This window comes from Camellia sinensis, unplaced genomic scaffold (genome assembly GCF_055761805.1).
Source record: "Camellia sinensis isolate YWXY unplaced genomic scaffold, ASM5576180v1 Unanchor3, whole genome shotgun sequence".
Lineage (NCBI taxonomy): Eukaryota > Viridiplantae > Streptophyta > Magnoliopsida > Ericales > Theaceae > Camellia > Camellia sinensis.
The window spans coordinates 20,067,611-20,139,699 of NW_028129178.1; the positions used below are offsets into that span (position 1 = coordinate 20,067,611).

The window sequence follows — 72,089 nt, forward strand, 5'->3', positions numbered from 1 at the left end:
ATGCTTATCTTGGGATTTCCTTGCTTCTGTATTTTCATTGCATGTCCATATTGTGCATGTTTGGTATGGCTATAGGCCATTTCGGGTGCCAAAATTCATATTTCGGGACTATTCCATGCATCGGGTGTACTTTCACCTTGTTTCGGGGCTGTTTTCCCCCACATTTCAGTGCCTAAATTCCATTAGCATGTTTGCATATCATTTTCCATGTCAATTGCATTGCGTATGCCGTCGCCTCGGTTTGCGTGCCCGTGTGCACGCATTTCGAGGCACTTCATTTTCATCTATCGGCCTCTTATGTGAGTGTGGCTGAGGCTCTCTCAGGTTAGTATAAGTCCATGTTGCATTCTATATGCCATTTCCATGCCATTGCATTGCATATACCATTGCCTCGGTTTGCGTGCCCGTGTGCACGCATTTCGAGGCACTTCATTTTCATCAATCGGCCTCTTATGTGAGTGTGGCTGAGGCTCTCTCATGTTAGTGTAAGCCCATATCATATTTCCATGTCATTTACATTGCGTCTGTCATTTTTCTCGATTTGCGTGCCCGTGTGCGCGCATTTCGAGGCATCTCATTTTTACAGCATAGTGCATACTAGGTTGTATCTTAGATCGCATTCTGTCATTTTCTCGGTTTGCGTGCCCGTGTGCACGCATTTCGAGGTATGTCATTCCATAGCATTGTGTATGTTAGGATTGTATCTTAGTTGCATTTCATGCATGTCATGCATATTGCATCGTGTTCGGAATAGGAGTTAGCCCGGGCACGGGAAACGAGGTGCATTTCGTAATCCGAGTGACGGAATGTGTCTCAATTCCCCAGTCACCGACACTCCGGATCATCCATGATGGAGTTAGGTCTTGTTGTGTTTTCATGTGCATTCATTCTATATTGAGTTGTGCAATTCGACTCCTCGGCCATCATGCCTCGGTATGCGTAATTGGTGGCACGAGGATCGAGGCATGCATATATTTGTGAAAATACATTGCTATGCCCCTTTCCTGCTCTCTGTTGCAGCAAAATGAAGAATCAACAACTTTTCGGGACTTGGCACGCGTTTCAAGAATAACTGCTAAACAGAGGCTAATTGGGGCATCCCAGTGGATTTCCGCACAAGACAACCCGGACATGCATTATCCATCAGAAGCAAGGCAGTCCCTGGCTTGCATGCCAGTTTTATCTATTTTCTTAGTTAATTCGTTAATTAATTAGGAATTTGTACATTATTCGGACTGCAATATTTGGACTGTAATATTCTTTTATTCGGGACTGTATATTTATTCGGACCCTCTGCGCGAGGGCATAATTGTAATAAGTGTGCGTGAGTGTGTTGTATGTCTTCCAACCCCACGTCTTTCTCCCATTTATTTATCCGCTTATGATGGTTAGATTAGGGCATATTTCAATTAGCATACAGTATGACAGCATGTTTGCATCATTCATCTGTTTTGCATGCACCGGGCCCGGCGCACCATACTAACTGCATTGTATTTTCAATTCCAAATTGAATACATGTTAGCTGTAGCATTCCATACGCCACGTTTAGAATAGCCGAGTCTGCTATAGTTGCATCTTTGCATGTGTTGCATTAGGCATTTCTGTATACCTAGGATCATGCATGATTTCTAATACAGTTTTTGTTTTGGCTTGGAGTACTCGGTAAGCTTTATGCTTTAGCATCCTTGCATGCGTGTGAGTGTTGCCATGAATAGCATGCTTACCATGAGGCTATATGCTTATGTGATATAACTGCCTAAATGCCTGTGGGTGAAGGTTGGGTTACTTAAAATGGAATAAATCATCAAATGCTTCAAGCCTACCTGCGGGTAGCAAACCATTTTCAAAAAGCGAGCATGAAATGTTTTGTTCCAATTCAGGCGATCCAGTCTATATTTGTATGCTGTGCGCATCACATAGTAACCTAGGCTAATAACCAGAATAAGAACTCACAATGTTTTCAAAAATAGATATCATGGTTAGTAGAGGCCGATCTTTGATCGGGCGAGCGGGGGTGCTCACGAAGTGACCTTCCCTAATCGTACCCAAGTTCCCGAGCCGAGGCAACTTTGGTGATGACGGACACGTGGCCTTTTGGCACCGAGTCAGGGTTTCCTAAATTTTCCAAAATAAAATATTTAGGTGGCGACTCTGTATCTGGAAAAGCAGTCCATGTTTGGCACTTCTTTCAAAAAATCTGTTTTTCTCAAAACGATTTGCCGGATTTGGACTCTTTGGTTCAGACTTAGAACCGTGACTACGAAATCGAGTCCGAGCTGTAGCGAGGTCCCCCGCGGGCTGGTTACAGTTTCTGGCGACTCTGCTGGGGAGTTAAAGAACTTGACTCGAACTCATGATATCTGTTTTTGACTACACTTGTGTGTTTCTTTGCATTGCATTTGTATTGGTGCGACTAGGACACCGTGTTTGCCATCTGCTATTCCTGAACGGTTTGCCGGAGGCTTGTCTTGTCAAGGCATGACCATAAGGCTGACCGGTTGTGGGCTCTGCCAGTATGGGAACACAAACCCCGGTTTTACCGGGGCACCCTCTTTGACCATTCGACCTAGTGCATATTCGGATCCATAGTGACCATTCCAAACTAGGACAGGTTGCTTACCCGTTTATAGGTTGTTTGAAACCGCTGTGTACGTAGTGAAACCCTAGCTCCTGACAAAATAGGACAGGGAAACCCTACCCCAACATAGGGGTGTTTTGGCTCTCACTTATCTGTTATGTGCTTTAGAGTGCGTCTCTACAGGAATGCATGTATCAGTATATGAGTTTGGGCATCAGGCCTGCGGGCATCAGTTCGGTATTGTCAGCATCAGGCCTGCGGGCATCAGTTCAGTATTATGGGTATCAGGCCTGCGGGCATCAGCCAGTATTTGAGAATTAGTTATCTGCGGGTATCAGATTCTGTTTTAGGGGACAGTGATACAGGGATAATAATCAGTGTTTGAGGACAGTGTGTATTCAGCTTATTGACTGTGTGTTGTTATGCCCGGCTGTGTGTCATGCATTTTATTTTAAGCTGTTATGCTGTCTGTTTATCTGTTTATTTATTTCCTTTTCGCTTTATTTATCTTTTGCTAGGTCAGTTCTAGCACAATTGCTTCCAACCCAGCAGGCATTCCCCAAGCACTTTGGATACGAGGTCGTCGACTCAATCGATCTGAGGATCTAATCGACAGACAGCCAGTGTTCCATTCTCTACCCCCCGTTACCAAGAGAAAGCCGAAAAAACGCAGTGTGTCAGAACAGAGGTCGTCAGAGCAGTGGGTTACTTCATTAGAGGATTATAGGACTGAGGTCTTAATTACTGCTGTAGAAACAGACATACCAGTTAGACAGATGGATCAGCAAAATACATCAGGGATGGAGGCTCTAATGCGCCAGATGCAGGAGAGCATGAGACAGATGCATGATGATGCCGCCTGACAAACGGAGTTCTCCAAACAGCAGGCCGCGATCATGGCCCAACAGGCCGAACTAATCACCAGACTGCAACAGCAGAATGCGGCATCTGCTTCACACCAAATTCCTCCTCCGGCAGGGGCTCCATTACCTGAGCAAACACCTACTGTTCAGAACGCTCCGCCAAACACCCAGAACGCCGTGCCAAATCTCCAAAACTTACAAGAGGACACGAATCTTCCAATGGGGCCAGCTCCGCCCCCGCTTCCGCGACAACTGTCCAAGGCCCATACACCCAATTACCCAGACTCTCCCTTCGAGTTCGAGGTTGATCATACAGCTCTGAAATTGAGCAAGCTTGAGAAGCTCTTCAAGAAATCCCAGGGGGTCAAGGCTATCCCGGATATCGAGGATGGATATACCGACATGGCCGTAATATTGCCCGATAGATTCAAAATGCCTCAAATCGACCGCTTTGACGGGTCCGGGGACCCCATGGTCCATCTCCGACTGTTCTCAGACATCTTGCGGCCAATGGGCCTAACGCGACCACAGAAGCTTTCACTATTCGGCTGAACCCTGTCGGGTGTGGCCGCCCACTGGTACGCAAAGTTAGAGGACGAAGTGAAGAAGAATTGGGATGAAATGGCTGAGGCCTTTGTCGTGCAATATTCATACAACACTCAGATCAAGATTACAACTCGTGATCTCGAAACGACAAGGCAAGAGCCCAAGGAAACTTTCTCGGACTTTGTAATCCGATGGAGGGCAAAGGCATCAATGATGACTCTAAGGCCCACGGATAAGGACCAAATCTGGATGATTGTGCGCAATCTCCACCCAAAGTTGATGCAGAGAATGATTGTAATCCCCTTTCCTACTTTCTCAGATTTACACGAGATGGGGGTGCAAATCGAAGATGCAATGAAACAAGGTCTGTTTGACCACGACAGGGACCAACCGAGGAGGACTTTCAACCGTAACAACAATGCGGGCCCGAGTGGCGCTACAAATACAAGAGCCTCGGAAGTCAGTATGGTCACCACCACTCCCCCTCCCCCTCCAAGGCCCATGGCTGCCACACCCTTCTCCGGTGCGTCCGGAAGCAACACACAAACCAACAGATTCCAACCGCGAGGCCAAAGAACCTTTACACCCTTATACATGCCCCTGACCAAATTTCTGGGAATATTGATTAGGAAAAAGCATTTGAAACCCCTGGAGCCCAAGCCACTACCGAGTCCACTCCCCCCCTCTTATGACCCAGCAAAATACTGTGCGTATCACCAACAACACGGTCACGACACCGACCGTTGTTACAGATTGCGTCATGAGATCCAAGATCTTATTGACAAGCAGGTGATCGCGCCTCCCGACAGACCCAATGTCACGACCAATCCTCTTCCAACACATAACCAAGCTCCTCCTCCCAATAGAATCAACTTTATCCAAACTGGGGTCGCATCTTACGATCCTAGTATCTATATCACCCCATCCCACCTACCCAAGCCGGAGGTGTTCCTCCCCGATTGCACTGACTTCTTGTGCTATCTCCATAACCCAACCAGAGCCAACGGTGGTGACCACCGAAGATGGGACAAGACAGAATTCAGGAGAGAATCAGATTGTTGCATTTGGGGATGAACAGAGTTTTGCTGGGGCAGCCTACAATCCGAGCGAGTACATCTCATCAACAAGCCAGAATGGGCTGGGTATAGAACTGCCAGAGACAAGAGAACTGTGTGTAATCCAGGGACATGGATTCAGGCAAGGGGCAGATGATTTGACGGCTATAGAGGAGGACTTTGCTGACTTGCAATTTTTCGATGACCAAGAACCGGGGGATTCGGCAATCAACTGGTTCGACTATGAGGAATCGGCAGAGGCCACTGGATGGCTCGAGGATCAACCAGATGAAGTGGGGGAAGCCCAACCAGAACAGAGCCCGGCAGGGGCAGAGGTATCAGCTGTGGCCGGAATGGCCGAAAGTCAAGTTGTATCGCCGGAGAGTGCCGGTGTTAAGAATTCCGCTTGAGACTTGGGCATTATGGATACAGGAATTGTTGAACAACCAGCTGTACTGATGCAGCTGGAACGAGAAAAGTTTGAGGATGCCGAGAGAATTAGGAAAGCTAAGGGCCCTGAGGGGACTGAAAGTGCCGTGTGCACGAAGATAGAGAATGCTGCGAGCATGTGGACAGGGAGTACTGCGAGTGCAACTAAACCGGAGCTAGACAGGTGTCTGTTGGCTGCCGACGGAATGTGGTGGGAAGACGATGACTTATATCTTGCCCACACGGATGAAGACTGGGGAAATAATCAACCGGATGACACTTGGTACCTCGATGAGGTTGACCATATGACGAGAAGTGGGCGGTACTTCAAACCCCCACACCTGGACCAACCCGAGGCATCCGGGAAGGATAGAGAAGCGGAGAAACAGAAGGAGAAGCAGATTGAAGAGGAAGCTGTGCTGAAACAGTTAAAAAAGATACAAGCAGACATCTCCATCTGGGGACTGCTAATGGCATCACGAGTACATAGGGAAGCTGTCCTGTCTGCTATGGACAAGTCCAAACTCTCCATAGACACCACGCTTGAACAGCTGGTTGGGCTGGTTTTTCCGGGAGGAGGTTCCCCGACATTAACCTTTTCGGACAAGGAACTACCGCCTGAGGGCACAAATCATAACAAACCTCTCTATATTTCTGTGGAATGTAGAGATAAGTGGATACCGGTGGTACTTGTTGATATCGGGTCTGCGATTAATGTCTGCCCGACCAGAACGGCATATGCAATCAGGTTGAAGCCCGTGGACTTCGTCCCAACTACTCAAGTGATCAGAGCATACGACAATACCAGCAGAGAAGTGATGGGGACTGTTAAAATTCAAACCAAGGTTGGTCCAGGACAACACAGCATTGAATTTCATATCTTGGACGTTCCCGCAACCTTTAACCTACTTTTGGGACGACTGTGGTTGCACCAGGTCAAGGCAGTCTCTTCCACTCTACATCAGATGCTAAAGTACCCTCACGGGAAAGGGGTAGCGATCGTTTTTGGGAATTCATCAATCCATCCGCCGCCGGAAGTGTCCACACCTGTCTTGGAGATCGAACACGGCACGGAGGATGTGTTTTTATCGGGGTTCACTTTGGCCGAGGCTCAAGTGGTGCAGAATGTCATGGCTGTGAATGAGGGTATGTACGTCAGTGCTCAATCTGTCCACCTCATGAACAAGCTACAACATATCCCCGGAATGGGATTAGGAAGAAGCGGCCGGAAGGGCGTCGCGATATCGGCCGAAGTGCCACACAACCCTCACACCTTTGGATTGGGTTATCTGCCCACCAAAGAGGACTAGGTGAGGAAAGGGAAAGAAATGGCCGGAAGGGCCAGAGCAAAGAAGGCTGGGAAGCCATTTGAGTTAATGCATAGGCCCATCTGGGGCACCCTAAACGGACGCTTCGTCCGGGAGGGGGAAGACTTTCCATTCTGCGGCTTCCCAGAACCATGGCTGAACGCGGAGAGGAAGCGCGTGCCTGGTTTCGAAATCTTCTTCGACTTACAATTATCTGGGGATGACGTTGCCGAAGCGCAGACAGACCCACCAACTGAGGTTGAGCAGTGTGAGGCAGTAGATTCTGGGAGCACCGAGCTTGAAATGGGGGTAGCACTGGCGAGTCTACTTTTAGATCCTCCGATCGACCAAGAGTGCTTGGGGGATAACTCTTCGGTTTCTATGATTGGGGATGAAATAGCTGCGGGCTTCCCAGCGCCGATCTTGGATGCATCTATCGCACCTTCTCTCATCTGGCAATATGAAGAAGGCTTTTTATCTAGCAGCACCGGGTCAGGTAGTGAGCCGGAATCTGATTCTACCGAATCTTGTGCGTCGGAGTCAGGTTCCAGCTCGACTGAGTCTGAGTATGGTATTCCTGGAGGTGATAACCCGGATGCCACAGTCCTGTCTAGGTCGTCATTTTCATTTTCTTTTGAGTCTGTTGTAATAGAGGAATCTGACGGCTTGGAAATATTTAATGAGAATGATGTGGATGTGGTTTCTGAGTATTTTTCTGTGCCTTTGATTTATTGCTTAAATCAGGATTTTCAAAATTTTGATGAAAACAACGAGGAAGAAATTCCTCCGGTTTTGCAACAATTAATTGATCAAGAGCAGGAAAGATTTGTTAAACCTTTAATGGATGAAATCACTACTGTGAATGTTGGTACTGAGAAGGACCCGCGGCTGGTCCAGATCGGGTCCACGTTGTCTTCGGAGGAACGCGAGCGCTTAGTCGCTTTACTAAAAGATTTCAAAGATGTTTTCGCGTGGTCCTACGAAGACATGCCTGGAATCGATCCTGAGATTGTACAGCACCGGATCCCTCTTGATCCCGAGGCTCGCCCTGTCAAACAGAAACTCAGAAGGATCCGCCCGGACTGGGCTCTCAAAATTAAGGAAGAGGTCACCAAGCAAATTGACGCAGGGTTCCTGCTGGTGTCCGAATACCCAACTTGGTTGGCCAACATTGTTCCAGTGCCAAAGAAGGATGGCAGAATTCGGGTCTGTGTAGACTTCAGAGATTTGAACAGGGCCAGTCCGAAGGACGACTTTCCCTTGCCACACATTGATGAATTGGTGGATTTCACGGCAGGACACGCCTTGCTTTCATTTATGGATGGTTTCTCAGGCTATAATCAGACAGTAATGGCACCCGAAGACCGGGAGAAGACTGCATTCACTACCCCGTGGGGTACATATTGTTATAGAGTGATGCCATTCGGGTTGAAAAACGCTGGAGCTACTTATCAATGGGCAGCAACTACAATATTGCATGATATGATCCATAAAGAGGTCGAGGTGTATGTGGACGACATGATTGTCAAGTCCAAAGAAAGGGAAGGCCACTACACCGCCTTACAAAAATTCTTTCAAAGGATCAGAGAGTTTCGGCTGCGATTGAATCCCCAGAAGTGCACGTTTGGTGTTACAGCAGGGAAGATGCTAGGGTTTCTGATTACACAAAGGGGCATCGAGGTCGACCCTTCCAAAATCAAGGCCATCCTAGAAATGCCACCACCAAGGACTGAAAAGGAGGTGCGAGGCTTTCTAGGTAAAGTGCAATTCATGAGACGGTTTATCTCTAAATTAACCTTGACTTGTGAACCACTTTTTGGTCTCCTGAAGAAAGGAAAGAAATTCCAATGGGACGGCCGATGTCAAGCAGCTTTTGAGCAGATCAAAGAATATCTACAGAACCCGCCCGTGTTGTCACCACCAGAGCCAGGGAGACCGTTGATATTGTACCTTTCGGTAACTGAGACTACCATGGGCTGCATGCTCGCGTAGGAATCAGAAGACAAAGTGGAAAGGGCCATCTACTATCTGAGCAAAAAGATGCTGGATTACGAGACCCGCTATACACCGCTGGAGAAGGCTTGTTTGGCCTTGGTATGGGCTACCAGGAAGTTGCGGCACTACCTGTTAGCCCACTCTGTAATGTTGGTTTCATGATTGGATCCCATCAAATATGTTTTCGAGAAACCAGCACTTACGGGTAGGCTAGCTCGTTGGCTGCTGTTGCTCTCCGAATTTGATTTGAAGTATGTAACGCGCAAGTCAGTAAAAGGAAGAGCGGTAGCAGAGTTCCTTCCCGACCACCCGGTTGAGGGGGATGAAGCGGTTGAGTACCTATTCCCAGATGAAGCCATTCTGCACGTCGAAGATGAAACTTGGACGATGTACTTTGACGGAGCGTCAAACCAGTATGGATATGGGATAGGGGTGTTGCTGATAGCGCCTGACGATTCTCGTATCCCTTTAGCATTCAAACTCCAGTTCAAAGTCTCGAACAATGAAGCAGAGTATGAGGCATGTATTGCTGGCCTAGAAGCAGCCCTAGAACTAGGGGCAAGACGGTTGGACGTCATTGGGGACTCAAACCTTGTTGTGTCTCAAGCAAAAGGAGATTGGAAAGTCAAGGAGGAAAGGATGATAATTTACCACCAAACCTTGGATTTGTTAATTCCTCGGTTTGAGAAGCTAAATTTCACCCACCTCGTAAGAGAGAACAACAGGTTTGCAGATTCACTAGCAACTCTATCTTCCATGATAGACATCCCGTCCGGAGTCCGGATGCATCCAGTCATTATTGATCAAAAGTTTGCGCCAGCATACGAGTCGATTTCCGCCATAGATGAGGCTCCAGACGGCAACCCCTGGTACAACGACATCTGGAACTTCTTGGAAAATGAGACGTATCCACTAGGGGCAAATGCCAAGGATAAGAGGGCCATCAGAAGAATGGTTGCTCAGTTTATCATCTGCGGGGGTAAGCTGTACAAAAGGGGTCATCTGGGAATGCATAAGCTCTGTGTAGAAGCTGAAGAGTCGAAGCGCCTGATGGAGGCCATCCATGGAGGGGAGTGCGGTGCACACATGAATGGAGTAATACTGGCCAGAAAGATCCTCAGGCAGGGCTACTACTGGTCAACCATGGAGGAGGATTGTATTAGTTTTGTTCGGCGATGCCACAAGTGTCAAATTCATGCAAACCGCATGAACATCCCGCCGTCAAAGCTGTACAACATGACTTCGCCATGGCCTTTTTCAGTTTGGGGAATTGATGTGATCGGAGTTGTTACCCCGAAGGGGTCAAACGGGCATGAGTTTATCCTGGTAGCGATAGATTATTTCACAAAGTGGGTCGAGGCCCAATCATACGCGGTGTTGAAGGCGTCGCACGTCGCAAAGTTCATCAGAAACAACATCATCTGTCGCTACGGGGTGCCAACCGAGATAATTTCAGATAATGGTTCCCACTTCAAGAAGGAAGTGATAGACTTGTTGGAAAAATACAACGTGGCTTTCCATAAGTCATCTACATACCGGCCGCAGACCAACGGAGCGGTCGAGGCCGCCAACAAGAATATCAAGCATATACTACAGAAGATGGTGGGAACCTACCGGGATTGGCCAGACAAGCTGCCATTTGCTCTGTGGGGCTACAGGACTTCAATCAGAACTTCTACTGGAGCGACTCCGTATTGATTGGTCTATGGAATGGAGGCTGTTCTACCCATCGAGATTGAGGTTCCGTCATTACGAGTATTGGCTGAGTGCCAAATAGCCGAAGCAGATTGGCAGCAGAGCAGATTTGAAGAACTCATGCTCTTTGATGAAAGAAGACTGAAAGCACTGTACCACATCTAAGGCTATCAACGCAGAATTGCCCGGGCTTTCAACAAGAAGGTTAAGTCCAGGAATCTGAAAGAAGGAGATTTGGTGCTCAAAGACAACCGAGCTCCCATCCACGACCCAAGGGGCAAGTTCAAACCCAATTGGACTGGTCCTTATATCATCAAAGCTATCTGGTCAGGTGGAGCTGTGGTTCTGATGGATCTAGATGGCTTGGAGTTCTCACAACCGATCAATATGGACAAGTTGAAGAAATATTACCCTTGAGAGGCTCGCTAGGCCGAAAACCCGAAAGGGCGACCTAGGCAAAAGTCAGAGCGCAAAAAAATAGAAAATATAAAAACTGAGCTCGCAAGGTTGAAAACCCGCAAAGGGCGGCCTTGGCAAAAGTTAGAGCGCAAAAGGAGAGTGAAAATACTCGAGTGAACCTTGACCTGAACTACGTAAGGCTTGATTCCCATCTTTGGGATATGTAGGCAACTTCACCTTGAAGTTCAGCCATAAACTTTTCCCCGATCAACTCTGTCCATTTTGATCATCTCAGTCATCTTTATCCATCAGCATTTATCGCGATCTCCGGTACAGTGCTGTTCAGACTAGGGGCAACTTTCCGCTGCCGCGATGGTGCAAAGTTACTCAGACTAGGGGCAACTTTTCGTTGCCATGAAGTGCCGCATTGTTCTTCAGACTAGGGGTAACTTTCCAGTTGCAGGGATCTGGGGTTGTGCATCTCAGTGACAGATCTTCGGCGTGTCCAGTTCTGATCCACATCGAAAATAGTTTTGAAAAGTTTTAATAAAAGCCGACTTTGTTCAAATTAATCTTTTTACGACTAAGACCATTTTTGGACCAAAGCGGAAAATTTTCAGTACCACAACCTTCAATTTCATTGATTTCAAAACAGAGTTCTCCTGCTCTTGCATACAATCAAGGTTGCTTTTTTATTACATTCATAAAGAAAACTTGAAAATACTAATAAAGCAATAAATTTGGGGCATAATTGAGTCAAGTATCTCTGCGTCCCCTCCCAGAGTTGGACGAAGCATCTGATGCCAAGCTAGGCCCAACCTGTGCCTCCTCGTTGAGCCAATCCAAGCACTCATCGGACAAAGTGCAATTGAAAGTGAAAGCAGGGGCCAGGAGCTCTCTAGTCCTCCATGTTGTGGCATATCGGGCAAGCTGTGCACCCCGGACCGGGAAAGCGGCTGGGTACTCAATCCCCTCCGGTGGGTAGGTCTGATCATGACCGAACTGACGCAGGAACCGGAACGGAAAATAGAATACGCAGTGGGTTAGACCAATCAATTGGATCCCAATCAGCCGGGACATACTATAGCTCATTGCCGGGAGGTTGAGCCAAGGACAACGCCAAGCAATGTGGTCTGCGGACAAATTGCACATCCAATCAAACCACCACCTTTCGTCAAGAGCATTGACTAGGCGCTGCCGAAAGAAGTAGCCTCGAGCTGAATAGGCCGGGCAAGAGTCCACAACCTGCAACTTGTTCATTAACCATACCTGGGGGAGGGATGGAAAATGAGAGAATAAAGAATAGAGAGATGTACGATGAGAGAAAAGTAAGACAAGGGTTTTGTGAGAAAAACTGAGCCTGAGGGTCGAGTGATGTGAGCAAATATATATGTAAGGTTGGGTGGGAAACATTACCTGCAGCAGCAGTGGACTCCCAACAAACCTAGTCGCCTCCCGGCGATAGACAGAATCTAAACCCATCAGCGTCTCAGCCAAGGTCATAGCGATGCAGCTCTTTCCCTCTCTCAAGCCTTGGGCGACTTCAATCAGGCGAATGCTAGCTCCGCCGAAGACCGAGGAAAGCAGAAAGGAAGACAACAAACACAAGCAGAGGGCGTGTTGCCGGAAACCCTGCCAATAATGGTTGCTGCGGTCACCGGCGTCGGAAAAACGACGGATCAAGCCGAGGATGTCCAGTTCCCCACTGCAGATCAGAGATCGAGCATCATGCACCGTGAGCCCACACATCCGCCCTAAAGCCTGGGCATGGCCAAAACGGAGCTGGGGCAAGATCACTTCAGAGCATTCAGACTCCATCAAAATCTGAAAATCTTCAAAAGTGGGACATATCTCTTGGCCGCCGAAGTTAAAAACGTGCGTCACTGGGTTCCAGAACTTTGCCGCGGCATGGAGAAAAGGGAGCTGTAGCGGAGTACGGCTCAGTGTGAATAGTGCATTCAAACCGAAACCTCGGAAGTTCAGCTTTTCCGAGCCATCTAGAGAAGAGATCCAAGATGTGAGATTTTCCGCGAGAAACGCCTCCATCTTTGTGCAAAACTAAGATGAAATGAATGTTCCTGAAGTTGAGGATTTTATAGAGGGAAAAAACACTATTCACGGGGACACATGTCAAAAACTAGGTGGCTGCAGGAATAAATGGCCGGCCGGCCACCTTTTTTGGCTGGCCGGCCATTTGCTTTTTACAAAACTGGCCGGCCGGCTCCCCCTCCCCATAAAATTGGCCGGCCAGCTCCCAAAGGTGGCCGGCAATGCTCCAGTGTATCTCCTTGGCCCTGTTTTACCCTTCGAGGGAAAGTTTCAAGCATTTCCATGCAACGGGAGAGTCAAAGGCCTTCATTTCCCTCTGTTTCGGATGCGTTCTGGTGCCCAGATCATCCGAAGTACACTCTGTTGTTGTTGTTTTGATTATCGAGTTGTGGTTTTGCTTATCGAGTTGTTTGTCGAGCGGACGTGTTTTGTGTCTTCGAGTCTTTGCTCTCTGATTAAACAATCTTTGTTTAAGTCTTGTTTATTTACGTTGTCAACACTGTTGTATTTTGCTTATTGAGTTGTAAACTTCCTAAGGTTTTGTTATATCTTAGTAAGTTGAGTTGCTTAGTTTTTTGCGTCGGTTCACTACCTGACTTGGTGATTACACAATGCACATTCCCATTCAATTTCATTTTTATGCGAAATAAAATGATGCGATACGATGCTAAAAGTTTAAAATACAAACACCTTTTCAAAAGCTGTTTCATTCCATCATGTTTTACAACGAACAAAGGTACAAGTTTTACAAAAAATAAAACTACCTAACAATGTGCAAAGTGCTACAAACTACTAGCAAAAAGAAAAATAAAGCAGGAAACAGGCTACATCTATGCTCTCAAGAGCAGTAATAAGAGGCCCTCTTCGTCCTCTTCTGCGGAACGGACTCTCTGCCACCATCACCATCGCCATCGTCATCCGAGTCGGAGCTGTCATCCTTTGGATCCCCTTCAGCCTCGTCTCCACTCCCGGAACCAAGGCCGGAGCCTCCCTCCTCAGCAGATGTCTCTGGCTGACGGTCGGTAGCCTCCTCCTCCTCCTCATCAGGCTCCGCCTCTATAACGTGAGCCCTGCGTCTGCGGACAGGCCCTCCTCGAGCTCCTCGAAAAGGCCTAGATGGCCCAGCTCCTCGGAAAGGTCGGGATGGCCCAGCCCCCTGAAAAGGCCCGGATGACCCAACTCCATGAAATGGCCCAGATGGCCCAGCTCCCCAAGGAGGCCCAGGTGGCCTGGCCTGCGGCTGACCGGACCATGAAGGCATCTGAAAACAAAGAGTTCAATTCAAATACATCAGTCCAAATATATACATCAGATACAGATACAAGCAAAGACTACGTGAAGTGGGTGCATGTAAATACAGTGTACAAGTGGGGTGTGTGTCAGATGTGCCCTACACAAGTAGTCTATCGATGCAGTAGAAATCAGCATGTCATCAGAAGTATGATAAATGCCAGAAAACTGAAGGGTACCTGAATGCCCGCGATAGACAACTGTGCCTTCCTCCGCAGGACCATGCCCTCGAGTGTGGCCACCAGTCCAACCACCTCCTCCATGTACCCTCGCGGTGGCTGCAAATATGAGCTCATAATCATCAGTGAATGAAAGAATGTCTAAACGTCTGAATGATGAATGAAAAACAGTGAAGCATACCAGCGGTGAGTCAGGATCAATGGCGTATCGATCACTGGGCATCGAAGGCTCTAGCGGGATCGGAGTCGGAGATATAGCCCCATACTGCCACGCCATCAACTCAGTTGGCATATCTGGCCATCCAGGATGAGGATAAGTCGGCGGAGTCGGAGGAACCGGTCTACCCCCCACCTCTAGATGTACCAGCCCCGCTGGTGGAAGGGGCGTCTGCAGCCCGAGCCCGGGCCTGGCCCTGGCCCGAGGATGACATACCGGCAGACCTCATCATCGGGGTGCGAGCTCCCGTCAATGGAGGCATCAAATATGTGTGACGGTAAGTGGCGTAGTCCCCCTCCTCAAGATATAGTAAAGCGTCACTACCCAGCATGGCGCCGACTACCTTCGAGAAAGAGAGCCTGTCAGCAGTCCGCGTACTGATTGGGGGTACTGCGGGAGGATCCTGGGAAAGATACCCCCATACCTGACGCAGAAAGCGTTCCCCCAGAAACCATGCCCTGCCAACCGGCCCTTTGAGCAGGACCCTATACTGGGAGGTGCCCGATCCTCCGGTATACTGAAATCGGAGACCATCACCCAGGGGCGCCCAGGGCTGCCATGTGATCTGCGGATGATAAATGCATAAACCAATCAGAAATCGGGAATATACAGAGCAAATCAAAGATGAAAATGAAAGGAACTGAAAGTTCTGAAGTACCTCCGACTGTCGCACAGTGTCAAAATACTGTCGCAAGTAAAGGAGAGACTCTCGGCGTCTCGGCCGGTGCGGGCCCTCGAATACCAATGAATATGGGGTCATGGGAGGCCCTGTCACCTCCAACTCTGGGCCTAATGTCGGGAAGTATACGTATACCCATAACTGAGAAAAGCAGTGCAGAATATAAATACAAAATGCTGAGGGCAAAATACAGGCTGCAAAGCGCGCCGTGTGTGCAATGGACAAGTAATGAGGAGCAGAAATGTAAATCAAGGGGACAGAAAATACCTCCCAGGCTCTCCAGTAGCCGCCAAGTAAATCTCCCTGCCCACGGGATGTCGCGCTCATATAGCAATAAAGGGTAGCCAGGCCGGCGCCACCCCAGTCATATCTACTGACCTGTGATAGGTCAACCAGAGCGCTCAGCAGATATAACCCGACTGTGTTCCCTCTATCGGCGAACAGGGTAGTCCCGAAGAGGAACATAAGGAAACCACGGGCATACTACTCCGTCTCCTCAGGAGTCTCGGGCACCATCTCCGCCCGCCGAAAGTGGGAAGAGAACCAAGTGTATCGGACTCTCCCAGAAACCCTGTCAACAGGCGGGTGAGCCCCCAATAGATACATCCAAGCCGCCTCCCACTCGCCCATGTCCTCATCATAAGGGATGGACCAACCTCCTGTGTCCAGGCTGGTCAGCACAGCAAAGTCCAGAGGCGTCATGGTCATGTCTCCAGTGGCAAAGAAATGAAAGGAGTTGGTGGTGTCCCACCATCTCTCTACCAAGGCTGCCATCAGTGCCCTCCTGGCAGGACAACGTGATAATCCAGCGCAGAAGGTCCCGAATCCTGCCAAGTCCACTAAATCCCGGACGGCCTCCGGAAGCTCAACGTACCAGTCCCTCGCGGCGGTGGAGCCATATCCCCGTACACCGCGAGAACCAACCTGCGTTCAGAATGAATACATGTCTCAGTATAAAAATGAATGAGCTGTGTGCCAATAAAATGAATGGGCTGTGTGCCAATGGAATGCGTGAGCTGTGTATTCAAAGTGTGATGTATAAGCTGTCAGAAAATTTGAAGTTTGGGCTGCGGGTTCAACTTTTAATCAGTGTGGGCTGCGTGTTCACTATTCTAATCTGGGCTGCGTGTTCAGAAAATTTGAAGTTTGGGCTGCGTGTTCAACTTTCAATCAGTGTGGGCTGCGTGTTCACTATTCTAATCTGGGCTGCGTGTTCAGAAAATTTGAAGTTTGGGCTGCGTGTTCAACTTTCAATCAGTGTGGGCTGTGTGTTCACTATTCTAATATGGGCTGCGTGTTAAGAAAATTTGAAGTTTGGGCTGCGTGTTCAACTTTCAATCAGTGTGGGCTGCGTGTTCACTATTTTAATCTGGGCTGCGTGTTCAGAAAATTTGAAGTTTGGGCTGCGTGCTCAACTTTTAATCAGTGTGGGTTGCGTGTTCACTATTCTAATCTGGGTTGTGTGTTCAGAAAATTTGAAGTTTGGGCTGCGTGTTCAACTTTCAATCAGTGTGGGCTGCGTGTTCACTATTCTAATCTGGGTTGCGTGTTCAGAAAATTTGAAGTTTGGGTTGCGTGTTCAACTTTCAATCAGTGTGGGCTGCGTGTTCACTATTCTAATCTGGGCTGCGTGTTCAGAAGATTTAAAGTGTGGGCTGTGTGTTCACTTTCGAATTCGGGCTGTGTGTTCGACAAATCAGTGTTTGAGCCGTGTGTTCACCTCTTAACTAATGTGTACTGTGCGTTCGCAATTAATTAATGAGTCGAGTGTTCAGAAATTCGAGTGTTTAAACTACATGTTCAGGATGCAAGCAAAGTACTATGTCATAAGCTAAACTACGTGTTCAAGCATGGCAAAGGTGCGAAATGTACGAAAAATGCAGAAAATGAAGTAAATACCTCTCGGGCCTCATGAGAGAGGTGATGCTCTGGCTCTCGGAGAAGCAGATCCCTAGGTGCTCGCTCGTCAAAGTCAGTGAAATGACGGAAAATGGCACGAGGAAGGACATGTGCCGGCGGAGCGTACCTCCCGGGAATAAAAGGCCGGACCCTCGGGGGTAGAGTCATAGGATCAAAATCCTCTCCGACACCCGGAAAGCGCCCACCATGCGGAGAATTACCCGCCATTTTCAGAAAATCTGCAAAAGGAGCAAAAATGAGCAAAAATGAGCCAAAATTGGAAAAAGTCAACAAAAGTCAACTCTCGGGAAATGAAAAAGTCAACAAAAGTCAACCCCCGAGGAAATCTTCCAAATGTTAAGACAAACTCACCTCAAGTGGCGAAAATGAGAAAAGAAGTTCCGAAACCAAAATTTAATCAGTTCAAAGTGCTTGAAACTGACTATTTTCGCGAAAACAACTTGTGAGGGGCGTTGGAAAACGCGTATGGAACTTAGATCTGAAGAAGAAAATGGTGTAGGAGGCAAGAAGAGAGCACTTCTCGGCTGCATTTATAGGCTCAAAGTCTTGGGATGAAGGAGCATGAAGAAAGGAGGTGAAAAAGACCCAAATGCCCCGGATTTGGGCAAATGGCCGGCCGGCCACCTTTTTTAGCCGGCCAGCCAATTCCTTTTTGCAAAAGTGGCCGGTGGCCTCCCCTTGGGAAGATAAACGGCCGGTGGTGTCCCCCACATGCCCACCTAGCTCTCTGCAAATTTTGAGGAAGATTGGAGTTCCCGGGACCTGAAAAAGTTCAAGAAAAGTGCACTTTCTGTCGCGAAATGATCCGCCGGGACTTCAGCTTCAAGTTCTGACATTTGTCTCATCATTATTCATCGAAATCGAAGTGTATCCTTTTTGAATGTGTTGTAGCCATTCCGGGAAGCGGATCGGAGGCCGTGATCGAGTTACCTTCGCCGAAACACGCGTTTCCATTGCTCGTTGTTTCGTAACAAACGGGCACGTTGACTTATGCTCGCTTTGCACTATCATGCACATAATTCGCATTTTCATGAGCATACTTGCATTGTTATGCACATTTCTTAATATTGCCATACCTCTGTGTTTGAGCATGCGTTGTCACGCATGTTCCACTCTTGCATTGCGATGCATTCACTCACCGGCACTGCGTGTGTCAAACTTTCAGAATCACATTAAATATATGTTGGTAGCATATTGTACTTGTTGAAATTTCTCTCTTTTGCAGGCATGATATTGTATGTACGGTTCATTTGAGGCTGGTGCGACCAGACGAATCGCGCAGGTATCGTATCTTCTCCGTGTGAGACGTGGCGGGGATTGAATAATCCTCCGCATTCTTAACTGCATGAAATGTAGTGGTTGCTTTGCATTCTTGCTTAAAACTGTTGCATCTATTTGCGAATACTTGCTTCATTACAGCTTGCTGCATTCGCATGATCATGAGTAATGTTCAGCTTCGCGTAGCGTATAAGTCCAACTTTCAAAACCGGCTTCGCGTAGCGTATAAGTCCAATCTTCAAAATCTTCTTGCATTGTTTTGCATCTTGCCCCCCTGCCTGCGGGCACGCCTGCGGGCGCATCTCTTTTTATCTCGTATGTTTGTCAAGGTCTTCGGCCTTCTCAAAAATGGGTCGTCTCTGGGCTTTGACATTCACTCCCGTCAGTTGTGACTTCCGAGTTCTGTCAAAGAGGGGCAACTGTAGACACCCCATTTTTGACCGACCTTAAGACTCAGACGTCACCAGTTGAGCACTCGGTGATATTGCATGTTGTGCTTGTTCAGAAGTCTTAGAGTCGCGGCTGCGAGCCCTGCCTCCGGACTTCCGAACTCTCTACTGTGCCTTGCCTCGGTTTACGAACCAGACTCGGTTTTCTCTGTTTCTTTTCCTGAGGGGAGGGAGAGGTCCCGCAGACCATCTCTCAGTGGCCGTGGGCTACATTTTGTGGCTATAGGTCATTTTGCCCATTTCAGGGCCCGGTTCCCGGTTTTCTGAGCCGTCAGGCCGTGTGCCTCGGTTCGGGACCGCTTAACCGTCTCCATTTCCTCTGATTTTTGGCATACATCTTATTTTCTCTCTTTCAAGGGACACTGGGGTCTGAGAAACCCACTTCGTGGCCGAATGCCACTTTCGGTGCTTAACAGCCCATTTTCGGGACCCCGAACTGCGCGTTTTGGCCCCCGAACATTCATTTTGCAATGGTTTTCGTTCATTTTTGGCAGGTACCTCTGTTTTATCACTGGGAAGGCCGTAGAAGGGTGGGAGACCAGTAATTGTTGCAGCAACCAGTTATATATCCTCCGACGCCCGTTTTTCACACTTCCGGGCTAATGTTGAACACCTTGGGGCCACTTTCTTGAACTTTGAACCACATATCTGTGATGTACACACTTGGGAGGATCCTAAAAGTTGGTGGCCGGCCAGTAATGTTGCCTGACCCTTTTGAACCCCTCCTTCCGGGCTAATGTTGAACAACCTGGGCCCTTTTTCTTGAATTTTGAACCATAGGGTTGTGTTGTACACACATGAGAGGACCCTAAAAAGTGGTGGCCGGCCACTATTTCAACTTGACCGTTTTGACCCCTAACCGGCCGGCTAGGTGGGGTGGCCGGCCGGCCACCTGGAGCTCCAAAAAGGGGCCGGCCATGTTCCTTGCAACATCAACTTTACAGTTGTATAGCTGTTTCCCCCAGAAAATATCCCAATCCGGGGGATATTTTGTGGGGGAAAACTTGCCTAATTTTCCCCCACCTTTGCCCCTCCTTTACTCCCCCTTTTTTGTCCATATAATCAGCTGGCAACATTGCATACAAGGGTTAGAAAATTTGCTCCTCAAGCTTGAATAGAAAACTCCCTCTCCATTTCCCTCATTTCCTTGAAAACCTTCAAGTTCTACACTACCATTTCTTCTACACCACCAAGCTCTACCACCACCACTCCAATCCAGCAGCAAGGGGAGGAATTCCAGCAGCTAAGAGGCAACAAATTTGGTCCAAGAAGCAACAAAAGAATTGGTCTTCAAGGGTGAGTTGCAATTTCCCCTTTTTGGCCCATTTCTTGTATCTTTTGCAAGCCATACATGCTTATTGTTTTGAGCTCCGACCAAAACTGAAAAGGTCATTTTTTTGAGCTCATTTTCATGTCTCATTAAGGGCTCAACCCTGTTTGAGCCCTCCATCTTGCACTTGCTTCAATACCCTCTTTGTATGTCAATATTTTGCATGCTTTTTCTAGCCTACGTGTGATCTATTTTGGAGTTTCTCATGAACTGATATTAGGCTTATTTTGAGCCCCTCTTCAACATTTAAGAAGGGCTAATCTTTGTTTGGGACCTCCATGTACCACTTGTCTTTATATCCATCTTTGGTCCCCTATTCTTGTATGATTTGGCAGCCTATCTTGGTTCCATTTTTGGTCATTTTACAGAGCTATAAAAGTCCTTATTTTGGCCCATTCTTCATGTTTCATTAAGGGCCTTTCATGGTTTGAGGCATATTTTATACACTTCATGTTATATCCCTCTTTTAATCCCCATTTTTGCATGATTTGTTAGCCTATCTTGCTTCGGTTTTTGGCCTTTTTACAGTACTAAAAATAGTCTTATTTTGTCCCATTATTCATATTTCATTAAGGGTATTTGGCTGTTTGATGAATATTTTGCATACTTTGTGTTATAGCCACTTTTGAGCCTCATTTTGCATTGCATTTCTAGCATGTTTGTATACTGTTTTGGAGTTTTTACAGTTCTGTAAATAGTCATATTTTTGGTCCCTCTTCAATGTTGTAGAAGGGAATTTTTCATTTTGGGCTTTGCATATACCACTTGCCTCTTTGGCCACCTTTTGACCCTTTTTCTTGCATGGGAGTTCAGCCATACCTGTGTTTGTTTTTGGGGTTTTTACAGTTCTGGAAAACATCATATTTTGGGCCCCTCTTCAACTTTGTTGAAGGACCCTAACCTGTTTGAGGACAGCAGCTGTGAGTTGCTTCTTAATCCCATGTTTAGGGCCATTTCTTGCATGCTAGTTTTGCACTGTTTTTGCTTGCTATTTGGCCATGTTTTGAACTGGAAAAATGCTTATCTTGGGATTGCCTTGCTTTTGTATTTTCATTGCATGTCCATATTGTGCATGTTTGGTATAGCTATAGGCCATTTTGGGTGCCAAAATTCATATTTCGGGACTATTCCATGCATCGGGTGTACTTTCGCCTCGTTTCGGGGCTGTTTTCCCCCACATTTCAGTGCCTAAATTCCATTAGCATGTTTTCATATCATTTTCCATGTCAATTGCATTGCGCATGACGTCGCCTCGGTTTGCGTGCCCGTATGCACGCATTTCGAGGCACTTCATTTTCATCTATCGGCCTCTTATGTGAGTGTGGATGAGGCTCTCTCATGTTAGTATAAGTCCATGTTGCATTCTATATGCCATTTCCATGCCATTGCATTGCATATACCATTGCCTCGGTTTGCGTGCCCGTGTGCACGCATTTCGAGGCACTTCATTTTCATCTATCGGCCTCTTATGTGAGTGTGGCTGAGGCTCTCTCATGTTAGTGTAAGCCCATATCATATTTCCATGTCATTTACATTGCGTCTGTCATTTTTCTTGGTTTGCGTGCCCGTGTGCACGCATTTCGAGGCATCTCATTTTTACAGCATAGTGCATACTAGGTTGTATCTTAGATCGCATTCTGTTATTTTCTCGGTTTGCGTACCCGTGTGCACGCATTTCGAGGTATGTCATTCCATAGCATTGTGTATGTTAGGATTGTATCTTAGTTGCATTTCATGCATGTCATGCATATTGCATCGTGTTCGGAATAGGAGTTAGCCCAGGCATGGGAAACGAGGTGCATTTCGTAATCCGAGTGACGGAATGTGTCTCAATTCCCCAGTCACCGACACTCCGGATCATCCATGATGGAGTTAGGTCTTGTTGTGTTTTCATGTGCATTCATTCTATATTGAGTTGTGCAATTCGACTCCTCGGCCATCATGCCTCGGTATGCGTAATTGGTGGCACGAGGATCGAGGCATGCATATATTTGTGAAAATACATTGTTATGCCCCTTTCCTGCTCTCTGTTGCAGCAAAATGAAGAATCAGCAACTTTTCGGGACTTGGCACGCGTTTCAAGAATAACTGCTAAACAGAGGCTAATTAGGGCATCCCAGTGGATTTCCGCGCAAGACAACCCGGACATGCATCATCCATCACAAGCAAGGCAGTCCCTGGCTTGCATGCCAGTTTTATCTATTTTCTTAGTTAATTCGTTAATTAATTAGGAATTTGTACATTATTCGGACTGCAATATTTGGACTGTAATATTCTTTTATTCGGGACTGTATATTTATTCGGACCCTCTGCGCGAGGGCATATTTGTAATAAGTGTGCGTGAGTGTGTTGTATGTCTTCCAACCCCACGTCTTTCTCCCTTTTATTTATCCGCTTATGATGGTTAGATTAGGGCATATTTCAATTAGCATACAGTATGACAGCATGTTTGCATCATTCATCTGTTTTGCATGCACCGGGCTCGGCGCACCATACTAACTGCATTGTATTTTCAATTCCAAATTGAATACATGTTAGCTGTAGCATTCCATACGCCACGTTTAGAATAGCCGAGCCTGCTATAGTTGCATCTTTGCATGTGTTGCATTAGGCATTTCTGTATACCTAGGATCATGCATGATTTCTAATACAGTTTTTGTTTTGGCTTGGAGTACTCGGTAAGCTTTATGCTTTAGCATCCTTGCATGCGTGTGAGTGTTGCCATGAATAGCATGCTTACCATGAGGCTATATGCTTATGTGATATAACTGCCTAAATGCCTGTGGGTGAAGGTTGGGTTACTTAAAATGGAATAAATCATCAAATGCTTCAAGCCTACCTGCGGGTAGCAAACCATTTTCAAAAAGCGAGCATGAAATGTTTTGTTCCAATTCAGGCGATCCAGTCTATATTTGTATGCTGTGCGCATCACATAGTAACCTAGGCTAATAACCAGAATAAGAACTCACAATGTTTTCAAAAATAGATATCATGGTTAGTAGAGGCCGATCTTTGATCGGGCGAGCGGGGGTGCTCACGAAGTGACCTTCCCTAATCGTACCCAAGTTCCCGAGCCGAGGCAACTTTGGTGATGACGGACACGTGGCCTTTTGGCACCGAGTCAGGGTTTCCTAAATTTCCCAAAATAAAATATTTAGGTGGCGACTCTGTATCTGGCAAAGCAGTCCATGTTTGGCACTTCTTTCAAAAAATCTGTTTTTCTCAAAACGATTTGCCGGATTTGGACTCTTTGGTTCAGACTTAGAACCGTGACTACGAAATCGAGTCCGAGCTGTAGCGAGGTCCCCCGCAGGCTGGTTACACATGTGTATTCAAGCCAAGGGCTTAATGTGTAGATGAGTTTGCACTCTTTTGTTGTAACCAAGTGTTAACTTGGAAAGCTGTAAGCCCGTAGGGCATTTTGCTTTTGTTGTTAACATGTAATACTTTTGTAATGAAACTCTGATGAATAGAAGAATGTGGATATTTCGTATGTCAATGAATGTTTTATTTGTTGGGTTTAATGTTATTATTTTGAGGGCGTTACACCTTTGGCTTGCCTTAAGTCTTGGACCATTGTTGCATGTTTGGCTTGCCTTATTTACTTGGTTTGGCACCTTTATAACATGTTTTTCAGTGTTGGCCCATTAGCATGTGCATGTGTGTGTGTGTGTTGGCCCTCATTTCCATAGCATTGGCTACTGTTGTGGACCTAGTTTAGGGCTGTCCAATTAGTGTAAGTCCCTTCCTTGCATGCCATTCAAATGTCATTACATTATTCCATGGTTGCATGCTTTGGTTGCATGTGTTGCATGCTTAAAAATCACTTGCATTGGGTATGCATCCTCTTGGTCAAGTTGTTAGCATATTTGTATGACTTGCATGTTTGCATGGTTGAGTTGCACATTGCATACTTGATTAGCTTGCATGGATTGCATGCCTAGTGAGCATTGTGCATTGCATCTCCATGTTACACACTTAGGCTCACATGCTTAGGTTGCATTGTACTAGCATGCATGCTTGACCTCTTGAATTGCTTGTGATTGAGGTTGAGTTCAATTTGTTTGTTTATGTGCATTGCATGACATTTGAAATGAAAATGCACAACTTGGCCTCTTGGGCCATCACGCATTAAAATGCGCGATTGGTGGTCCGAGAACCAAGGGCCGTATCCCTTTGAGTCACAAACATAACAAGGGATGTGCCGGTGCACACATTCGCTTGAATTGCATTGCCATGCAAAGCTTTGCCCTCTGCTGCTGTCAAACAGGCCCTGCAGGAATTTTCGGCCGATCGACTACACAGATTGTCGACCGACCATCTATCGGTGGCCGATGGATTCATATTTAGCCAGTGACCACCAAATCACAGCCGGTGATGATTCCAATTGGCCGGTGGCATTCCCCAGCATCTAGTGAGAACATCCTAGGACTTTGGCAGTTTTCAGAGGAGTATAGTAGGGAAAACAGAGGCAGCTTGCGCATGGCAGTGGACTTCTGAGCAAGACCGAGCATGTATTGCATTGGGCTCTTTTCCCGAGGCCGTTTATCACTTTCTTAGATTAGTTGATTTGCTTAACTAATTTAGTTGGTCTGTAATAATTAATTAGCTAGGATAGTTGGTTTGCTATTCGGACTGTATTATTCTTTCGGACCCTCCGAGCGAGGGCAATTGTGTAATAAGTGTGGGTGCGTGTATGCATGTCTTCCAACCCCCGCTTCTTTCTCCCTTTTACTTACCTGCTTTGATGGTTAGTATTAGGACATGTTTACTTTAGCATACCTTATGCTATGCATGCGTGCATCATTCATCACTATTGCATGTACCGGGCTCGGCACATCATGCTAACTGCATCGTATTGCAAATCTAACTTGAATACATGCTACTTGCCGCACTTTACATGCCATTTCAGGATTAGCCGAGCCTGTCCTAATTGCATTCTGTATGCGTTGCATTAGCCACTTTAACATGGATTTGGATCATGCATGTTTGCTAACATGTTCTTGTTTTGGCACGGAGTACTAGGTAAGCTCTTATGCATTAGCATCTTGCATGAGTGTGAGTGTTTGCCATGACAGCATGCTTACCATGTGGCTAGATGCTTATGTTGTAACGCCCTCAAAATAATAACATTAAATCCATCGAATAAACATGCATTGATATATAAAAGTTCCACATTCTTCCATTTATCAGAGTTTCATTACAAAAGTATTACATGTTAACAACAAAAGTAAATGCCCTAAAGGCTTACAGCTTTCCAAGTTAACACTTGGTTACAACAAAAGAGTACTAACTCGTCTACACATTAAGCCCTTGGCTTGAATATACATGTAATACATCAAAATAAAACGACAAAAGTATGTCCGCCTCTAGCCTCCCAAGCAATGTCCTTAGAGGTGGCATGCTACCTGTACCTGAAAATGATATTCCCATATAGGGTGAGCCACAGCCCAGCAGAAACATGCTAAACCAAATATGAACAATGACTAAAAGATTAACAGTTGATAGATGGTCAACACTGATACTTTCCCTTATCACACTTTACATTTTCATGACATACAAGTCCATATTACAACTCATTTTCCAATTCCTTTCAATTCTCAAATTTACAACCATGGCCCAGAACCTGGCTAAACAACTCATATGAGACAATAACTCATATCAAACACTTCCCATTTCATATTAGATAAGCATACTAGCTATATCACACAACAACAGATAAGCATACAAGCTATATCATCACTTCCACAGATATGCATATGAGCACTATCACACTTCCAATGACAAGCATATGAGCTCTGTCAATACATCACTAGATAAGCATATGAGCTCTATCTATGGAGTCCATCCCCTATCTCCTCCCAACACATCCGGTTTAGAGGTCCATCCCCTATCTTCCCCTAAACCGTGGAGTACATCCCCTATCTCCTCCAACACACAACACAATGCATATAAACAACAATTATACACATCATCACACGATACATAAATTTAATGTTTTCTTTCAATCGTCAATCTCAATGACACATTCCAGTGATTAGTTACAGTTTGCCTAATCATCATGCATTGTCTACAACAATCACGACTATCCTCCACCGATAGCCCAAAGCAGTTATTTCTATACAGAAAATAAATGCAACAATGGATATATAATCAACATTTCAATTAGGTGAGCGATAAACAATCCAACTACACCCCTTTAACCCCATACATTCCCGATCTCAACAATTCCACTTCGTTTCCTCATTTCTCACAATTAATTATCCCAATTAATCAAACAATGTAATTAGGTCATTTTCCATAATTAACATTACAACCCTTAAGGTCCCATTTTCATCAATGATTCAACATTTATTCCATTTCTCTATGCCAAACATGCATCTAGGTTTATTATAAATAAAACCCCAACTTTTGTAAAATCACACAAAAGCCCCAAACTTTCACAAAATTACCAAACCAACCCCAACATCTCAAAATACTAAAATTTAAAGACAAAATCCATAGAGAGGAGTAGGATATCCCTACCTCAAATTCGGAGCCCCAAAGGAGAAGATGACAAAACCCAACATGCTCCAAATCCTGAGATTTTCAGATTAAAAAGAAGCCCTCGACGATCAACAACTTTTTTGTAAAGGCCAAAGATGAGCAAATCACTCCTACTAGATCAAAACCTAGAGAGAAGGTAGAGTTCTAGAGTGAGAGGCTCAACAATGGTGTTTTTTGGAAAAGTAGGAGAGAGAAGAGAAAGTGAAAAAGTGATTTGAAAAGTCAAAACTCGGAACTTAAACCCAATCGCCCCGCTCGAGCGTCACTCATAGACTCCCGCTTGAGCGTCAACCATCTCGCTCGAGCGGCGGATGCACACTCCCAGAACTTTTATAGAACCAGGTCTCCGCTCGAGCTTCCAACTCCCCGCTCGAGCGTCACTCACACAATCCCACTCGAGCGGCCAATCCCACGCTCGAGCGTCCAACTCTGCATAGGAAATACTGGATGGGTGCAATTCCCGCTCTAGCGCCAAAACCCCCGCTCGAGCGGACAGGTCAAAATCTGGGCAACTAGTTTTGGTTTCTAAACTCAACCAACCTGTAACAAACTTGCCCAACACATCCCATAACTCAAATACTAAGTAAAAATGATGTAAACAAGATAATAAACAACTACCAACATCCACGGACGCAGTTGTCCGGATCACTGTATATCAAGGGTAAACCCGGGATCGCTATATATGTGTTACAAACTGCCTGAATGCCTGTGGGTAAAGGTTGGATTGTTTGCGTTGGAACAACTCGTCGAAATCCGTATTTTAGCCTACTTACGAGTAGCAAATTTCAAATTGTTTTCCAAACAAACGGATATGCAATGCTTTGTTCCAATCTAGGTGATTTGGCCTATACTTGTTTGCTGTGCACATAACATAGTAATTCTAGGCTAATAACCGGAATAAGAACACATAGCGTTTTCAAAAACGGATATCACGGTTAGTAGAGGCCGATCTTCGGATCGGGCGAGAGGGGGTGCTCATAGCTGACCTTCCCCAATCGTACCCTAGCTCCCGAGCCGAGGCAACTTTGGTGATGACGGATACGTGGCCTTTGGCACCGAGTCAGGGTGTCCTAAATTCCCCCATAAAAAATATTTAGGTGGCGACTCTGTATCTGGCAAAGCAGTCCATGTTTGGCACTTCTTTTCTAAAAATCTGTTTTCCAAAACGATTTGCCGGATTTGGACTCTTTGGTTCAGATTAAGAACCGTGACACAAATTGAGTCCAAACTGTAGCACGAAGGCCTCATGCGGGCGCGTCTACAATATCTCACCATTGTTTTATAATTTAAACAGGTCTGAGCCATCCAAATGTCCTAATAGGACAAAAAAACTGTCCTGTTTTATTATATAGATATTTTTACAGAAATTCGTATTAGTATTTATATGAGACACTAACAAATACAAAAAAAAAAAAAAAAAATACAGTGGTGCTCACTGCACTAATTAATATACCAACATATGTTATGATATTATTACTGATCTCACTCATTATACAAATTATAAATATTCAAAATCTCTAATATTATGCCACATTATCGGTTAATACACTTATTGGTTTACTATTTTGTACATATAGTATCATTTCACATGGATAGAGAAAATTAAACTAATAGCTTTTAATGGGATGCAAGAGCTAATAAATAAATTGAATTTAAAATATTTTAAATCATACAACATCGCTATATTCACATAATTTTTACAACTCAAATGCACACAATTGGAACTCTTACTAGTAAGACTTTTTGAAACAAAAAAACCCTAACCGGTAAGAGTCTCATTTGGGCATATTCAGAAGGAAAAAATTGTGTGAATAAATCATTAATCTAAATCATATTAGTGTTTTTTTACTTACTTCAACTTAGGAGATTAATTTGGTCAGCTATGTTTGACTCAGTTTTCTGAATATGAAAACGAAAATGATGAGTGCCACCAAATTATTTTTTAATTATTTAAAATTTCTTTCAAAAAATAGGTTTTAAAAGCCAAACCAAACTCTAGTAAATGGATTGGACACTCTACTCATCTCATCTCTTGTGGGCTTGTCTTTTTCTTGGGTGAGTTTGGGACTTGTCATATAACTTGCTTTGATTATAAAAAAAATTATTAGCCAAAATAAAAGTTTATTATATATATATATATATTTTTTTTTTTAGAGGAGAAAATTTTATTATCTTTAAATATACAAATACATCGAGGCAATACAACTATGGATAATAACCCTTAACCAAAACAAGAAATAAAATAAAATAAAATTAGTGAGAATCCAACAAAAGCACACAACCACAAGTACAATAGAACTCTCTAATCAGCAAAATAAGAAAATTACTAATAATGAAGTCTAACCACCCAAAAGAATACACAATAAGTGGAAATTGTATTCGCCAATAATTATTGTAACAGCTCAATAAGAGCTGAAATACAAAATCCATTTCCTAACAGACCATAAAACATATTAAACATTTGTTTTTCCAAATGATGGTGATGATTCTAAACCACCATAACATCAAGTGTTGAAATACAATAATATATGCAATTTCAAAATCAATAGTTGCATTTCAGCTGATCATGTTATTCAAATAAGACCTCAACTTTTGTATGTGCCTTATTAAAAATTAATTACTACTAAAATTGGTGTTACTATATAACTAAAACTGGTCAAATACACAATCTTAATGAAGTAACACATTATAATAACAAGATTCTTCCATGTGATGGCTTGGAGTAGACAAAGCAGGAATGAGTTAACATCCATTACTATAGGGGATTCAGTGTTTGAGGATCCTTTTTCTGTAAGGAGGGAAGTTCTGGCTCACTTTAGGAAGCATTATGCAGAGGAGTGGGTGGTTAGACGTAAGTTAGGTGGTTCATTCAAATCTGTTCAAACCAGTCCTCAGTTTGAAATGCTTGAGGTAGAGTTCTCAAAGTCAGAGATTAAGGCAGCTGTGAAGGATTGTGATGGTAATAAGGCTCCTGGGCCTGATGGTTTCAATATTCTTTGTTTTCAAAAATTCTGGAAGGTGATGAAAGGGGATGTGATTAATTTTTTCAAGGATTTCCATAAGAATGGTAGATTGGTGAAGGGTTTGAATAATTCTTTCATCACTCTTGTTCCTAAAAAGGAGAATCCTGTGGGTCTCTCTGATTTTAGGCCTATTAACCTTGTTGGCTCGGTGTATAAAATTCTAACAAAGTTATTGGCAAAAAGGCTAAAAGCTGTGCTCCCTTGTGTTATCAGTGAAGCTCAATCAGCTTTTATTGGGGGGAGAAATATCCTTGATGGTGTTCTTATTGCGAATGAAGTGGTGGATGGGTGGAAGAAGTTTAAAGGGTGTGTTAATTAAACTTGACTTTGAGAAGGCTTTCGATTCGGTAAATTGGGGATTTCTTCACTCAATGCTTCTGAATTTTGGTTTTGGCTTAAGATGGACACAATGGATCATGGAGTGTGTCACTTCAACATGTATTTCAGTCCTTGTTAATGGTTCTTCTACTGATGAGTTTTGTCCACAAAGGGACCTTAGACAAGGAGATCCATTGTCCCCATTTCTTTTTAACTTGGTGGCTGAGGGATTAAATGTGTTATTATCTAGAGCATACCAGTTGGGTATTATTAAAGGGGTGAAAATAGGTGTTGGGGTGTGGTGTTGTCTCATTTGCAATTTGTGGATGATTCCTTACTTTTGTGCGAAGCTGAAAATAAGGAGGTTAGAAACCTTAAGAGGATTTTAAGGTGTTTTGAGATTTTGTCTGGGTTGAAGATTAATTACCATAAAAGTCAGGTTTGTGGGCTAAGTGTTCCCGATGGTTCTTTGGACAGATTTGCTGCCATTCTGAATTGCAAGACCAGTAAGCTGCCTCTGCAATATTTAGGGCTACCATTAGGAGCTAATCCCAGCAGTAAAGCAACCTGGAAATCAGTGGTGGATAAAGTGAGAAGTAGATTAGCTAGCTGGAAGAGGAAACTTTTATCCCATGCTGGTAGGCTTACTCTTATTAAATCTGCGCTTGCATCATTGCCTGTATATTATCTGTCTTTATTCAAAATGCTGGATGGGGTAGCTAGAGTGTTGGAGAGATTGCAGGCTTCATTTCTTTGGGGAGGATCAGAAGTAAAAAGAAAGGTTCATATGGTCAAATGGGAGGAACTGACTAAAAGCTTGGACCAAGGGGGTCTGGGGTTGAGAAGAGTGAAGGTAGTAAATTCTTGTTTACTAATCAAACGGTGGTGGAGGTTTGGGTATGAAAAGGAAGCATTGTGGAGAAGAATTATTTGTAGTAAGTACAAAGTGGACTTCAAGGATTGGGTTCCTTCTTCTTCTACAACTAGTTCCATGTCTAGTATTTGGAAAGGTATAATTACCATCGCAGAGTCAAATAACACCCTGTTGGAGTTTTATATGAACAACTTTCAGTTAAAGATTGGGGATGGGAATAATGTTAGATTCTGGATGGACAAATAGTGTAATAATACTTGTCTTAGAGAGGAGTTTCCTGGTTTGTATGTCTTGGTGGTGGATAAGGGGGAATCATTTAAGTCTATGCATGCTAAAAAGGTTGCTGAAGGAAATTGGGTGTGTCAGTTCCGGAGAAGGTTGTATGATTGGGAGGATAGTGAGATGGTAAGGCTTAGAAATTTTCTTGTTTCAGCTCCTAGTCCTACAGTAGATCAATCAGACTGTCCAGTGTGGGATGTGACATCCTCTGGGGTGTTCTCGGGGTGCTCCGTTTATAAAGGTTTGTTAGTTACAGCAGGCCCTCTGTTAAGATCTTCTAAATTGGTGTGGATTTCATACTTACCTCCAAAAGTCCAATTCTTTACTTGGCTAGCTTGGAGAAATAGAATCAAGACTTCAGTATTCTTGCAACGGATCGGTGTCCTTTCTAGTTCTGCCTCCACAGTGTGTGTTTTCTGTAAAGAGGTATTGGAAACTGTGAATCATGTGGGCTGTTTCAAAAAAAATATCCTCTTTGGGCTGTTTCAAAAAAAATAATAATAATAACAAAACTACAGAAGGTAAATAAAATAAGGACAAATACAATACAGAAAGGTAAAAAAAAGAAAAAGCTTAGGTACAAGCTAGGCTTATGTACAACTAGAGAAATGTTTGTGATAGAATCATCAAAGACAGAGACTTTATTGAGTTGAGTCAAGTTGAGCGGAGCCAATGTATTTAAGTTTTTAATTTAATTAATAGGGAAATAGTTGAATGGGAAGACCCTTCTCCGGGATAGGCATGGGATTAACAACAATCTTCTCATTGGGAATCAATTTCTCCCACTTGAACCTCTTGACAAGGTTGTGCATGAATACCAATATTTCCAAACGAGCATACTCTTTTCCAGGGCACATCCTTGGCCCTCCTCCAAATGGTACAAATGTGTAAGGCGCTGGTCCTCTTCCTTCAAATCTCGATGGATCGAATTTATATGGTTCCGAGAAATATTCTAGATTTTTATGAGTCGAGTGCGTGCTCCAATATATCTACATATATACAAACATTTAAAATTTAACAACAAACAAGAAATGTGAATAATTAACTTAACGATTAAATTTTGTACACAGAATGTGTTTCTTGCATTTATTATAGAAAAAATCTATAAACACATAAACTTATCACATAATTAAATACTACTCTCTCATAATTTCTATGCAAGTAGAAGAAATGATAATTAACTTATGAAGTAGGTAGTATACCTTCCAACCCTTTGGGATATAGAAGCCTTCATACATGAAATCAGTCAAGACATCTCTGAAAGCACCTTGAACAGGTGGTGCAAGTCTCAACACTTCATAAGCTACATTCCATGATAATTTCATCTTTTGAATGTCTTCCCAATTTAATAATTCACCAGGACCTTTCGATTTTGCAATGTCCATTTGCTCTGCATGTTGACGGAGGATCAGAAAAACCAAAAAAAAAAAAAAAAAACTATACTTGCCATCCCAATTCAACATTTCATCTAGAGCTTTTGGGAACTCTTTGCTTTTCTACTCTAGCATTCCTCTTTTAAGCATTATATCTTTACTTGTTAAAATTAAATCTATATCATAATTTTTTTCTAAAGGGTAAATTACAAATACACCCCCTAAAGTTTTTTTAAAATACAAATTGCCCCCTGTGGTTTAAAAATTTTCAAATACCCCCTTATTAAAATTTTTTATTTAACAGAATTAACTAAAAATGAAATTCATAATTGCTCTCGTATACAATAATAAAATTATCTAAATTATTAATTGAAATATATTTCTAATATCATTAAAAACTGTTAATTGACTTGATGATTTATTAATAAAAGAGGCGATTTGTTATAAAATTAGAAACCTCATGGAGTGGAATGTAATTTCTAGAACTACATAGGCAATTCATATTTTAATTAAACCTTAGGGGTGTATTTGTAATTTACCCTTTTCTAAAAGACCAATTAAATGAAATTGTGTAGTTACGATTAGGGTGAAGTACCAATTCATATTTTATAAATTGTTTGGTTTTCCATTTTTTCTTATATACCTAAAAGTCTTATTCTAGTGTGAATTATATAAAGTGCCAAGTGCGCGCGTATATTACGTGTTGAGAGACAAATGTGGGTTTTCTCATAATGTTAAAATTACTAAATGTAACACTTCAAAAAAATTTCCTTAATTTACTTTTCCTAAACGTAACACTTCAATACAACACTAAAAACACATAAAACTCTAATGTAATACACTAAAAAACTCCTTAGTGTATTTTTCTCAAACATAACAATGTAACATTCTAAAAAACTCTTTAATGTACTTTTTCAAAACGTAACAATCCAATTAATGTAACACACAAAAGCTTTTTAGTGTGCTTTTTCCAAACATAACACTCCAATGCTACACATTAAAAACCATCTTAGTGTACTTTTCTCAAATATAATAATGTAACATTTTAGAAAAACTTCTTTGTGTATTTTTTTCAAATGCAATACTCTAATGTAGCACTCCAATGTAGCACTAGAAAATCATTGTAACGCCCTCAAAATAATAACTTTAAACCCATTAAAAGAGACATGCATTGATATCCAAACGTTCCAGATTCTTTCATTTGTCAGAGTTTCATTACAATAAGTATTACATGTTAACAACAAAAGCAAATGCCCTATGGGCTTACAGCTTTCCAAGCTAACACTTGGTTACAACAAAAGAGTACTAACTCATACACATTAAGCCCTTGGCTTGAATTTACATGTAATACATCAAAAAGTAAAACGACAAAAGTATGTCCGCCTCTAGCCTCCCAAGCTATGTCCTTGGAGGTGGCATGCTACCAATACCTGAAAATGATATTCCCATATAGGGTGAGCCACAGCCCAGTAGAAATACACTAAACCAACCATGAACAATGACTAAAAGATTAGCAATTGATAGATGGCCAACACTGATACATTCACATAAATCACAAATTTATGTCATACGACTTATGAGTCCAAGTTACTTTTCATTTTCCCTTTTTAACAGATAGACATATAAACTCTGTCCACATTCTCAACAGATATGTATAACAACAATATCCACATTCACAGATAAGCATATAAGCTATATCCACATTCTACAACAGATACGCATAACCACAATATCCACATTCACAGATAAGCATATAAGCTATATCCATACTTCACAAAGATAAGCATATGAGCTCTATCTTCACTTCTCTAGACAAGCATATGAGCTGTATCTACGGAGTTCATCCCCTATCTTCTCCCAACACTATCCGGTTTAGAGGTACATCCCCCATCTTCCCCTAAACCGCGAAGTACATCCCCTATCTCCTCCTCTACACATAACGTATACAAACACATTGGTTCTATATACAATCACTCAATACATGTAATTAATGTATTCTATCAATCGTCAAATTCCATGACACATTCCATTGATTAGTTTTTGTTTGCCTAATCATCATGCATTGTCTACAACAATCACGACTATCCTCCACAGATAGCCCAAAGCAGTTATTTCTAAAGAGAAGATAAATGCACAATGGATATTCAATCAACATTTCATTCCCTCATTTCTCACAATTAATTATCCCAATTAATCAACAATGTAATTAGGTCGTTATCCGTAATTACCATTTCAACCCTTAGGTCCCATTTTCATCAATGATTCAACATTTATTCCATTTCTCTATTCCAAACATGCATCTAGGTTTATTATGAATAAAACCCCAACTTTTGTAAAATTGCACAAAAGCCCCAAACTTTTACCAAATTACCAAACCAACCCCAACGTCTCAAAATATTAAAATTTAAAGACAAAATCCATAGAGAGGAGTAGGATATCCCTACCTCGAAGTTTGAGCCAAAAAGGAGATGAAGACTCGAAGATCAATGTGTTCCAAATCCCAACTTTTTCAGATTAAAACAAAGCTCTCAACGCCATCTATCTTTTTAACAAAGGCCCTAGGCTAGATTCACACCCTAGGGAGATCAAATCTTAGAGAGAGTGTAAGTTTAGAGAGAGAGAGAGTCTCGGATCTAGGGTTTGAACAAAAAAGAAAGTGAAAAAGTGAAGTTCAAAATCGCTACTGTCCGCTGATATAAAACACGCTCGCTCGAGCGAAGACTTGGTCGCTCGAGCGACCAGACACAGAAAACTCTCGCTCGAGCCAAGAAGCTCTCGCTCGAGCCAAAAACTCAGAAGTGCGCTCGAGCGAAAGAACGCTCGCTCGAGCCAACAACTCAAACCCTCAGGTCTGCAACCAGAAGCACGCTCGAGCGACAAACCTCTCGCTCGAGCGAAGAACAAACCAGACCGCTCGAGCCAAGAAAAGCTCGCTCGAGCCAAGAAATACAACTCTCAGGTCCAGAACCAGACGCCATCGCTCGCTCGAGCGAAGCCACTCTGGCTCGATCCACCAGACACAAACTCAACTCTCGCTCGAGCGACCAACTCCTCGCTCGAGCGAAGGTCCAAAAATCTGGGCAGCAACACTAGGCTCCCAAACACAACCAACCTGTAACAAACCTGCCCAACACATCCTATAATTCAATATACAAAGTAAAGAGGATGCAAACAAGATAATAAACAACTACCAACATCCACGGACACATGTCCGGATCACTGTACAACAAGGGTAAACCCGGGGTCGCTATAACCTCCCCCCCTTAAAGAATTTCGTCCCCGAAATTAAGCACAAGTTTGCAAAAACAAGTTTTTCTCCATTTTAAACAATGTTATACTAACATTCAACAATTCGACCCATTACCGGTCATCCCCTCCTTTAACAAGAGGCATTTCACAATATGTAAACAACATATGTACTTTCAACATGCATCAACATTATGCACTATCTTTTCAATTTCAACAATATATTAAACATATACAATGTTACATTCAACTTCCATATAAGGGAAGTTCCAAAACATACTTCCAATAACCAAAACATTTTCAATGTTTCACAACTTAAGGCATATATAAAAGCTCTTAAGTTCAACAAAATTTAATTACAAGATTACATATCAACAAACAAGTTCGGATATTTCTCTCGGACTTCCAACTCACGGTCCCAAGTGGCTTCCTCCACTCCGTGATGTTTCCACAAGACTTTCACCAAAGGAATGGTCTTGCCACGCAGGACCTGATCCCGCCTATCCAAGACCCGAACCGGTCTCTCCTCATACGAGGCATCCTCATCTACCTCTAAATCGGTCCAATCCAACACATGTGATGGATCTGGCTCATACTTTCGAAGCATACTCACATGAAACACGTCATGCACTCCGGACAACTGCGGCGGTAAGACTAACCGATAAGCAACCTCGCCAATCCTCTCAAGAATCTCAAAAGGACCAATAAACCGAGGGGATAACTTCCCACTCTTCCCAAATCTCAACAAGCCTCGCCTAGGTGATATCTTCAGAAAGACATGATCACCTACCTCAAACGCCAATGGTCTCCTCCTACAGTCGGCATAACTCTTTTGTCGACTCTGGGCTGTAACAAGCCTCCTACAGATAAGCTCAACTTTCTCTGTCGTCTCCCTAACCAACTCCGGACCCAACAAAGGTGCTTCACCCACCTCGGCCCAACAAACTGGAGACCTACACGGTCGGCCGTACAAGGCTTCAAATGGTGTCATACCGATGCTAGACTGAAAACTGTTGTTGTAGGCAAACTCTACCAATGGCAAGTGCCTCTCCCACGTCCCACTGAAGTCCAGGACACAACCCCGAAGCATATCCTCGAGGATCTGAATAGTACGCTCGAACTGCCCGTCAGTCTGAGGATGATAAGCCGTACTAAAGGTCAACTTAGTGCCCAGGGCACTTTGCAAACTCTGCCACAACCTAGCAGTAAAACGAGGATCTCTATCTGAGACGATCGTCACTGGGACCCCGTGCAATCTCACTACGTCCCGAATATACAAGTCGGCTAGATGATCCACCGAATCTCTCACGCGCATAGGAATGAAATGCGCCGACTTAGTCAACCGGTCTACAACCACCCAAATAGCATCACTACCCCGTTGAGTCCTCGGAAGACCTACAACGAAGTCCATAGTGACATGCTCCCACTTCCACTCGGCAATAGGCAAGGGTTGCAACAAACCCGCTGGCCTCTGATGCTCGGCCTTCACTTGTTGGCAAGTAAGGCACTTCGATACGAAAACAGCCACATCTCTCTTCATACCCCGCCACCAAAACTGGCGACCCAAATCCTGATACATCTTAGTACCTCCCGGATGCACCGCAAGGCGCGAATGGTGAAACTCTCGGAGTACTTCCTCACGGCAAGACTCCGGTACAAACAAACGGTCTCAGTATCTCACACTCAGGTCGGGATACACCGTCAAACCCTTCTCAACTTTCCCACTGGAGATCTTCTCTCGGAGGGATTCTACCTCAAGGTCACCTCTCTGTGCCTCTAACACTCTAATCACAAGAGTAGGCTGCGCAACAACAGAAAACAAGGCCGCAGCCTCAACAGATTCGCCCAGTAGCAAATCAAACTCGCCAAGTGCTCCCAACATTTCCCATTCCCGGATGGCTATACAAGCTACATCACTAATGGTCTTCCTACTAAGGGCATCGGCCACAACATTGGCCTTTCCCGGATGATAGTGCAACTCAAAATCATAATCCTCGATGAACTCCATCCATCTCCTCTGCCTCAGATTCAAGTCTCTCTGTGTAAATAGGTACTTCAAACTCTTATGATCCGAGAATACCTCGAACCTCTCACCAAAAAGGTAGTGCCTCCAAATTTTCAAGGCAAAGATCACTGCTGCTAACTCTAGATCGTGTGTAGGGTAATTCTTCTCGTGTATTTTCAACTGACGTGAGCCATAAGCTACCACTTTCCCCTCTTGCATCAACACACAACCCAAACCCTCTCGTGAGGCATCACAATAAACCGCATAACCCAACCCTCACTCCGGAATAATCAACACCGGTGCGGTGGTCAATCTAACTTTCAGCTCTTGGAACGACTTTTCACAAGTCTCACTCCACACAAACTTGACTCCCTTCCGAGTCAGTCTAGTCAACGGTGACGATAACCTGGAGAAATCTTTCACAAACCGACGGTAATACCCAGCTAATCCCAGAAAACTGCGGATCTCAAACACACTCTTAGGCTGTACCCAATCCTGCACTGCCTCTACCTTGGATGTATCAACAGACACCCCTTCCCCGGATACCACGTGGCCTAAGAATTTGACTTCCCTCAGCCAGAACTCACACTTCCCAAACTTGGCATACAGCCTATGGGCTCTAAGCAACTCAAGCACCACTCTCAAGTGTTCCTCGTGCTCCTCCTCAGAAGGCGAATAGATAAGAATGTCGTCCACGAAGACGACCACAAATCGGTCTAAGAACTCCCAGAAAATCCGGTTCATCAAGTCCATAAAGACTGCCGGTGCATTGGTAAGCCCGAATGGCATCACCAGAAACTCGTAATGGCCATACCGCGTACAGAATGCCGTCTTAGGAACATCCTCCTCCCTGACCCTCAACTGGTGGTAACCCGATCTCAAGTCTATCTTAGAGAAACAACGGGAACCCTTCAACTGGTCAAACAAATCATCTATACGGGGCATAGGGTACTTATTCTTAACCGTAGCCCGATTCAACTTCCGGTAGTCAATACACAATCTCAAGGCACCATCTTTCTTTTTAACAAAGAGGGCCGGTGCTCCCCACGGCGAAACACTAGGGCGAACAAAGCCCTTATCTAGCAATTCTTGGAGCTGAACTTTCAACTCAACCAACTCTGCTGGAGCAAAACGGTAAGGTGCCATAGAAATCGACGCCGTGCCGGGCACTAGATCAATAGAGAACTCTATCTCTCGGTGAGGTGGCAAACTAACAAGATCTTCGGGAAAGACGTCCGAATACTCACAAGCCACCCTCGGCAACACAAGCAGGGTCTCACCACTCTCACCACTCTCAAAGCTGGCAAGTAGACTACTAAGCTCACTTCGCCCTCGCGAATCATACCCCGGTGGCAAAACACTACCAACCCGGTCTCCCAAGAAATGGAACCACTCCCCGCTCAAGGTACATAACGTGACCCTCTGGCGGTAGCAATCGATAACAGCCCGGTATGACGATAGCCAATCCATACCCAAAATAACATCAAAACCCTTCATGGGCATGACAACAAACGGAAAAGGAAGCCTATAGTCGGCGACCTCTATGTCACATCCTCTAACACCCTGTTTCAGGATCAACTCACCACCCAAACACAAATAGGAGATGCTAACTGTGCTAACTTCAATTCCAAAACAGATGCAAATGCAGCAGATACAAAAGAATGAGATGCACCCGTGTCTATCAACACATTAGCAACCGAGTTGCAAAACAGAAAAGTACCTCTCACTACCGATGGAGCTGGTACTAAATCCTGCGCGGTAACAGCATACACGCACCCCGTAGGCCCCTGGTCTACCTGCTCACCTCTCGGAGCAAAAGACTGTTGCACAGACTGGGATGACGAAGCTCCCGGATTGGCCCTCGAGGCCTGCACAGACTGAGCTGGCTGAAAACCCTGCGTCTGCCTAGAACCAGACGCTCCTGAAGTGGCACTCAACTGCGGGCAAAACCTCTTCAGGTGCCCAGGTTGTCCACACTGATAACAAGACAAGGGCTGCCCCCTGCCCAAACTCTGACTTTGCGGTCTAGCTGAAGAAGAAGCAGCTCTCTGACCCCCACCCTTCTGCGGGCAAACAGAAACCTTGTGACCCAGCTGGCCACACTTGTAACAGGTGAAATCCCCCTGACCACCTCTTCCGGAGCCTGCACTCGGCACTGGGAAGGTCGATCTAGCAACACCACCCTGCGACTGCTGAGGGTTAGAACCCCTCTGCCTCCTGCCATCTCCCTGACCATCTTGGCTCCTCTTGGAGCCTCTCTGCCCCTCATCCTCCTCCTGCATCATGAGCTCCATATGAGCTGCAGCATCCACTAGGTGTCTATACTCCCGGATGTAAGACCCGCCAACTCTCAGCTTGAGGCCCCGCCTCAACTTCCGCTCAAACTCATAGCAACGGCGTTCCTCAGACGCCACTAGTTCAGGTGCAAACCTGGACAAACTGGTGAAAGTAGCCTCAAACTCGGCCACTGACAAGCCCTGCTGATTAAGCCGGCTAAACTGATCCCTTAGCTTCTCCCTAGCTGCTGCAGACAAAAACCTCTCCTGGAAAGCATTCACAAATGCCTCCCAAGTACCACCAACACGAGCCTTCTCGTACTTCCACCATTGACCCGCATCTCCCTTCAGTTGGAGGATGCCAAGGTCACTTTCAGTGCTCCGTCCTCGATGCCAAGCATCTCGAACGTCTTACTCATTTGCTCTAGCCACTCATCAGCCTTCAGTGGCTCCTTCGGATCCCCGATAAACTCATCCGGATTAGACCGGAAAAACTCTCTCTTCAAGAAAGAAGGCCCTGCCTCAGCTGCCTGATTCCCAGCTCTAAGAATACCCAAAGCTCCTGCTATCTCTCTGGCTAAGGCACCCATGGCCTGCTGACCCACTGGCTCGGCCACATTGGCCTGACCAACTCCCTTCTGCACTGCCGGAATCTCACCCGGTAACGGTACTTCCTGCCTCGCAGGTCTACCACGTCTAGCACCTCTTCCTCGTCCTGACATCCTAATAAAGGTAACACAGAACATTAGCACATTCACAAATGTGCCAAAACTAAACACCCACGTCCTAATGCATGGACAACTGTAATTCACTCCACGTAAGCACATAAACACATAAGCACTTACGAATTTCGTTTCCGGATAATGATAGTTCTGAGGCGTTACTAGAGTTCCGATTAGAAACAGCATTGATCAAGTGCTTTTCCAAAAAGACTTCCAGAAACCCAAGGATCCAATCAACATCCTAGAAATTAAATCCCATACCCACATAGTCACATAAGCATGTTATCAATTAAGCACATAGCATATGATACTACATCTAAGTCTCTATCAAGCGAGACAAACCCATTGTGATACTAATCACTTCCCACGTACCCAAAGTATTCGAACCCGGTACACTCTGATACCAAGTTGTAACGCCCTCAAAATAATAACTTTAAACCCATTAAAAGAGACATGCATTGATATCCAAACGTTCCACATTCTTTCATTTGTCAGAGTTTCATTACAATAAGTATTACATGTTAACAACAAAAGCAAATGCCCTATGGGCTTACAGCTTTCCAAGCTAACACTTGGTTACAACAAAAGAGTACTAACTCATACACATTAAGCCCTTGGCTTGAATTTACATGTAATACATCAACAAGTAAAACGACAAAAGTATGTCCGCCTCTAGCCTCCCAAGCTATGTCCTTGGAGGTGGCATGCTACCAGTACCTGAAAATGATATTCCCATATAGGGTGAGCCACAGCCCAGTAGAAATACACTAAACCAACCATGAACAATGACTAAAAGATTAGCAATTGATAGATGGCCAACACTGATACATTCACATAAATCACAAATTTATGTCATACGACTTATGAGTCCAAGTTACTTTTCATTTTCCCTTTTTAACAGATAGACATATAAACTCTGTCCACATTCTCAACAGATATGTATAACAACAATATCCACATTCACAGATAAGCATATAAGCTATATCCACATTCTACAACAGATACGCATAACCACAATATCCACATTCACAGATAAGCATATAAGCTATATCCACACTTCACAAAGATAAGCATATGAGCTCTATCTTCACTTCTCTAGACAAGCATATGAGCTGTATCTACGGAGTTCATCCCCTATCTTCTCCCAACACTATCCGGTTTAGAGGTACATCCCCCATCTTCCCCTAAACCGCGAAGTACATCCCCCATCTCCTCCTCTACACATAACGTATACAAACACATTGGTTCTATATACAATCACTCAATACATGTAATTAATGTATTCTATCAATCGTCAAATTCCATGACACATTCCATTGATTAGTTTTTGTTTGCCTAATCATCATGCATTGTCTACAACAATCACGACTATCCTCCACCGATAGCCCAAAGCAGTTATTTCTAAAGAGAAGATAAATGCACAATGGATATTCAATCAACATTTCATTCCCTCATTTCTCACAATTAATTATCCCAATTAATCAACAATGTAATTAGGTCGTTATCCGTAATTACCATTTCAACCCTTAGGTCCCATTTTCATCAATGATTCAACATTTATTCCATTTCTCTATTCCAAACATGCATCTAGGTTTATTATGAATAAAACCCCAACTTTTGTAAAATTGTACAAATGCCCCAAACTTTTACCAAATTACCAAACCAACCCCAACGTCTCAAAATACTAAAATTTAAAGACAAAATCCATAGAGAGGAGTAGGATATCCCTACCTCGAAGTTTGAGCCAAAAAGGAGATGAAGACTCGAAGATCAACGTGTTCCAAATCCCAACTTTTTCAGATTAAAACAAAGCTCTCAACGCCATCTATCTTTTTAACAAAGGCCCTATGCTAGATTCACACCCTAGGGAGATCAAATCTTAGAGAGAGTGTAAGTTTAGAGAGAGAGAGAGTCTCGGATCTAGGGTTTGATCAAAAAAGAAAGTGAAAAAGTGAAGTTCAAAATCGCTACTGTCCGCTGATATAAAACACGCTCGCTCGAGCGAAGACTTGGTCGCTCGAGCGACCAGACACAGAAAACTCTCGCTCGAGCCAAGAAGCTCTCGCTCGAGCCAAAAACTCAGAAGTGCGCTCGAGCGAAAGAACGCTCGCTCGAGCCAACAACTCAAACCCTCAGGTCTGCAACCAGAAGCACGCTCGAGCGACAAACCTCTCGCTCGAGCGAAGAACAAACCAGACCGCTCGAGCCAAGAAATACAACTCTCAGGTCCAGAACCAGACGCCATCACTCGCTTGAGCGAAGCCACTCTGGCTCGATCCACCAGACACAAACTCAACTCTCGCTCGAGCGACCAACTCCTCGCTCGAGCGAAGGTCCAAAAATCTGGGCAGCAACACTAGGCTCCCAAACACAACCAACCTGTAACAAACCTGCCCAACACATCCTATAATTCAATATACAAAGTAAAGAGGATGCAAACAAGATAATAAACAACTACCAACATCCACGGACACATGTCCGGATCACTGTACAACAAGGGTAAACCCGGGGTCGCTATAACCTCCCATCCTTAAAGAATTTCGTCCCCGAAATTAAGCACAAGTTTGCAAAAACAAGTTTTTTACCATTTTAAACAATGTTATACTAACATTCAAAAATTCGACCCATTACCGGTCATCCCCTCCTTTAACAAGAGGCATTTCACAATATGTAAACAACATATGTACTTTCAACATGCATCAACATTATGCACTATCTTTTCAATTTCAACAATATATTAAACATATACAATTATGCGCTATAGTGATCCCGGGTTTACCCTTGTTGTACAGTGATCCGGACATGTGTCCGTAGATGTTGGTAGTTGTTTACTATCTAGTTTGCATCCTCTTTACTTTGTATATTGAGTTATAGGATGTGTTGGGCAGCTTTGTTACAGGTTGGTTGTGTTTGGGAGCCTAGTGTTGCTGCCCAGATTTTTGGACCTTCGCTCGAGCGAGGAGTTGGTCGCTCGAGCGAGAGTTGAGTTTGTGTCTGGTGGATCGAGCCAGAGTGGCTTCGCTGGAGCGAGCGATTGCGTCTGGTTCTGGACCTGAGAGTTGTATTTCTTGGCTCGAGCGAGCTTTTCTTAGCTCGAGCGGTCTGGTTTGTTCTTCGCTCGAGCGAGAGGTCTGTCGCTCGAGCGTGCTTCTGGTTGCAGACCTGAGGGTTTGAGTTGTTGGCTCGAGCGAGCATTCTTTCGCTCGAGCGCACTTTTGAGTTTTTGGCTCGAGCGAGAGTTTTCTGTGTCTGGTCACTCGAGCGACGAAGTCTTCGCTCGAGCGAGCGTGTTTTATATCAGCGGACAGTAGCGTTTTTGAACATCACTTTTTCACCTTCTTTTTCTTTCAAACCCTAGATCCGAGACCCTCTCTCTCTAAACTTACACGCTCTCTAAGAATTGATCTCCCTAGAGTGTGAATCTAGGCTAGGGTCTTTGTTAAAAAGATAGAGGGCGTTGAGAGCTTTGTTTTAATCTGAAAAAGTTGGGATTTGGAACACGTTGATCTTCGAGTCTTCATCTCCTTTTTGGCTCAAACTTCGAGGTAGGGATATCCTACTCCTCTCTATGGATTTTGTCTTTAAATTTTGGTATTTTGAGATGTTGGGGTTGGTTTGGTAATTTTGTGGAAGTTTGGGGCTTTTGTGTAAATTTTACAAAAGTTGGGGTTTTATTCATAATAAACCTAGATGCATGATTGGAATAGAGAAATGGAATAAATGTTGAATCATTTATGGAAATGGGACCTAAGGGTTGAAATGTTAATTATGGGAATTGACCTGATTACATTGTTTAATTAATTGGAATAATTAATTGTGAGAAATGAGGAAATGAAATGTTGATTGAATATCCATTGTGCATTTATTTTCTGTTTAGAAATAACTGCTTTGGGCTATCGGTGGAGGATAGTCGTGATTGTTGTAGACAATGCATGATGATTAGGCAAACGGAAACTAATCAATGGAATGTGTCATGGAACTTGACGGTTGATAGAATACATTAATTATATGTATCGAGTGATTGTATATAGAACCAATGTGTTTGTATACGATATGTGTAGAGGAGGAGATGGGGGATGTACTCCGCGGTTTAGGGGCAGATAGGGGATGTACCTCTAAACCGGATAGTGTTGGGAGAAGATAGGGGATGAACTCCGTAGATACAGCTCATATGCTTGTCTAGTAAAGTGAAGATAGAGCTCATATGCTTGTCTTTGTGAAGTGTGGATATAGCTTATATGCTTATCTGTGGATATTGTTGTTATACATATCTGTTGTAGAATGTGGATATAGCTTATATGCTTATCTGTGGATATTGTTGTTATACATATCTGTTGTAGAATGTGGATATAGCTTATTTGCTTATCTGAGAATGTGGATATTGTTGTTATACATATCTGTTTAGAATGTGGGTGGTGCATATTTGCCAATCCGTTGAAAAAGGGAAAAATGAAAGGTAACTTGGACTCATAAGTCGTGTGACATAAATATGTAATTTATGTGAATGTATCAGTGTTGGCCATCTATCAATTGCTAATCTTTTAGTCATTGTTCATGGTTTGTTTAGTATATTTCTACTGGGCTGTGGCTCACCCTATATGGGAATATCATTTTCAGGTACAGGTAGCATGCCACCTCCAAGGACATAGCTTGGGAGGCTAGAGGCGGACATACTTTTGTCGTTTACTTTTTGATGTATTACATGTAAATTCAAGCCAAGGGCTTAATGTGTATGAGTTAGTACTCTTTTGTTGTAACCAAGTGTTAGCTTGGAAGGCTGTAAGCCCATAGGGCATTTGCTTTTGTTGTTAACATGTAATACTTATTGTAATGAAACTCTGATAAATGAAAGAATGTGGAACGTTTGGATATCAATGCATGTCTTATTTGTTGGGTTTATTGTTATTATTTTGAGGACGTTACAACTTGGTATCAGAGCGTACCGGGTTCGAATACTTTGGGTACGTGGGAAGTGATTAGTATCACAATGGGTCTGTCTCGCTTGATAGAGACTTAGATGTAGTATCATATGCTATGTGCTTAATTGATAACATGCTTATGTGACTATGTGGGTATGGGATTTAATTTCTAGGATGTTGATTGGATCCTTGGGTTTCTGGGAGTCTTGTTAGAAAAGCACTTGATCAATGCTGTTTCTAACCGGAACTCTAGTAACGCCTCGGGACTATCATTATCCGGAAACGAAATTCGTAAGTGCTTATGTGTTTATGTGCTTACGTGGAGTGAATTACAGTTGTCCATATATTAGGATGTGAGTGTTTAGTTTCGGCACATTTATGAATGTGCTAATGTTCTGTGTTACCTTTATTAGGATGTCAGGACGAGGAAGAGGTGCTAGGCGTGGTAGACCTGCGAGGCAGGAAGCACCGTTACCGGGTGAGATTCCGGCAGTGCAGGAGGGGGTTGGTCAGGCCAATGTGGCCGAACCAGTGGGTCAGCAGGCCATGGGTGCCTTGGCCAGAGAGATAGCAGGAGCTTTGGGTATTCTTAGAGCTGGGAATCAGGCATCTGAGGCAGGGCCTTCCTTCTTGAAGAGGGAGTTTTTTCGGTCTAATCCGGATGAGTTTATTGGGGATCCGAAGGAGCCACTGAAGGCTGATGAGTGGCTAGAGCAAATGAGTAAGACGTTCGAGATGCTTGGCATCGAGGACGGAGCACTGAAAGTGAACTTGGCATCCTTCCAGCTGAAGGGAGATGCGGGTCAATGGTGGAAGTACGAGAAGGCTCGTGTTGGTGGTACTTGGGAGGCGTTTGTGAATGCTTTCCAGGAGAGGTTTTTGTCTGCAGCAGCTAGGGAGAAGCTGAGGGATCAGTTTAGCCGGCTTAATCAGCAGGGCTTGTCAGTGGCCGAGTTTGAGGCTACTTTCACCAGTTTGTCCAGGTTTGCACCTGAACTAGTGGGGTCTGAGGAACGCCATTGCTATGAGTTTGAGCGGAATTTGAGGCGGGGCCTCAAGTTGAGAGTTGGTGGGTCTTACATCCGAGAGTATAGACACCTAGTGGACGCTGCAGCTCATATGGAGCTCATGATGCAGGAGGAGGATGAGGGGCAGAGAGGCTCCAAGAGGAGCCAAGATGGTCAGGGAGATGGCAGGAGACAGAGGGGTTCTAACCCTCAGCAGTCGCAGGGTGGTTCTAGATCGACCTTTCCCGTGCCGAGTGCAGGCTACGGGAGAGGTGGTCAGGGGGAGTTTGTTTGTTACAAGTGTGGCCAGTTGGGTCACAAGGTTTCTGTTTGCCCGCAGAAGGGTGGGGGTCAGAGAGCTGCTTCTTCTTCAGCTAGACCGCAGAGTCAGAGTTTGGGCAGGGGGCAGCCCTTGTCTTGTTATCAGTGTGGACAGCCTGGGCACCTGAAGAGGTTTTGCCCGCAGTTGAGTGCCACTTCGGGAGTGTCTGGTTCTAGGCAGACGCAGGGTTTTCAGCCAGCTCAGTCTGTGCAGGCCTCGAGGGCCAATCCGGGAGCTTCGTCATCCCAGTCTGTACAGTAGTCTTTTGCTCCGAGAGGTGAGCAGGTAGACCAGGGGCCTACGGGGCGTGTGTATGCTGTTACCGCGCAGGATTTAGTACCGGCTCCATTGGTAGTGAGAGGTACTTTTCTGTTTTGCAACTCGGTTGCTAATGTGTTGATAGACACGGGTGCATCTCATTCTTTTGTATCTGCTGCATTTGCATCTGTTTTGGAATTTGAGTTAGCACAGTTAGCATCTCCTATTTGTGTGGTATCGCCTTTGGGTGGTGAGTTGATCCTGAAACAGGGTGTTAGAGGATGTGATATAGAGGTCGCCGACTATAGGCTTCCTTTTCCGTTTGTTGTCATGCCGATGAAGGGTTTTGATGTTATTTTGGGTATGGACTGGCTATCGTCATATCGGGCTGTTATCGATTGCTACCGCCAGAGGGTCACGTTATGTACCTTGAGCGGGGAGTGGTTCCATTTCTTGGGAGACCGGGTTGGTAGTGTTTTTCCACCGGGGTATGATTCGCGAGGGCGAAGTGAGCTTAGTAGTCTACTTGCCAGCTTTGAGAGTGGTGAGAGTGGTGAGACCCTGCTTGTGTTGCCGAGGGTGGTTTGTGAGTATTCGGATGTCTTTCCCAAAGATCTTGTTAGTTTTCTACCTCACCGAGAGATAGAGTTCTCTATTGATCTAGTGCCCGGCACGGCGTCGATTTCTATGGCACCTTACCGTTTTGCTGCAGCAGAGTTGGTTGAGTTGAAAGTTCAGCTCCAGGAATTGCTAGATAAGGGCTTTGTTCGCCCTAGTGTTTCGCCGTGGGGAGCACCGGCCCTCTTTGTTAAAAAGAAAGATGGTGCCTTGAGATTGTGTATTGACTACCGGAAGTTGAATCGGGCTACGGTTAAGAATAAGTATCCTATGCCCCGTATAGATGAGTTGTTTGACCAGTTGAAGGTTTCCCGTTGTTTCTCTAAGATAGACTTGAGATCGGGTTACCACCAGTTGAGGGTCAGGGAAGAGGATATTCCGAAGACGGCATTCCGTACGCGGTATGGCCATTACGAGTTTCTGGTGATGCCATTTGGGCTTACCAATGCACCGGCAGTCTTTATGGACTTGATGAACCGGATTTTCCGGGAGTTCTTAGACCGATTTGTGGTCGTCTTCGTGGACGACATCCTTATCTATTCGCCTTCAGAGGAGGAGCACGAGGCACACTTAAGAGTGGTGCTTGAGTTGCTTAGCCCATAGGCTGTATGCCAAGTTTGGGAAGTGTGAGTTTTGGCTGAGGAAGTCAAATTCTTAGGCCACGTGGTATCTGGGGAAGGGGTGTCTGTTGATACATCCAAGGTTGAGGCAGTGCAGGATTGGGCACAGCCTAAGAGTGTGTTTGAGATCCGCAGTTTTCTGGGATTAGCTGGGTATTACCGTCGGTTTGTGAAAGATTTCTCCAGGTTAGCGTCACCGTTGACTAGACTGACTCGGAAGGGAGTCAAGTTTGTGTGGAATGAGACTTGTGAAAAGTCGTTACAAGAGCTGAAAGTTAGATTGACCACCGCTCCGGTGTTGATTATTCCGGAGAGAGGGTTGGGTTATGCGGTTTATTGTGATGCCTCACGAGAGGGTTTGGGTTGTGTGTTGATGCAAGAGGGGAAAGTGGTAGCTTATGGCTCACGTCAGTTGAAAATACACGAGAAGAATTACCCTACACACGACCTAGAGTTAGCAGCAGTGATCTTTGCCTTGAAAATCTGGAGGCACTACCTTTATGGTGAGAGGTTCGAGGTATTCTCGGATCATAAGAGTTTGAAGTATCTGTTTACACAGAGAGACTTGAATCTCAGGCAGAGGAGATGGATGGAGTTCATCGAGGATTATGATTTTGAGTTGCACTATCATCCGGGAAAGGCCAATGTTGTGGCCGATGCCATTAGTAGGAAGACCATTAGTGATGTAGCTAGTATAGCCATCCGAGAATGGGAGATGTTGGGAGCACTTGGCGAGTTTGATTTGCTACTGGGCAAATCTGTTGAGGCTGCGGCCTTGTTTTCTGTTGTTGCGTAGCCTACACTTGTGACTAGAGTGTTAGAGGCACAGAGAGGTAACCTTGAGGTAGAATCCCTCCGAGAGAAGATCTCCAGTGGGAAAGTTGAGAAGGGTTTGACGGTGTATCCCGACCTGAGTGTGAGATACCGAGACCGTTTGTTTGTACCGGAGTCTTGCCGTGAGGAAGTACTCCGAGAGTTTCACCATTCGTGCCTTGCGGTGCATCCGGGAGGTACTAAGATGTATCAGGATTTGGGTCGCCAGTTTTGGTGGCGGGGTATGATGAGAGATGTGGCGGTTTTCGTATCGAAGTGCCTTACTTGCCAGCAAGTGAAGGCCGAGCATCAGAGGCTAGCGGGTTTGTTGCAACCCTTGCCTATTGCCAAGTGGAAGTGGGAGCATGTCACTATGGACTTCGTTGTAGGTCTTCCGAGGACTCAGCGGGGTAGTGATGCTATTTGGGTGGTTGTAGACCGGTTGACTAAGTCGGCGCACTTCATTCCTATGCGCGTGAGAGATTCGGTAGATCATCTAGCCGACTTGTATATTCGGGACGTAGTGAGATTGCACGGGGTCCCAGTGACGATCGTCTCAGATAGAGATCCTCGTTTTACTGCTAGGTTGTGGCAGAGTTTGCAGAGTGCCTTGGGCACTAAGTTGACCTTTAGTACGGCTTATCATCCTCAGACTGACGGGCAGTCCGAGCGTACTATTCAGATCCTTGAGGATATGCTTCGGGGTTGTGTCCTTGACTTTAGCGGGACGTGGGAGAGGCACTTGCCCTTGGTAGAGTTTGCCTACAACAACAGTTTTCAGTCTAGCATCGGTATGGCACCGTTTGAGGCCTTGTATGGCCGACCGTGTAGGTCTCCAGTTTGTTGGACCGAGGTGGGTGATGCACCTTTGTTGGGTCCGAAGTTGGTTAGGGAGACGACGGAGAAAGTTGAGCTTATCCGTAGGAGGCTTGTTACAGCCCAGAGTCGACAAAAGAGTTATGCCGACCGTAGGAGGAGACCTTTGGCGTTTGAGGTAGGTGATCATGTCTTTCTGAAGATATCACCTAGACGAGGCCTGATGAGATTTGGGAAGAGTGGGAAGTTATCCCCTCGGTTTATTGGTCCTTTTGAGATCCTTGAGAGGATTGGCGAGGTTGCTTATCGGTTAGCCTTACCGCCGCAGTTGTCTGGAGTGCATGACGTGTTTCATGTGAGTATGCTTCGGAAGTATGAGCCAGATCCATCACATGTGTTGGATTGGACCGATTTAGAGGTAGATGAGGATGCCTCGTATGAGGAGAGACCGGTTCGGGTCTTGGATAGGCGGGATCAGGTCCTGCGTGGCAAGACTATTCCTTTGGTGAAAGTCTTGTGGAAACATCACGGAGTGGAGGAAGCCACTTGGGAACGTGAGTTGGAAGTCCGAGAGAAATATCCGGACTTGTTTGTTGATATGTAATCTTGTAATTAAATTTTGTTGAACTTAAGAGCTTTTATATATGTCTTAAGTTGTGAAACATTGAAAATGTTTGGTTTATTGGAAGTATGTTTTGGGAACTTGCCTCATATGGAAGTTGAATGTAACACTATATATGTTGAATATATTGTTGAAATTGGAAAGATAATGCGTAATGTTGATGCATGTTGAAAGTACATATGTTGTTTACATATTGTGAAATGCCTCTTGTTAAAGGGAGGGGGTGACCGGTAATTGGTCGAATTGTTGAATGTTAAACTGTAACATTGTTTAAAATGGAGAACTTTTTTTTTGAAAACTTGTGCTTAATTTCGGGGACGAAATTCTTTAAGGGGGGGAAGTTATAGCGATCCCGGGTTTACCCTTGTTGTACAGTGATCCGGACATGTGTCCGTAGATGTTGGTAGTTGTTTATTATCTAGTTTGCATCCTCTTTACTTTGTATATTGAGTTATAGGATGTGTTGGGCAGGTTTGTTACAGGTTGGTTTTGTTTGGGAGCCTAGTGTTGCTGCCCAGATTTTTGACCTTCGCTCGAGCGAGGAGTTGGTCGCTCGAGCGAGAGTTGAGTTTGTGTCTGGTGGATCGAGCCAGAGTGGCTTCGCTCGAGCGAGCGATTGCGTCTGGTTCTGGACCTGAGAGTTGTATTTCTTGGCTCGAGCGAGCTTTTCTTGGCTCGAGCGGTCTGGTTTGTTCTTCGCTCGAGCGAGAGGTCTGTCGCTCGAGCGTGCTTCTGGTTGCAGACCTGAGGGTTTGAGTTGTTGGCTCGAGCGAGCATTCTTTCGCTCGAGCGCACTTTTGAGTTTTTGGCTCGAGCGAGAGTTTCTTGGCTCGAGCGAGAGTTTTCTATGTCTGGTCGCTCGAGCGACGGAGTCTTCGCTCGAGCGAGCGTGTTTTATATCAGCAGACAGTAGCGTTTTTGAACATCACTTTTTCACCTTCTTTTTCTTTCAAACCCTAGATCCGAGACCCTCTCTCTCTAAACTTACACGCTCTCTAAGAATTGATCTCCCTAGAGTGTGAATCTAGGCTAGGGTCTTTGTTAAAAAGATAGAGGGCGTTGAGAGCTTTGTTTTAATCTGAAAAAGTTGGGATTTGGAACACGTTGATCTTCGAGTCTTCATCTCCTTTTTGGCTCAAACTTCGAGGTAGGGATATCCTACTCCTCTCTATGGATTTTGTCTTTAAATTTTGGTATTTTGAGATGTTGGGGTTGGTTTGGTAATTTTGTGGAAGTTTGGGGCTTTTGTGTAAATTTTACAAAAGTTGGGGTTTTATTCATAATAAACCTAGATGCATGATTGGAATAGAGAAATGGAATAAATGTTGAATCATTTATGGAAATGGGACCTAAGGGTTGAAATGTTAATTATGGGAATTGACCTAATTACATTGCTTAATTAATTGGAATAATTAATTGTGAGAAATGAGGAAATGAAATGTTGATTGAATATCCATTGTGCATTTATTTTCTGTTTAGAAATAACTGCTTTGGGCTATCGGTGGAGGATAGTCGTGATTGTTGTAGACAATGCATGATGATTAGGCAAACGGAAACTAATCAATGGAATGTGTCATGGAACTTGACGGTTGATAGAATACATTAATTGTATGTATCGAGTGATTGTATATAGAACCAATGTGTTTGTATACGATATGTGTAGAGGAGGAGATGGGGGATGTACTCCGCGGTTTAGGGGCAGATAGGGGATGTACCTCTAAACCGGATAGTGTTGGGAGAAGATAGGGGATGAACTCCGTAGATACAGCTCATATGTTTGTCTAGTAAAGTGAAGATAGAGCTCATATGCTTGTCTTTGTGAAGTGTGGATATAGCTTATATGCTTATCTGTGGATATTGTTGTTATACATATCTGTTGTAGAATGTGGATATAGCTTATATGCTTATCTGTGGATATTGTTGTTATACATATCTGTTGTAGAATGTGGATATAGCTTATTTGCTTATCTGAGAATGTGGATATTGTTGTTATACATATCTGTTTAGAATGTGGGTGGTGCATATTTGCCTATCCGTTGAAAAAGGGAAAAATGAAAGGTAACTTGGACTCATAAGTCGTGTGACATAAATATGTAATTTATGTGAATGTATCAGTGTTGGCCATCTATCAATTGCTAATCTTTTAGTCATTGTTCATGGTTGGTTTAGTATATTTCTACTGGGCTGTGGCTCACCCTATATGGGAATATCATTTTCAGGTACAGGTAGCATGCCACCTCCAAGGACATAGCTTGGAAGGCTAGAGGCGGACATACTTTTGTCGTTTACTTTTTGATGTATTACATGTAAATTCAAGCCAAGGGCTTAATGTGTATGAGTTAGTACTCTTTTGTTGTAACCAAGTGTTAGCTTGGAAGGCTGTAAGCCCATAGGGCATTTGCTTTTGTTGTTAACATGTAATACTTATTGTAATGAAACTCTGATAAATGAAAGAATGTGGAACGTTTGGATATCAATGCATGTCTTATTTGTTGGGTTTATTGTTATTATTTTGAGGGCGTTACAGTTGCTCTCTATAATATATTTAAATTTTAAGTAATTTTTCGATAAGTAACATTATATGATAAGTTAAAAGTACAATAATAAGATAACTAATGTTTCACATCTACACACAACAAATATTACAGAAAAATATGAAATCAAATGTATATGTGAGTACAATGAGGTTAACATTAGATGAAAATATACATCTAACTAGTGGATTCAGATCATTTCAATTCCAAAATGGCATTATTAATTTTTGAGAGGTGCATTTAGAGGGGAAATTATTCAATAATCCCGGAACAGTAGCCATACTTCAAACCAATCACCAATTATTTAGCCCCATGTTATTCCGCCATCCCCAACATAAATTGTGCGCCCCTAACCCTCTCTACCAATCAAAACTTTATAAAGCACCACGTGTCCATACTCCGGAAATACTGAATAATCACCCTATTTAGAAGCACTAGAGATGGTCAAATTAAGTAGAGTAAAATTAGGAACATACATACCCTTCTAAACTCCTTGATAGATGTGAGGTAACTCTGCGAGATACTTGACAATGAAAGCACAAGCAGAGCTTGCAGTGTCATGGCCACCAATAAGCAAACCCAATATCTTATCTGCAATATCAATCTCCTTCATGAACTTGCCATCCTCATTCGCCGTAAGCAACATGTGGGACAATATATCTTGCGTTGGTGATGCCTTCCCATCCACCAAGTCGATCTTTCTTTGCTTGATGATTCTCATTAGGAACTCCTTTCTGATGTATTCGGACGCCTTGATGGAGCGATGAAATGGTGTCCCTGGAAAGTCCACTGGGATTGACACTAACCCCTCTGACAAGACGTTGAAACGTTCCAAGAATCTATCAACTTCCTTTGGATCTTCTATGCTAAGAACAATCGACAAGCAATCCAGAATGTGTAGCGTTGGGTGAGTGGGTAGACCACAACGATCATGTCCTATAAAATTATATGCAACAACAAAATTAATAATTATTTAAATAAAAATTAGTGTATTTATTGACAAATACAATTGTAAAATAATTTAAGTACAATTATACTTAAAAATAGATTTATATGCTTTTAAATTTGAGTCACGGTATAATAGATTATGATGTTCTTCTCTGTAAAATTTAATTGTCAAGGTATTTAACTGGTCTTTGATAGTCCCCAAATTAAATAGTACAATGCAAGAAAATAACTCCAATTATTTACTTTTATGTACTTGCAAGGAAAATGTTTTGTAGGATTGTCCTTCCATCACTCACAAATATATATGCTTTCTAGTATTTCTCAAACATTTAACAATATAATCTATATTTCACTGCTTTTCACCAATGATTATGTTAAAATGTATTGCATGTATATATATTCTATCCACATATAAAAATCACTCATTTGCAAGAGTACAATTATTTATTTCCCAAATTACTTTGTCTTTTGCTCTCAATCTTGAAAGTCATAGATAGAAACACGCCATCTTAAAAAAAATTAGATGGTGGAGTTATTTTTATGTGTGGTATTTTTTATTATTGTGATTAGTTTTGACAGTAGAATCTATTATATTTATATTAGACGTTTGGAAAATATTAGAAAACATATACAATTGTGATTGATAAAAGATAGTGTCACGTGGTGTCCTATTAACATTTACAAATTTCTCTAGATGGTGACTTTGAGAAAGAATTGTGACATTCGCTATTTAATAAATTGGGCCAAGCTTCCCTCCTCTTTAGTTTAAGATCGGATTAGAACATAGTGTTATACTTGTAGAGACTCATCACGGGTCTTGTTTCGATAATCTAAACCGTTCAATATGTAGAACTCGAAGAGTATTTTATCTTTGTAAAAAATTACGTTGATCGGATATAAATAGCTATTTGATCAGATCAGATATTTTTCAACGACATATATAATTTTTAAAATAAATTATGGAAAATGAGTGAGACCTCCCTTTTTGGAGTACCCCACAACCTCCAAAATGATCCACACCACTCATGATGTGTGAGGCCCACTCATGTATGTGAAGGGCCCACTCATGTATGTATAGGGCCCACATCATGAGTAGTGTGGATCACTTTGGGGGTTGTGAAGGTCCTCCAAAAAGAAAGTCTCTATCATTGTTGATAAATTATTAACAAAAATTTGATCTGATCAAATAGCTATTGATATCCGATCAATGTGATATTTTATAAAAATAAAATATTCGATGAGTTCTATACATTAATAGTTTAAATTATCAAAATCGAAATCATGATAAGCTCCACGAACTGAACAATATCACCCAATCCACAAAGTACACTGAAGACCACCCGTGCCTAATAAATTCTTAATAGCGTATAGCAGTTGAAATGAGGACAACTAATTCAATATGAGCAAGGATCCCCTCCTTGCTTTCTCTACTTGATCCCCTCCTTGCAATGGTGAAGATTCACTCTAAGAGAATTCAATGGTCCAGATCACTTTATTAAAAATAAATAAAAATTAAAAATTAATATTTTTGAGATGATCCGGGCCATTGAATTTTCTTAGGGTGAATCTTGACCATTGTAAGGAGGGAACCAAGTAGAAAAGAAAATGAGAGAATCCTTGCTCATATCGTGTCTCACAAAGTGACCATTCGTCATTCTGCACTTTGTTTCCTTCTTTAAACTAAAAAATTGTTTATTATTATTCTTTTGTCTTAGTAATTTTTTTTTATATTTAACTTATTTTTTAAAAAAAATAACCTAATCTAAGTCCACCTAATTTTTTTTTTAAAAAAAAAAATCAAGTTTTTGAAAAGAAAATTCAAGATTTTTTTTTATTAATTATCTTCAATTGAGTACTTTGGTTTTTTTTTTCTTCTTCTTCTTCTTCTCCTTCTTAAATTAAAAAACTCGGTTTGTTGCGTGATTGTGAGCAGCAATAATAATAGGGGAGTTTTTATTCTCGAAATCTCTCAGTGCAATCCATTTCCTTATACATGTAATTTCATATTTTTAATAAAATTTTATTTTGTTGACAAAAAAAAAAGAAGAAGTGAGTTTTAAAGAAAAATATAAAAAATTAAAATATAAAAAAAAGAGAATATAAAAAAAAGAAGTAAATCAAAACTTTAAAAAATTGTGAAAAGTCTCTTTGGTTTAGTTTTAGATTTTTGATTTACATGTAGAGTTATATTCACTACAAGAAAAAGCACATTTGGCGACTTAATTTAGTCACCAAAAGTCATTTTTTAGTCGCCAAAAGTCGACTTTTCACTTTCCCCGACTAAATGTTTTAGTCGCCGATTTTGTTGAGAATACATGGTCGCCGGAGGTATTGGCAACTGAAAAACTTTTAATCGCCAAAAACCAAGTCTGTAGCGACTAAAATTTTCGTCGCCAAAGCTCATTTATATTTTTTAAATTATACATTTGGCAACCAAATTTTTAGTTGCCAATAGTGAATTATTTTTTTTTTAATTTATAAATTTGCCGACTATTTTTTTCGTCGCCAATACTAAAGTTTTTGGCGACCACCCATTTTAGTCGCCAAAAGATTATTTCAGGAAAAAAAAAATTACCCTATGCTACTCCCAAGTTTTGAACAACCAACCTCCCACATTCTAAACCTTTAGCAACACACTCTCTCCACCATGCCACAATAATACCACATAAATATATATGCAAAATATATTATTTATATAGTATATTGACCCGTATTAATACAAAACTATATATATAAATATAATTATTTTTATTCAATATAATTTATGTAAAAAATAAATTATTTATTAAAAAAAAGAAGTCACTTTTGGCGACTAAATTTTTTTTTAGTCGCTAAAAACCTTAGTTTTGGCTACTACCAATAATTTAGTCGCTAAAAAAATTAATTTCCGCCTAAAAATAACCACTTTCAGCGACTAAACTTATTTTTAGTCGCCAAAACCTCCACTTTTGCTGACTAAACTGAATTTTAGTCACCAATTATCCACTTTTAGCTACTAAATTTTTTTTGGTAGCCAAAAACCTTTACTTTTGGCTACAAATTTTTTTTTGTCGGTAAAACACCTATAATCGGCGACCAAACTATTTTTTAGTCGCCAAAACCTATACTTTTGGTTACTAAATTTTTTTAGTCGCCAAAAACCTTCACTTTTGGCTACTAAAATTGTTTTAGTTGCTAAAACCCACATAATCGGAGACTAAACTGATTTTTAGTGGCCAATAACTACACATTTGGCTACTAAACTGTTTTAGTGTGCTACTAATTCAATTTTAGTCGCCAATTGTCCTACTTTCAGCGACGAAATTTATATTTTTAGTCGCTAAAACTGCTTTTTCTTGTAGTGATTTTGAGTTTTGAATTTTTGAATTATGATTTGAAAAGAGAAAATATATTTGGTTATGAGTTTTGAAAATAATTTTGAGATGATTTGTCATTTTTTTTTAAATTTTTTTATTGATTGATTGATGTATAAAATATGTAAAAATGTAAGAGGAGAGATATAGAGAAAAAATGATTAATTAATTGATTCATAATATATATATATATATATATATATTAAAAAAAAAGAGAGAAAAGATGAGTTTTGAAAATAAATTTGAGTTGTATTTTAAAATTTTGTTTGATTATAAGAGATGATTTGGAATGTTCTAAATAAATGTACTTTTTCGACTTTTTATAAAAAAAAATATGTAAAAAAGTAAAGAAAGTAGTAAGAAAAATAGAGAGCAGATATTATTAATAGATATTAATTGATGTGACCAAAATAAATATATATAGGTAAAAAAAATACACTTTTTTAATTTATCCCAAACACCTACTAAATTTTGATTCAAATCATAATTGAAAACCGTATTAAATTTTGAAAAGTAAATCAAATGCCTAAATCAAACCTTGTTGTCCCAGTCGGCAGCAAAGTGTTGGTGAGCAATGGTGTCCATGATGCCGATGTACCGCTGCAAGGCCTCCGGTTTGAAGAAATTGGGGAGCATTTTCCTCATCTTGATAGCCTCCTCTTTGGACGATGTTTGGGTAGAAGATGGGAAGATCTTGTCGACGGAACTAGGCCACCATGACTGAATCAGCTTGTTTTCGTTGGCGAACAAGAACTTATGTGCCGGTGCACCACAAAACACAACAGTTGGCTGTAGCATTAGATTTGTCTTGAAGATGTAAGATGAGTAGTTCGATATTCGGTCGAATATGAACTTTTCTGGTCGTCCCTTCCACCCGGCACCCAAGTACTCGATGCTCTCCCCGATCACTGGCCATCCTGTTTTGCCTGGCGGTAGGTTTTTGGCCTTGGATGGTGAGAGAAACACAAGGAGAATTATAGTGATGGAAACAAGAGAGATAGAGATATACAAGAGCTCCATGACTGCCTTGAGAAATGAAACAAAAGCAAGAAAAGCCTCACACAAAATTTTTGGATCAACACACCAATTAAAAGAGATATAAGACGTAGCACTGGCACAAACTCGTGTACCTCGTGGCTGGGGCATATCAGAGTAAAACGATGCCGTTGAGGACAAAAGAGATGACTATAGCTTGGTTTGAGTTTTCTAAAAGTTGAGTTTTTTTGTTTTTTGTGTGTGTTTTTTTTTTTTTTTTAAAAATTTTTAGTGAATATTTTTTAAATTTTAAACATTTTTTTACTGTTTTATATGCATCTTAGATGTATCTAAAAAGTAAAATATTTGTAAAAAAATATTTTAAAAAATTAATAAATACAAAAAAATATGAAAAATATACTATTTTTTGTATTTTTGATATTTACTGAATTTTTTGAAAAAAATGTTCACAAAAATTATACTTTTAAGTATATTTATATTAGGTGTTTCTAAATTGTTTTAAAAAATTGCTTCAAATATTAAAAAATTTCAATAAAAACAAAAAAAATACGAAAAATAAGAAAATAGAATTTTCTAGAAAGTGTTTTTAAAAAACCCAAACCAAGAAAATGGTACTCTTGGACATGCAGTGTCCCAACCATGAATTTATTTTTTAGAGATAATAATATTAGTAATATTTAAGGACCATAACTATTTCCAAATCCAAAAAAAAAAAATACTATAAAATAACATAAATATTTGTAACTGAGTTCATTATAGCTTTGTTATAATTATAAATTAATATACTAATATTTGTTTTACTACCTATGGGTCCCACATGTGAGTAATTATTAAAATTTTGATAAATTATTATTATTATTATTATTAGTATTATTTTGATAAGATAGACACTTTACATTTAATAGAAAGATACAAGAAAAACTAAAATCAAAAAAGAAAAAGACAGAAAGAAAGACAAAAGAAAAAGTTGATAAATGTATCAAAAGAAAATTCAACATGCATTTGCAGTCTCAGCTGGTTTTGTTGCTAAGAGGGTAATTTATATGTAAATTGAGCCGAGCTGGGTGATAGGCCATTCTGTGGGCCACAGCACAAAAGGGCTGAGTAAAAGAGCTTTGTAGTTAGCCCGGTCCAGAAAGAGCTTTGTAGTTAGCTCGGTCATACCACTAAGGACCGGGGTATTTTGGGCTTTTACTCAGAACCTTGCTATTGAATAGCTCGGTCTAAGCACGTTGTGTATAGCGCGGTCTCAAGAAGTGAAACCCAGGTACAAGTTGTAAAAGGAAGACCCGAGTGTAACAAGCCCGCGGGGGACCTCGCTATAGCTCGGACTCGATTTGTGTCACGGTTCTAAATCTGAACCAAAGAGTCCAAATCCGGCAAATCGTTTTGAGAAAACAGATTTTTGAATGAAGTGCCAAACATGGACTGCTTTGCCAGATACAGAGTCGCCACCTAAATATTTTATTTTGGGAAATTTAGGAAACCCTGACTCGGTGCCAAAGGCCACGTGTCCGTCATCACCAAAGTTGCCTCGGCTCGGGAACTTGGGTACGATTGGGGAAGGTCACTTCGTGAGCACCCCCGTTCGCCCGATCAAAGATCGGCCTCTACTAACCATGATATCTATTTTTGAAAACATTGTATGTTCTTATTCTGGTTATTGGCCTAGGTTACCATGTGATGCGCACAGCATACAAGTATAGACTGGATCGCCTGAATTGGAACAAAACATTTCATGTCTGTTTGTTTGAAAATGGTTTGATGGTGCTACCCGCAGGTAGGCTAAGACGTGGATTTGCCACCCTCGGGTGGGCTTAGAAAATATGATTTTGCCACTATCTAGTGGGCTTAAAACACACATTTGAATGAGTTGTTCCAATCCAAATAACCCAACCTTCACCCACAGGCATTCAGGCAGATATATCACATAAGCATATAGCCTCATGGTAAGCATGCTATTCATGGCAGTCACTCACACGCATGCAAGGATGCTAAAGCATAAAAACTCACCGAGTACTCCAAGCCAAAACAGAAACTATATTAGAAATCATGCATGATCCTAAGTATACAGAAATGCCTAATGCAACACATGCAAAATGCAACTATAGCAGGCTCGGCTATTCTAAGATGGCATATGAAATGCTACAACTATCATGTATTCAATTTGGAATTGAAATACAAATGCAGTTAGTATGATGCACCGAGCCCGGTGCATGCAATACAGATGAATGATGCAAATATGCTGTCATACTGTATGCTAATTGAAATATGCCCTAATCTAACCATCATAAGCGGATAAATAAAAGGGAGAAAGACGTGGGGTTGGAAGACATACATCGCACACACGCACACTTATTACAGTTGTGCCCTCGCGCAGAGGGTTCGAAAAAATAATACAGTTCCGAATAAAAGAATATTACAGTCCAAATATTACAGTTCGAATAATGTACAAATTCCTAATTAATTTAACAAATAAACTAAGAAAACTGTAAAACTGGCATGCAAGCCAGGGACTGCCTCGCTTCTGATGAATGATGCATGCCCGGGCTGCCTTGCGCGGAAATCCACCGGGATGCCCCAATTAGCCTCTGTTTAGCAGTTATTCTTGGAAAGCGTGCCGAGCTCCGAAAAGTTGTTGATTCTTCATTTTGCTGCAACAGAGAGCAGGAAAGGGGCATAGCAATGTATTTTCACAGATATATACATGCCTCGATCCTCGTGCCACCAATCACGCATATCGATGCATGATGGCCGAGGAGTAGAATTGCACAATTCAATATAGGATGAATGCACATGAAAACACAACGAGACCTAACTCCATCATGGATGATCCGGAGTGTCGGTGACTGAGGAATTGAGATACATTCCGTCACTCGGAGTACGAAATACACCTCGTTTCCTGTGCCCGGGCTAACTCCTATCCCGAACACGATGCAATATGCATGATATGCATGAAATGCAACTAAGATACAATCCTAACATACACAATGCTATGAAAATGAGATGTCTCGAAATGCGTGCACACGGGCACGCAAACTGAGAAAAATGACTGAATGCGATCTAAGATACAACCTAGTATGCACTATGCTGTAAAAATGAGATGCCTCGAAATGCGTGCACACGGGCATGCAAACCGAGGCAATGGCATACGCAATGCAAATGACATGAAATGGCATATAGAATGCAACATGGACTTACACTAACATGAGAGAGCCTCAGCCACACTCACATAAGAGGCCGGTGGATGAAAATGAAGTGCCTCAAAATGCGTGCACACGGGCACGCAAACCGAGAAAAATGCATACGCAATGCAAATGACATGAAATGGCATATAGAATGCAACATGGACTTACACTAACATGAGAGAGTCTCAGCCACACTCACATAAGAGGCCGGTGGATGAAAATGAAGTGTCTCGAAATGCGTGCACACGGGCACGCAAACCGAGAAAAATGCATACGCAATGCAAATGACATGAAATGGCATATGATATGGGCTTATACCAACATGAGAGAGCCTCAGCCACACTCACATAGGATGCCGGTGGGTGAAAATGAAGTGCCTCGAAATGCGTGCACACGGGCACGCAAATCGAGAAAAATGCATACGCAATGCAAATGACAAAAATGGTATGCAAGCATGCTAATGGATTTTCAGCAATGAAATGTGGGGGAAAACAGCCCCGAAATGAGGCGAAAACACACCCGATGCATGGAATCTCTCCCGAAATGCAAAATTAGGCACATAGAATGAACTACAGCTATACAAAGCATGCATAATTGGTACATGGAATGAAAAGACAGAAGCAAGGCAGCCCCAAAATAAGCATTTTACTAGTACAAATCATGGCCAAACAGCAAGCAAAGATAGGGCAACAATGGCATGCAAAAATGGCCCTAAATATGAGATTATGAAGCAACTCACAGCTGCTAATTCCAAATAGGTTAGGGCCCTTCAACAACATTGAAGAGGGGCCAAAAATAAGCCACTTTACAGAACTGTAAAAACCCTAAAAACAAACATGGATATGGCTAAGCTCTTATGCAAGAAAAAGGGCCAAAAGGTGGCCAAAGAGGCAAGTGGTATATGCAAAGCCCAAACTGAAAAATTCCCTTCTACAACATTGAAGAGGGACCAAAAATAAGCATATTTACAGAACTGTAAAAACTCCAAAACAGTATACAAACATGCTAGAAATGCAATGCAAAATGAGGCTCAAAAGAGGCTATAACACAAAGTATACAAAATATTCATCAAACAGCCAAAGAGCCTTAATGAAACATGAAGAATGGGCCAAAATAAGACTATTTCTAGGCCTGTAAAAAGACCAAAAACAGAAGCATAATAGGCTGCCAAAGCATGCAAGAAAATGGCATTCAAGGAGGATATTGAAGCAAGTGCAATATGGAGGGCTCAAACAGGGTTGAGCCCTTAATGAAACAAGAAAATGAGCTCAAAAAAATGACCTCTTCAGTTTTGGTCGGAGCTCGAATCAACAAGCATGTATGGCTAAGAAATGTTGCAAAATTAAGCTCAAAAGAGGGGAAATAGGACTTACCTTTGAAGACAAGTCTTGGATGCTTCTTGGCTTGAGTTTGCAGCACCCTTAGGCCTTGGAGAACACCTCCTTGCTGCTGGAAATGGAGTGGTGGTGGTAGAGCTTGGTGGTGTAGAAGAAATGGTGATGTTGGACTTGGAGGTTTTCAAGGAAATGAGGAAGATGGAGGAGGATCTTGTATACCAAGCTTGAAGGTGATTTTTTTCTAACCTCCAAAACCAATGCTTGCAGCTGGTTATAAGGATCAAAAGGAGGGGGAGCATGGAAGGAAAAGGGTGGGGGAAAAGGAGCAAGGCTTTCCCCTACAAAATATCCCCCGGATTGAGATCTTTTCTGGGGGAAACAGCTATACAGCTGTAAAGTGCAAAGTGTGAGGAACATGGCTGGCCCATTTTTGGACTTGAAAGTGGCCGGCCGGCCACCTCCCCTAGCCAGCCGGCTAGGGGTCAAAAGGGTCAAGTTGCTTTAGTGGCCGGCCACCACATATTGGTGGCCTCCCAGGTCTCCTCTTCACAACCCTGTGGTTCGAATTTGGAAACTCTAAAACTGGAAAGAGAACAAGCCATTTTGAGGAGGGGTTCAAAAGGTTCAAATGGAATTAATGGCCGGCCATAAACTTTTAGGGTCCTCCCATGTGTGTACATCACAAATATGTGGTTTCGGGTTGAAGAAAGTGGCCCCAAGGTGTTCAACATTGGCTCGGAAGTGCGAAAAACGGGTGTCGGAGGGCGAAAATGGAATATAACTGGTTGCCGAGATAATTGCTGGCCTCCCACCCTCCAGTGACCTTCCTGGTGATGAAACAGAGGCACCTGCCAAAAATGAACGAAAACCGATGCAAAACGAATGCCCGGGGGCCAAAACACGCAGTTCGAGGTCCCGAAAATGGGCTGCCAAGCACCGAAAGTGGCGTTCGGCCATGAAGTGGGTTTCTTAGACCCCAGTGTCCCTCAAAAGGGAGAAAATAGGATGTATGCCAAAATTCAGAACAAACGGAGATGGTTAGGCGGTCCCGAACCGAGGCACACAGCCCACGGTCCCGAAAAACCGGAAACCGGACTCCGAAATGGGCAAAATGGCCTGCGGCCACAAAATGTAGCCCATGGCCTCTGAGAGATGGTCTACGAGACCTCTCCCTCCCCTCGGGAAAAGAAACAGAGAAAACCGAGTCTGGTTCGCAAACTGAGGCAAGGCACAGAAGAGGGTTCGGAAGTCCGGAGGCAGGGCTCACGGCCACGACTCTGAGACTTCTGAACGAGCACGATATGCAACATCACCAAGCGCTCAATTGGTGACGTTTGAGTCTTAAGGTCGGTCAAAAATGGGGTGTCTACAGAGTTAGTCAGAACTCGGCCAATTCTGCCAATCTAGCATGGTTGTTTTAGCTCGGTCGTTTTGTCATACGACCGAGGTATAACCGTCTCACTTGGTTTAAGCAGTGAGGGGGGTGTTGAAGGATAAGCATTATCTTTCAGGAGTGTGATCCTTAGGAGGACTCTACGTGGAGGAATAAGAGTCTTACTAGGATTGTGCCACACGCAACCTGTAAAAGCTCACAACATCACCTATGGAGAGGAACACAACTTTGATTCCTGAATTCACAGAGCTTTTGTGTCTATTGTCTATTGTGCTGACTTAGGCATCGGAGGGGTTTCCGGCACACACCCACCGGTTAGCTCACGTTTGTATTTTCAGGTGGCAAAGTGACGACGTAAGAAGGAGCGCAAGCTTGATTAACAGGATTATACGAGAAGAATTATTTTGTGCTCATACAATTGGCTGGTTTGGGGGTCTTGCTTTTTCACAAGTCTCACTCCATACAAATTTGACCCCTTTCCGCGTTAATCTAGTCAATGGTGAAGCTAGCCTGGAGAAATCTTTCACAAACCGGCAGTAATACCCAGCTAATCCCAGAAAACTGCGGATCTCAAAAACACTCTTAGGCTGTGCCTAATCTTGCACTGCCTCAATCTTGGATGTATCAACAGACACCCCTTCCCCGGAAACCACATGGCCTAAGAACTTGACCTCTCCTAGCCAGAACTCAAATTTCCCAAATTTGGCATACAGCCTATGGGCTCTAAGCAACTCCAGCACCACTCTCAAGTGTTCCTCTTGCGCCTCATTAGAAGGTGAATAAATCAGAATGTCGTCCACGAAAACGACTACAAAACGATCTAAGAATTCCCGGAAGATCCGGTTCATCAAATCCATAAACATTGCCGGTGCATTGGTGAGCCCAAAAGGTATCACCAGAAACTCATAGTGGCCATATTGCGTATGGAATGCCGTCTTCGGAATATCTTCCTCCCTAACTGTAACGCCCTCAAAATAATAACATTAAACTCATCAACAGAGACATACATTGATATATAAGAGCTCCACTTTCTTCTATTCATCAGAGTTCCATTACCAAAAGTATTACATGTTAACAACAAAAGCAAATGCCCTAAAGGCTTACAGCTTTCCAAGTTAACACTTGGTTACAACAAAAGAGTGCTAACTCATTTACACATTAAGCCCTTGGCTTGAATATACATGTAATACATCAAAGAAATAAAACAACAAAAGTCCGCTTGCCTCTAGCCTCCCAAGCTACGTCCTTGGAGGTGGCATGCTACCTGTACCTGAAAATGATATTCCCATATAGGGTGAGCCACAGCCCAGTAGAAATACACTAAACCAAATATGAACAATGACTAAAAGATTAGCAGTTGATAGATGGCCAACACTGATACTTTCCCTTATCACACTTTTCAGTTTCATGACATACAAGTCCATGTTACAATCCATTTTCCAATTCTTTTCAATTCTCAAATTTATAACCATGGCTCAAAACCTGGCCAAACAACTCATATGAGACATTAACTCACATTAAGCACTTCCCCATTTCACAACAGATAAGCATACTAGCTATATCACACACCAACAGATAAGCATACAAGCTATATCATCACTTGCATAGATATGCATAAGAGCATTATCACACTTCCAAAGACAAGCATATGAGCTCTGTCAACACATTAATAGATAAGCATATGAGCTCTATCTATAGAGTCCATCCCCTATCTCCTCCCAACACATCCGGTTTAGAGGTCCATCCCCTATCTTCCCCTAAACCGTGGAGTACATCCCCTATCTCCTCCAACACAACACAATGCATATAAACAATAATTATACACATCATCACACAACACATAAATTTAATGTATTCTTTCAATCGTCATACTCATTGACACATTCCAGTGATTAGTTCCAGTTTGCCTAATCATCATGCATTGTCTACAACAATCAAAACTATCCTCCACCGATAGCCCAAAGCAGTTATTTCTATACAGAAAATAAATACAACAATGGATATATAATCAACATTTCAACCAGGTGAGTGATAAATTATCCAACTACACCCTTTAACCCCTTCCCTTTCCAATTTCCACTTTTTCGAATTAATCCCTCATTTCCAACAATTAATTATACAAATTAATCAATCAATATAATTAGGGTATTTTCCATAATTAACATTACAACCCTTAGGTTCCATTTCCATTAATCTTTCAACATTAATTTCACTTTTCCATGCCAAACATGCATTTAGGTTTTATATAAATAAAAACCCCAACTTTTGTAAAATTACACAAAGGTCCAAACTCTCTCAAAATTACCCAACAACCCCCAACATATCAAAATGCAAAAATTTAAAGACAAAGCTCATAAAGAGGAGTAGGATATCCCTACCTCGAAGTTAGAGCACGGATGGAGAAGAGACCAAAACCAAAGTTCTCCAAAGACCAAGATTCTCGGATCAAAACGACGCCCTCGACGATCAACACAACTTTTACAAAGGCCGAAGGGAAGGAGGACACTCTAACTAGATCAAACCCTAGAGAGAAGGGAGTTTCTAGAGAAAGAGGCTCTCAAAAATGGTTTTTAGAAAAAGTAGGAGAGAGAAAGAAAAGCAAAAAGTGATTTAAAATCACCCAGCGGATAACTCATATACGCATGACCCGCTCGAGCGGAGAACACAACGCTCGAGCGCCAAGAACAAAAATCTGAACATGCTCGAGCGCAATAAGGCCCACTCGAGCGTGAAAACCAGTCCGCTCGAGCGTAGATTTCCCCCTTCCAGAACTTATATCCAGAAGGTACTACCTGCTCGAGCGCCACCAAACCCGCTCGAGAGCCACTGCTCGAGTGTAAACAAACCCGCTCGAGCATAAAAATCACATCTGCAGAAGTTTTGCAGGAACACGAAATACTGGAGGTGTGCAATGCCCACTCGAGCGCAAGAAGGCCCGCTCGAATGATCGCCTAAAAACTGAACAACAAGGAATTGAAACCAAGGCCTAACCAACCTGTAACAACCCTGCTCAAAACATCCTAAAACTCAATCAAGTGGAATTAAAGGACGACAACAAGATAGATACCACTACCAACTTCACGGAACCGAGTCCAGAATACAACAGAACAGTAAAGGGACAACCGGGATCGCTATACTAACCCTCAATTGATGGTAACCCGATCTCAAGTCTATCTTAGAGAAACAATGGGACCCTTTCAACTGGTCAAACAAATCATCTATACGAGGAATAGGGTACTTATTCTTAACCGTAGCCCGATTCAACTTCCGGTAATCAATGCAAAGTCTCAAGGCACCATCTTTCTTTTTAGCAAAGAGGGCCGATGCTCCCCACAGCGAAATACTTGGGTGAATAAAGCCCTTATCTAGCAATTCCTGGAGTTGAATCTTCAACTCACTCAACTCGGCTAGGCAAAACGATAAGGTGCCATAGAAATTGGCGCCGTGCCGGGCACTAAATCAATAGAGAACTCATTCTCTCGATGAGGTGGTAAGCTAACAAGGTCCTCGGGAAAAACATCCGAATACTCACAAACCACTCTCGGCAATATAGTATGGGTCTCATCACACTCACCACTCATGAAGCTAGCGAAAAGACCACTAAGCTCACTCCGCCCTTACGGATCATACACCGGTGGCAACACACTACCAACCCGATCCCCCAAGAAATGGAAACAATCCCCACTCAAGGTACATGCTGTGACCCTCTGGCGTTAACAATCGATAACAGCCTGGTATGACGATAGGCAGTCCATACCCAAAATCACATCGAAACCTGACATAGCCATAACTACAAAAGAAAATGGAAGCTGGCGGTCAGCGACCTCTATATCACAGCCCCGACACCCCTGTTTCAAAATCAATTCACCCCCAACAGGTGATACAACACATATAGGAGATGCTAACTATGCCAACTCCAACCCCAAAACAGATGCAAATGCAGCAGATATAAATGAATAAGATGCACCCGTATCAATCAACACATTGGCAACCGAGTTGCAAAACAAAAAGGTACCTCTCACAACAGATGGAGCCAGTACAAGATCCTGTGCGGTAACAGCATACACGCTCCCAGAAGGTCTTTGATCTACCTGCTCACCCCTAGGAGTAAAAGACTGCTGCACAGACTGGGACGACGAAGCTCCCTGATTGGCCCTCGAGGCCTGAACTGACTGTGCTGGTTGAAAACTCTGCGTCTGCCTCGAACCAGATGCACCCGATATGGCACTCAACTGCGGGCAGAACCTCTTCAGGTGCCTCGCCTGACCACACTGATAACATGAGAGAGGCTGGCCTCTGCCCTGACTCTGGCTCTGAGGTCGAGCCAATGATGAAGCTTCTCTCTGACCTCCTACCCTCTGCGGGCAAGCTGGAGACTTGTGGCCCAGCTGACCACATTTGAAACAAGTAATGTCTCCCTGGCTGCCTCTCCCAGAACCTGCACTTGGCACTGGAAAGGTATATCTCGCAAAAGCACCCTGGGACTGTTGAGGGTTAGAACCCCTCTGTCTCCTACCATCCCCCGGCCATCTTGACTCCTCTTAGAGCCCCTCTTCCTCTCATTCTCCTCGTGCATCATAATCTCCATATGGGCCGCCGCATCCACTAGACGCCCATACTCTCGAACCATGGATCCCCCAACTCTGGTCTTGAGTCCATGTCTCAACTTCCTCTCAAACTCGAGAGAACGGCGTTCTTCTGACGCCACAAGATCAAGTGCAAACCTGGATAAACTAGTAAATGCGGCCTTAAACTCGGCCACTGATGAACTCAGCTGTTTAAGCTGGCAGAACTGATCTCCCAACTTCTCCCTGACAGCGGGAGACAAAAACTTCTCCTAGAAAGCATCTACAAAGGCCTCCCATGTGCCACCAACACGACCCCTCATGAACTTCCACCACTGACCTGCGTCTCCCTTCAACTGGAAGGACGCTAAGGTCACTTTCAAAGCCCGTCTTCGATGCCAAGCATCTCAAACATCTTCGTCATCTGCTCAAGCCACTCATTAGCCTTAAGTGGCTCCTTCAGATCACCCACAAACTTGCCCAGATTAGACCGGAAAAACTCCCTCTTCAGAAAAGAAGGCCCTGCTTTAACAACTTGGGCCTGGGCTTGATTCTCAGCCCTGAGAATGCCCAAAGATTCGCTCAACGCTCCTGCCATCTCGCGGGCTAAGGGGCCCATGGCCTGCTGACCTACTGGCTCGGCCACATTGGCCTGACCAACACCCTCTTGTTGTGCCGGAATGTCATCCGGTATAGGCATCTCCTGCCTCCCACGCCTACCACCACGTCCTCGTCCTGACATCCTAATAAAGATAACGAAGATCATTGTATAATGGACAACAGTAATTCATTCCACGTAAGAACATAATCACATAACCACTTACGAATTTCATTTCCGGATAATGACAGTCCCGAGGCGTTACTAGAGTTCCGGTTAGAAACAGCATTGATCAAGTGCTTTTCCAATAGGACTCCTAGAAACCCAAGGATCCAATCAACATCCTAGAAACTAAATCCCATACCCATATAGTCACATAAACATGTTATCAAATAAACATATAACATTATACCTACGTCTCTAACAAGTGAGACAAACCCATTGTGGTACTAACCACTTCCCACGTACCCAAAGTATTCGAACCCGGTACGCTCTGATACCAAGTTGTAACGCCCTCAAAATAATACATAAAACCCAACAATCGTGACATGCATAGACATAAGAGAAATAAACATCTTTCCATTTATCAGAGTATTCATTACAAAAGTATTACATGTTGACAACAAAATTAAATGCCCTACGGGCTTACAGCTTTCCAAGCCAACACTTGGTTACAAGAAGAGAGTACTAACTCAAATACATATTAAGCCCTTGGCTTGAATTTACATGTAATACATCAAAAGATAACAAAACAACAAAAAGAGTCTTTAACTCCCAGAACCTCCCAAGCTATGTCCTTGGAGGTGGCAAATCACCTGGACCTGAAAATGATGTCCCATATAGGGTGAGCCACAGCCCAACAGAGATATTCTAAACCAATTATAAGTAATGACTAAAATAATAGCATTTGATAGATGGTCAATACTTAAAAACCAATTTAAATCACAATACAGTTCCATGACAATCATGTCCATGATACAATCCATTTTTCTTTACTTATCAAATCATTTCATAAATATGGCTCAGAACCTGGCCAAACAGTTCAATGAGACTACATCTCACATTAAATCACTTCCTTGGTTCACAATTCAAATGAGTTTACGACTCACAATTAAAACACTTCCATACTTCAAATAATACACATATTTGTTGTATTAATACTTCCATTTAATACACATAGTTGATGTATTAACACTTCAATCTGATATACATATTTGTTGTATCAATGGAGTCCATCCCTTATCTCCTCCCAAACAGGTTTGAGAGTCCATCCCCTATCTTCCCTCAAACCATGGAGTACATCCCCTATCTCCTTCCACACAATATACATATTCCAAGTATATAAACAATTATCATATACAAAGATCAATCAATACACATATTTGATGTATTATTCCAACCGTCATATTCAATGACATATTCAATGTGATTAGTTTCGGTTTTTCCTAATCAACATGCAGTGTCTACAACAATCAAGACTATCCTCCACCGATAGCCCAAAGTAATTATTTCTAAACAGAAAATAAATGCGTCAACAGATATAATATCAACATTTTCCATGGGTGAGTGATAAATCAATCCAACTACAACATATACTCCCATAATTTCCCAATCTCATGATTCTCAACTCAATTTCTCATTTCCCTAAAATTAATTATACAAATTATTTTGTCATAATAACTTGGGCATTTTCCCATATTTCACATATCAACCCTAAGGTTTGATTTCACCAATCTTAGAACATAAATTCCATTTTTCAATGTTTCGCATACACATGGGTTCTAATATTTGAGAACCCTTCTTTTATAAATTACACAACCCTAACTTTTCCCAAAATTACCCAACATCACCAACTAATCAAAATGACAAAAATTAAAGACAAAACTCATAAGATGGAGTAGCGTATCCCTACCTCGAAATTAGAAGCCCAAAGGAGTAGATGAGGAAAAACCAAAGTGCTCCAAATCCACTATTGTTCAGATTAAAACAAAGCCCTCGTGACCCTCTACCTTTCTTACAAAGAACTTAGGGTAGAAACACACTAAAAATAGATGAAACCCTAGAGAGAAGTTAAGTGTAGAGCGAGAGAGAGAGAGCTGAATCTACGGTTTTGAAATCAAAAGAGATGAAAAAGTGAAGTGTTTACCTGCTGTTGTCTACTGATATAACACAGGCTCGCTCACGCGAAGGATTGGTCGCTCGAGCAACCAGACACAAAGAACCCTCGCTCGAGCGAAGAAAGTCTCGCTCGAGCCAACAATT

At 42.9% G+C, this 72,089-nt stretch overlaps 1 protein-coding gene across 1 annotated transcript; it reads right to left on the minus strand.

Moving 5' to 3' along the window:
* Positions 1-31,909: 31,909 nt before the first annotated feature.
* Positions 31,910-58,788, minus strand: LOC114290410 (cytochrome P450 716A75). Its single transcript, XM_082912260.1, is given in 5 exon segments — positions 31,910-32,287; positions 32,501-32,688; positions 53,930-54,319; positions 54,322-54,385; positions 58,288-58,788. Coding segments are annotated over 5 exon segments (1,419 nt in total). The 5' UTR covers positions 58,771-58,788; the 3' UTR covers positions 31,910-31,993.
* Between the last annotated feature and the right edge of the window lie 13,301 nt (positions 58,789-72,089).